Source organism: Oncorhynchus mykiss, chromosome 26 (genome assembly GCF_057628025.1).
Source record: "Oncorhynchus mykiss isolate SJ-2025 chromosome 26, ASM5762802v1, whole genome shotgun sequence".
NCBI lineage: Eukaryota > Metazoa > Chordata > Actinopteri > Salmoniformes > Salmonidae > Oncorhynchus > Oncorhynchus mykiss.
The window spans coordinates 48,299,994-48,372,082 of NC_143047.1; the positions used below are offsets into that span (position 1 = coordinate 48,299,994).

The window sequence follows — 72,089 nt, forward strand, 5'->3', positions numbered from 1 at the left end:
TCTGTCTCTGCCTGTCTGTCTCTGCCTGTCTGTCTGTCTCTGCCTGTTTATGTCTGGCTGCCTGTCTCTGTCTGTCTGTCTCTGCCTGTCTGTCTGTCTGTCTGTCTGTACCACACAGAGTATCTGATGTCTGGGTGGTAGAGTTGTGATATAATGATCCTGTCTGGGTGGTAGAGTTGTAACATAATGATCCTGTCTGGGTGGTAGAGTTGTAATATAATGATCCTGTCTGGGTGGTAGAGTTGTAATATAATGATCCTGTCTGGGTGGTAGAGTTGTAACATAATGATCCTGTCTGGGTGGTAGAGTTGTAATATAATGATCCTGTCTGGGTGGTAGAGTTGTAATATAATGATCCTGTCTGGGTGGTAGAGTTGTAATATAATGATCCTGTCTGGGTGGTAGAGTTGTAACATAATGATCCTGTCTGGGTGGTAGAGTTGTAACATAATGATCCTGTCTGGGTGGTAGAGTTGTAATATAATGATCCTGTCTGGGTGGTAGAGTTGTAACATAATGATCCTGTCTGGGTGGTAGAGTTGTAACATAATGATCCTGTCTGGGTGGTAGAGTTGTAATATAATGATCCTGTCTGGGTGGTAGAGTTGTAATATAATGAGCCTGTCTGGGTGGTAGAGTTGTAACATAATGATCCTGTCTGGGTGGTAAAGTTGTAATATAATGATCCTGTCTGGGTGGTAGAGTTGTAATATAATGATCCTGTCTCAGTGGTAGAGTTGTAATATAATGATCCTGTCTGGGTGGTAGAGTTGTAATATAATGATCCTGTCTGGGTGGTAGAGTTGTAATATAATGATCCTGTCTGGGTGGTAGAGTTGTAATATAATGATCCTGTCTGGGTGGTAGAGTTGTAATATAATGATCCTGTCTGGGTGGTAGAGTTGTAATATAATGATCCTGTCTGGGTGGTAGAGTTGTAATATAATGATCCTGTCTGGGTGGTAGAGTTGTAATATAATGATCCTGTCTGGATGGTAGAGTTGTAATATAATGATCCTGTCTGGGGTGGTAGAGTTGTAATATAATGATCCTGTCTGGGTGGTAGAGTTGTGATATAATGATCCTGTCTGGGTGGTAGAGTTGTAACATAATGATCCTGTCTGGGTGGTAGAGTTGTAATATAATGATCCTGTCTGGGTGGTAGAGTTGTAACATAATGATCCTGTCTGGGTGGTAGAGTTGTAACATAATGATCCTGTCTGGGTGGTAGAGTTGTAATATAATGATCCTGTCTGGGTGGTAGAGTTGTAATATAATGATCCTGTCTGGGTGGTAGAGTTGTGATATAATGATCCTGTCTGGGTGGTAGAGTTGTAATATAATGATCCTGTCTGGGTGGTAGAGTTGTAACATAATGATCCTGTCTGGGTGGTAGAGTTGTAATATAATGATCCTGTCTGGGTGGTAGAGTTGTGATATAATGATCCTGTCTGGGTGGTAGAGTTGTAATATAATGATCCTGTCTGGGTGGTAGAGTTGTAATATAATGATCCTGTCTGGGTGGTAGAGTTGTAATATAATGATCCTGTCTGGGTGGTAGAGTTGTGATATAATGATCCTGTCGGGGTGGTAGAGTTGTAACATAATGATCCTGTCTGCGTGGTAGAGTTGTAATATAATGATCCTGTCTGGGTGGTAGAGTTGTAACATAATGATCCTGTCTGCGTGGTAGAGTTGTAACATAATGATCCTGTCTGGGTGGTAGAGTTGTAATATAATGATCCTGTCTGGGTGGTAGAGTTGTAATATAATGATCCTGTCTGGGTGGTAGAGTTGTAATATAATGATCCTGTCTGGGTGGTAGAGTTGTAATATAATGATCCTGTCTGGGTGGTAGAGTTGTAACATAATGATCCTGTCTGGGTGGTAGAGTTGTAACATAATGATCCTGTCTGCGTGGTAGAGTTGTAACATAATGATCCTGTCTGCGTGGTAGAGTTGTAACATAATGATCCTGTCTGGGTGGTAGAGTTGTAATATAATGATCCTGTCTGCGTGGTAGAGTTGTAATATAATGATCCTGTCTGGGTGGTAGAGTTGTAATATAATGATCCTGTCTGGGTGGTAGAGTTGTAATATAATGATCCTGTCTGGGTGGTAGAGTTGTAATATAATGATCCTGTCTGGGTGGTAGAGTTGTAATATAATGATCCTGTCTGGGTGGTAGAGTTGTAATATAATGATCCTGTCTGGGTGGTAGAGTTGTAACATAATGATCCTGTCTGGGTGGTAGAGTTGTAACATAATGATCCTGTCTGCGTGGTAGAGTTGTAACATAATGATCCTGTCTGCGTGGTAGAGTTGTAACATAATGATCCTGTCTGGGTGGTAGAGTTGTAATATAATGATCCTGTCTGGGTGGTAGAGTTGTAATATAATGATCCTGTCTGGGTGGTAGAGTTGTAATATAATGATCCTGTCTGGGTGGTAGAGTTGTAATATAATGATCCTGTCTGGGTGGTAGAGTTGTAATATAATGATCCTGTCTGGGTGGTAGAGTTGTAATATAATGATCCTGTCTGGGTGGTAGAGTTGTAATATAATGATCCTGTCTGGGTGGTAGAGTTGTAATATAATGATCCTGTCTGCGTGGTAGAGTTGTAACATAATGATCCTGTCTGGGTGGTAGAGTTGTAACATAATGATCCTGTCTGGGTGGTAGAGTTGTGATATAATGATCCTGTCTGCGTGGTAGAGTTGTAACATAATGATCCTGTCTGGGTGGTAGAGTTGTAATATAATGATCCTGTCTGGGTGGTAGAGTTGTAATATAATGATCCTGTCTGGGTGGTAGAGTTGTAACATAATGATCCTGTCTGCGTGGTAGAGTTGTAATATAATGATCCTGTCTGGGTGGTAGAGTTGTAACATAATGATCCTGTCTGGGTGGTAGAGTTGTAACATAATGATCCTGTCTGGGTGGTAGAGTTGTAACATAATGATCCTGTCTGGGTGGTAGAGCTGTGTGTGGTTGGGCGGAGGAATCAGAGGATGTGTGTGGTCGATGGTGTCAGCGTAGGACAGTGTGATGTTGAAATGTGTTGTGTGCTGTTGCTAAGTATCCTGCCCACTGCCACCTTCCAGCATGACTGGGCTGTTTGTAGTCCTTTACTGATCATGTTCATGCATGATCCCAAATGGCACCCTATTCCCTATGTATTGCAGCACCCTACTCCCTAAAGTAGTGCACTATATAGGAAGTAGGGCGAAATTTGGGACATGACCCGTGGTCTGCGGCAGACTGGTACGGTATTCATGCATGATTCAACAATGTGTTTTAATATGTCTCAAACCAACAGTTTTGTCAATACACATTTATCAGGTATTCCATCTATCAGGTATTCCATCTATCAGGGATTCCATCTATCAGGGATTCCATTTATCAGGGATTCCATCTATCAGGGATTCCATCTATCAGGGATTCCATTTATCAGGGATTCCATCTATCAGGGATTCCATTTATCAGGGATTCCATCTATCAGGGATTCCATCTATCAGGGATTCCATCTATCAGGGATTCCATCTATCAGGGATTCCATCTATCAGGGATTCCATTTATTAGGGATTCCATCTATCAGGGATTCCATTTATCAGGGATTCCATTTATCAGGGATTCCATTTCTCGGGGATTCCATTTATCGGGGATTCCATTTATCGGGGATTCCATTTATCGGGGATTCCATTTACCAGGGATTCCATTTATCAGGGATTCCATTTATTGGGGATTCCATTTATCAGGGATTTCATTTATCGGGGATTCCATCTATCAGGGATTCTATTTCAAATGCTGAGTTTGTTCCTCCGTTGCAGGTAGATTAGCAGCACAGGTGTGCTAACAGTCCTCCTTTCAGCTGGTCAAACATGCTTCCTGCCCCCAGAGCATCACATCACACACACACACACACACACACACACACACACACACACACACGTTTGATAGGGCCCCTGGTCAGAAGTAGGTAACAGGGTGCCATTTGGGATGCAAGCCGTACTCACTAGGCGGTACCACGTGCCCGAGCACCCAGCCTTTTAACTTCACAGAAGGAATGTGCTCCAGACAGATTGTTGTGCTTATCGTTGCGCCGCCCCCGGGGGGCCTGGCGTTTTCTCTCTTCTTCTTCTTTCTATTTGCTATTGCTGGTTTCCATAGAAACATAATTTGTCTGTCTTTCTCAGCAGTAGTGGGCTGGTCAGTCGGCCTACCAGTTTGTTTGTTGCAGTCGTCACGGTAACGGCGTGGAGCACCACACGAGACTGAAATACACAGTTACACTGCTGTTTCTGATGGCATTTACTGACCTGTAGACCTCTCCTCCTTTTTCTTCCTCCACCCCCCTCTTCCCTCCGTTCATCCCTCCATCCTCCACCCCCCTCTTCCCTCCGTTCATCCCTCCATCCTCCACCCCCCTCTTCCCTCCGTTCATCCCTCCATCCTCCACCCCCCTCTTCCCTCCGTTCATCCCTCCATCCTCCACTCCCCTCTTCCCTCCGTTCATCCCTCCATCCTCCACTCCCCTCTTCCCTCCATTCATCCCTCCATCCTCCACCCCCCTCTTCCCTCCGTTCATCCCTCCATCCTCCACTCCCCTCTTCCCTCCGTTCATCCCTCCATCCTCCACCCCCCTCTTCCCTCCATTCATCCCTCCATCCTCCACTCCCCTCTTCCCTCCGTTCATCCCTCCATCCTCCACCCCCCTCTTCCCTCCGTTCATCCCTCCATCCTCCACTCCCCTCTTCCCTCCGTTCATCCCTCCATCCTCCACTCCCCTCTTCCCTCCGTTCATCCCTCCATCCTCCACCCCCCTCTTCCCTCCGTTCATCCCTCCATCCTCCACTCCCCTCTTCCCTCCGTTCATCCCTCCATCCTCCACCCCCCTCTTCCCTCCGTTCATCCCTCCATCCTCCACTCCCCTCTTCCCTCCGTTCATCCCTCCATCCTCCACTCCCCTCTTCCCTCCATTCATCCCTCCATCCTCCACCCCCCTCTTCCCTCCGTTCATCCCTCCATCCTCCACCCCCCTCTTCCCTCCGTTCATCCCTCCATCCTCCACTCCCCTCTTCCCTCCGTTCATCCCTCCATCCTCCACCCCCCTCTTCCCTCCGTTCATCCCTCCATCCTCCACCCCCCTCTTCCCTCCGTTCATCCCTCCATCCTCCACCCCCCTCTTCCCTCCGTTCATCCCTCCATCCTCCACTCCCCTCTTCCCTCCGTTCATCCCTCCATCCTCCACCCCCCTCTTCCCTCCGTTCATCCCTCCATCCTCCACCCCCCTCTTCCCTCCGTTCATCCCTCCATCCTCCACTCCCCTCTTCCCTCCATTCATCCCTCCATCCTCCACCCCCCTCTTCCCTCCGTTCATCCCTCCATCCTCCACCCCCCTCTTCCCTCCGTTCATCCCTCCATCCTCCACTCCCCTCTTCCCTCCGTTCATCCCTCCATCCTCCACCCCCCTCTTCCCTCCGTTCATCCCTCCATCCTCCACCCCCCTCTTCCCTCCGTTCATCCCTCCATCCTCCACCCCCCTCTTCCCTCCGTTCATCCCTCCATCCTCCACTCCCCTCTTCCCTCCGTTCATCCCTCCATCCTCCACCCCCCTCTTCCCTCCGTTTACACATTCATTCAAAGGTATTGATGACACTTGGTCATTAGTGACCTTTCAAATAATGTATTGAATGACAAGTCTGTAATGGTTGTAATAGTACAGACAGTTGGTGTTGTTGTAGTAGTAGTAGTAGTAGTATAGTAGTAGTAGTAGTAGTATAGTAGTAGTAGTAGTAGTATAGTAGTAGTAGTACCAACAGTAGTAGTTGTAGTGTCATTGTAATAGTAGTAGTAGTAATAGTAGTAGTAGAAGTAGTAGTAGTACCAGTAGTAGTAGTAGTATTGGCAGTGGTAGTAGTGGTGGTGGTAGTAGTACCAGTAGTGGTAGTAGTAGTGGTGGTGGTAGTAGTAGTATTAGTAGTAGTAGTATTGGTGGTGGTAGTAGTACCAGTAGTAGTAGTAGTAGTACCAGTAGTAGTAGTAGTACCAGTAGTAGTAGTACCAGTAGAAGTAGTAGTAGTGGTGGTAGTAGTACCAATAGTGGTGGTAGTAGTGGTAGTAGTAGTGGTAGTAGTATTGGTGGTAGTAGTAGTAGTAGTGGTAGTAGTATTGGTGGTGGTGGTGGTGGTGGTGGTAGTAGTGGTAGTAGTATTGGTGGTGGTAGTAGTAGTAGTGGTAGTAGTACCAATAGTGGTAGTGGTAGTAGTAGTGGTGGTAGTAGTAGTGGTAGTATTGGTGGTAGTAGTAGTAGTAGTAGTGGTAGTGGTAGTAGTATTGGTGGTGGTGGTGGTAGTAGTAGTAGTGGTAGTAGTATTGGTGGTGGTAGGAGTAGAGGTGGTAGTAGTACCAGTAGTAGTACCAGTAGTAGTAGTAGTACCAGTAGGAGTAGTAGTAGCGGTAGTAGTACCAGTAGCAGTAGTAGTAGCGGTAGTAGTACCAGTAGTAGTAGTAGTAGTAGTAGTGGTAGTAGTAGTACCAATAGTAGTAGTAGTAGTACCAGTAGAAGTAGTAGTAGTAGTGGTAGTAGTAGTACCAGCAGTAGTAGTAGTAGTAGTACCAGTAGTAGTAGTTGTAGTGTCATTGACCCTGTGATGGTTTACTAATAGTTTTTACCAGTATCCACCTAGGTGGCTGTAGTGGGCCAGCAGCAGTAATAGTAGTGTCCAGCTAGGTGGCTGTAGGGGGCCAGCAGCAGTAGTAATAGTAGTGTCCAGCTAGGTGGCTGTAGGGGGCCAGCAGCAGTAGTAATAGTAGTGTCCAGCTAGGTGGCTGTAGTGGGCCAGCAGCAGCAGTAGTAGTAGTGTCCAGCTAGGTGGCTGTAGTGGGCCAGCAGCAGTAGTAATAGTAGTGTCCAGCTAGGTGGCTGTAGGGGGCCAGTAGCAGTAGTAATAGTAGTGTCCAGCTAGGTGGCTGTAGGGGGCCAGCAGCAGTAGTAATAGTAGTGTCCAGCTAGGTGGCTGTAGTGGGCCAGCAGCAGTAGTAGTAGTAGTAGTGTCCAGCTAGGTGGCTGTAGTGGGCCAGCAGCAGTAGTAATAGTAGTGTCCAGCTAGGTGGCTGTAGTGGGCCAGCAGTAGTAGTAGTAGTGTCCAGCTAGGTGGCTGTAGGGGGCCAGCAGCAGTAGTAATAGTAGTGTCCAGCTAGGTGGCTGTAGTGGTCCAGCAGCAGTAGTAGTAGTGTCCAGCTAGGTGGCTGTAGTGGGCCAGCAGCAGTAGTAATAGTAGTGTCCAGCTAGGTGGCTGTAGTGGGCCAGCAGCAGTAGTAGTAGTGCCCAGCTAGGTGGCTGTAGTGGGCCAGCAGCAGTAGTAATAGTAGTGTCCAGCTAGGTGGCTGTAGTGGGCCAGCAGCAGTAGTAGTAGTGTCCAGCTAGGTGGCTGTAGTGGGCCAGCAGCAGTAGTAATAGTAGTGTCCAGCTAGGTGGCTGTAGTGGGCCAGCAGAAGTAGTAATAGTAGTGTCCAGCTAGGTGGCTGTAGTGGGCCAGCAGCAGTAGTAGTAGTGTCCAGCTAGGTGGCTGTAGTAGGCCAGTAGCAGTAGTAGTAGTGTCCAGCTAGGTGGCTGTAGTAGGCCAGCAGCAGTAGTAGTAGTGTCCAGCTAGGTGGCTGTAGTGGGCCAGCAGCAGTAGTAATAGTAGTGTCCAGCTAGGTGGCTGTAGGGGGCCAGCAGCAGTAGTAGTAGTGTCCAGCTAGGTGGCTGTAGTGGGCCAGCAGCAGTAGTAGTAGTATCCAGCTAGGTGGCTGTAGTGGGCCAGCAGTAGTAGTAATAGTAGTGTCCAGCTAGGTGGCTGTAGGGGGCCAGCAGCAGTAATAGTAGTGTCCAGCTAGGTTGCTGTAGTGGGCCAGCAGCAGTAATAGTAGTGTCCAGCTAGGTGGCTGTAGTGGGCCAGCAGCAGTAGTAGTAGTATCCAGCTAGGTGGCTGTAGTGGGCCAGCAGTAGTAATAGTAGTGTCCAGCTAGGTGGCTGTAGTTGGCCAGCAGCAGCAGTAATAGTAGTGTCCAGCTAGTAGGGGGCTAGCAGCAGCAGTAATAGTAGTGTCCAGCTAGGTGGCTGTAGTGGGCCAGCAACAGTAATTGTAGTGTCCAGCTAGGTGGCTGTAGTGGGCCAGCAGCAGTAATAGTAGTGTCCAGCTAGGTGGCTGTAGGGGGCCAGCAGCAGTAGTAATAGTAGTGTCCAGCTAGGTGGTTGTAGTGGGCCAGCAGTAGTAGTAATAGTAGTGTCCAGCTAGGTGGCTGTAGGGGGCCAGCAGCAGTAGTAATAGTAGTGTCCAGCTAGGTGGCTGTAGGGGGCCAGCAGCAGTAGTAATAGTAGTGTCCAGCTAGGTGGCTGTAGGGGGCCAGCAGCAGCAGTAATATAGTCTCCAGCTAGGTGGCTGTAGTGGGCCAGCAGTAGTAGTAATAGTAGTGTCCAGCTAGGTGGCTGTATTGGGCCAGCAGCAGTAGTAATAGTAGTGTCCAGCTAGGTGGCTGTAGGGGGCCAGCAGTAGTAATAGTAGTGTCCAGCTAGGTGGCTGTAGGGGGCCAGCAGTAGTAATAGTAGTGTCCAGCTAGGTGGCTGTAGTGGGCCAGCAGTAGTAATAGTAGTGTCCAGCTAGGTGGCTGTAGTGGGCCAGCAGTAGTAGTAATAGTAGTGTCCAGCTAGGTGGCTGTAGGGGGCCAGCAGTAGTAATAGTAGTGTCCAGCTAGGTGGCTGTAGGGGGCCAGCAGTAGTAATAGTAGTATCCAGCTAGGTGGCTGTAGGGGGCCAGCAGTAGTAATAGTAGTGTCCAGCTAGGTGGCTGTAGTGGGCCAGCAGTAGTAGTAATAGTAGTGTCCAGCTAGGTGGCTGTAGGGGGCCAGCAGTAGTAGTAATAGTAGTGTCCAGCTAGGTGGCTGTAGGGGGCCAGCAGCAGTAGTAATAGTAGTGTCCAGCTAGGTGGCTGTAGGGGGCCAGCAGCAGTAGTAATAGTAGTGTCCAGCTAGGTGTCTGTAGGGGGCCAGCAGCAGTAGTAATAGTAGTGTCCAGCTAGGTGGCTGTAGGGGGCCAGCAGTAGTAATAGTAGTGTCCAGCTAGGTGGCTGTAGTGGGCCAGCAGCAGTAGTAATAGTAGTGTCCAGCTAGGTGGCTGTAGGGGGCCAGCAGTAGTAATAGTAGTGTCCAGCTAGGTGGCTGTAGGGGGCCAGCAGCAGTAGTAATAGTAGTGTCCAGCTAGGTGGCTGTAGTGGGCCAGCAGTAATAGTAATAGTAGTGTCCAGCTAGGTGGCTGTAGGGGGCCAGCAGTAGTAATAGTAGTGTCCAGCTAGGTGGCTGTAGGGGGCCAGCAGCAGTAGTAATAGTAGTGTCCAGCTAGGTGGCTGTAGGGGGCCAGCAGCAGTAGTAATATAGTGTCCAGCTAGGTGGCTGTAGTGGGCCAGCAGTAGTAGTAATAGTAGTGTCCAGCTAGGTGGCTGTAGGGGGCCAGCAGTAGTAATAGTAGTGTCCAGCTAGGTGGCTGTAGGGGGCCAGCAGCAGTAGTAATAGTAGTGTCCAGCTAGGTGGTTGTGGTGGGCCAGCAGTAGTAGTAATAGTAGTGTCCAGCTAGGTGGCTGTAGGGGGCCAGCAGTAGTAGTAATAGTAGTGTCCAGCTAGGTGGCTGTAGGGGGCCAGCAGCAGTAGTAATAGTAGTGTCCAGCTAGGTGGCTGTAGTGGGCCAGCAGCAGTAATAGTAGTGTCCAGCTAGGTGGCTGTAGTGGGCCAGCAGTAGTAGTAATAGTACTGTCCAGCTAGGTGGCTGTAGGGGGCCAGCAGTAGTAATAGTAGTGTCCAGCTAGGTGGCTGTAGGGGGCCAGCAGCAGTAGTAATAGTAGTGTCCAGCTAGGTGGCTGTAGTGGGCCAGCAGTAATAGTAATAGTAGTGTCCAGCTAGGTGGCTGTAGGGGGCCAGCAGTAGTAATAGTAGTGTCCAGCTAGGTGGCTGTAGGGGGCCAGCAGCAGTAGTAATAGTAGTGTCCAGCTAGGTGGCTGTAGGGGGCCAGCAGCAGTAGTAATATAGTGTCCAGCTAGGTGGCTGTAGTGGGCCAGCAGTAGTAGTAATAGTAGTGTCCAGCTAGGTGGCTGTAGGGGGCCAGCAGTAGTAATAGTAGTGTCCAGCTAGGTGGCTGTAGGGGGCCAGCAGCAGTAGTAATAGTAGTGTCCAGCTAGGTGGTTGTGGTGGGCCAGCAGTAGTAGTAATAGTAGTGTCCAGCTAGGTGGCTGTAGGGGGCCAGCAGTAGTAGTAATAGTAGTGTCCAGCTAGGTGGCTGTAGGGGGCCAGCAGCAGTAGTAATAGTAGTGTCCAGCTAGGTGGCTGTAGTGGGCCAGCAGCAGTAATAGTAGTGTCCAGCTAGGTGGCTGTAGTGGGCCAGCAGTAGTAGTAATAGTACTGTCCAGCTAGGTGGCTGTAGTGGGCCAGCAGCAGTAGTAATAGTAGTGTCCAGCTAGGTGGCTGTAGTGGGCCAGCAGCAGTAGTAATAGTAGTGTCCAGCTAGGTGGCTGTAGGGGGCCAGCAGCAGTAGTAATACTAGTGTCCAGCTAGGTGGCTGTAGGGGGCCAGCAGTAGTAATAGTAGTGTCCAGCTAGGTGGCTGTAGGGGGCCAGCAGTAGTAATAGTAGTGTCCAGCTAGGTGGCTGTAGTGGGCCAGCAGTAGTAGTAATAGTAGTGTCCAGCTAGGTGGCTGTAGTGGGCCAGCAGCAGTAGTAATAGTAGTGTCCAGCTAGGTGGCTGTAGGGGGCCAGCAGCAGTAGTAATAGTAGTGTCCAGCTAGGTGGCTGTAGTGGGCCAGCAGTAGTAATAGTAGTGTCCAGCTAGGTGGCTGTAGTGGGCCAGCAGTAGTAATAGTAGTGTCCAGCTAGGTGGCTGTAGTGGGCCAGCAGTAGTAATAGTAGTGTCCAGCTAGGTGGCTGTAGGGGGCCAGCAGCAGTAGTAATAGTAGTGTCCAGCTAGGTGGCTGTAGGGGGCCAGCAGTAGTAGTAATAGTAGTGTCCAGCTAGGTGGCTGTAGGGGGCCAGCAGCAGTAGTAATAGTAGTGTCCAGCTAGGTGGCTGTAGTGGGCCAGCAGTAGTAATAGTAGTGTCCAGCTAGGTGGCTGTAGGGGGCCAGCAGTAGTAGTAGTGTCCAGCTAGGTGGCTGTAGGGGGCCAGCAGTAGTAATAGTAGTGTCCAGCTAGGTGGCTGTAGGGGGCCAGCAGTAGTAATAGTAGTGTCCAGCTAGGTGGCTGTAGTGGGCCAGCAGCAGTAGTAATAGTAGTGTCCAGCTAGGTGGCTGTAGGGGGCCAGCAGCAGTAGTAATAGTAGTGTCCAGCTAGGTGGCTGTAGTGGGCCAGCAGTAGTAGTAATAGTAGTGTCCAGCTAGGTGGCTGTAGTGGGCCAGCAGCAGTAGTAATAGTAGTGTCCAGCTAGGTGGCTGTAGTGGGCCAGCAGTAGTAGTAATAGTAGTGTCCAGCTAGGTGGCTGTAGGGGGCCAGCAGCAGTAGTAATAGTAGTGTCCAGCTAGGTGGCTGTAGTGGGCCAGCAGTAGTAGTAGTGTCCAGCTAGGTGGCTGTAGGGGGCCAGCAGCTGCAGTAATAGTAGTGTCCAGCTAGGTGGCTGTAGGGGGCCAGCAGTAGTAATAGTGTCCAGCTAGGTGGCTGTAGTGGGCCAGCAGTAGTAGTAGTGTCCAGCTAGGTGGCTGTAGGGGGCCAGCAGCAGTAGTAATAGTAGTGTCCAGCTAGGTGGCTGTAGTGGGCCAGCAGTAGTAGTAATAGTAGTGTCCAGCTAGGTGGCTGTAGTGGGCCAGCAGCAGTAGTAATAGTAGTGTCCAGCTAGGTGGCTGTAGTGGGCCAGCAGTAGTAGTAGTGTCCAGCTAGGTGGCTGTAGGGGGCCAGCAGCAGTAGTAATAGTAGTGTCCAGCTAGGTGGCTGTAGGGGGCCAGCAGCAGCAGTAGTAGTAGTGTCCAGCTAGGTGGCTGTAGGGGGCCAGCAGCAGTAGTAATTCGAGGGGTTGTTTAGAGGTTATGGAGATCTCTGCTCCAGAGCTTTTGTTCATCACAGAAGTGTGGAGGTTGGACATCTGTTTCCTCTTCTTCCCTCGATCCTCTTCCTGCTTTCCTCTCATCTCTCCATCGCGGGGCCAGAATGAGCTAATAATGAGCCATGATGAGCGTTCCTCAACCGACCGAAGGGAACGTAACCAGAAGAGAGGAAGGTCATCAGGTTGTAATGTGAAGAGCAGGACAGACTGCTCATTAAAGCAGCTCGCTGCATCGCCACAAACACACAGGGGCTTTTATGAGAACAAGAACAGAGGAAAGGCCCTAAAAATTGTCAAAGACTCCAGCCACCCGAGTCATAGACTGTTCTCTCTGCTACGGCACGGAAAGCGGTACCAGAGCACCAGGTCATGGTCCAAGAGGCCTCTAAACAGCTTCTACCCCCCCCCCCCCCCCCCCCAAGCCATAAGACTCCTGAACATCTAGTCAAATGGCTACCCAGACTATTTGCATCCCCCCCCCCCCTCTCCACACCACTGCTACTCTCTGTTGTTATCATCTATGCATAGTCAGATTAATAACTCTACCTACATGTACATACTACCTCAACTAACCGGTGTTGTCTATGATCAGGCCTACCACAGTTGTGTCGTCAGCAAATTTAATGAGGGTGTTGGAGTCGTATTTGGCCATGCAGTCATGGTTGAACAGGGAGTACAAGAGGGGACTGAGCACACACCCCTGAGGGGCCCTCGTGTTGAGGATCTGCGAGGCAGATGTGTTGTTACCTACCCTCACCACCTGGGGGGGCGGCCAGTCAAGAAGTCCAGAATCCAGCTGCAGAGGGAGGTGTTTAGTCCCAGGGTCCTTAGCTTATTGATGAGCTTTGAGGGCACTATGGTGTTGAACGCCAAGCTGTAGCCAATGAACAGCATTCTCACGTGGGTGTTTTCTTTTGTCCAGGTGGGAAAGGGCAGTGTGGAGTGCAATAGAGATGGCGTGGATCTGTGGATCTGTTGGGGCGGTATGCGAATTGGAGTGGGGTCTAGGGTTTCCTGGGATAACGGTGTTGATGTGAGCCATGAATAGCCTTTCAATCACCCAGGTCAATCAATGAAACACGTTCTATGAGTAATGATGAATCAGCCTAATGTGTTATTACATGTGTATGGACAAGACTACTACATCAAACTATATGGACATCTACACTTTTAACATAACAAGAGCCACTCCCAACGTACCATGTATTTTCCCCTTCGCAAAGACAATGAGTAAAACAGAGCTAATGGTCTTTACTTAAATTCTTCTCTAATTCTCTGAGATTTATACGGATGGTTTTCTAAATTATCTTTACCCTTCTCTAAATTCTCTAAGGTTTATACAGCTGGTTTTCTAAATGATTTTTATCTCTAAATTATCTTTACCCTTCTCTAATTCTCTAAGGTTTATACAACTGGTTTTCTAGCCCTTCGTTTATAGCCCTTCGTACATCAGCTGATATCTCAAAGTGCTGTACAGAAACCCAGCCTAAAACCCCAATCAGCAAGCAATGCAGGTGTAGAAGCACGGTGGCTAGGAAAAACTCCCTAGAAAGGCCAAAACCTAGGAAGAAACCTAGAGAGGAACCAGGCTATGTGGGGTGGCCAGTCCTCTTCTGGCTGTGCCGGGTGGAGATTATAACAGAACATGGCCAAGATGTTCAAATGTTCATAAATGACCAGCATGGTCTAATAATAATAATCACAGGCAGAACAGTTGAAACTGGAGCAGCAGCACGGCCAGGTGGACTGGGGACAGCAAGGAGTCATCATGCCCGGTAGTCCTGAGGCATGGTCCTCAGGACCCAACCACCACTCACTGACTGACTGGCTGACTGACTGGCTGGCTGGCAGGCAGGCAGAAGCAGTGCCCTAGATGGCCTCCTGTTTCCTACCACGTTTGACCAAAAGGCCCACAGAGAGGAAGTCTCCAATAAACAACTAGGATGTGTTTCTAACATGGCAGACCATCACCTGGTAGGTCAGATCCCAGAGCCTAATTACAGCCAGAGAGAATTACTAATATCTGACTGGATGACATCACACTGCACTACATCATCCCTGGAAAGCACTTATGACTGGTACAGATGTGTGCAGAGAGAGGGGGGAGAGGGAGGGGGGAGAGGGTGAGAGAGAGAGGGGGGTGGGGAGAGACAGAGAGGGAGGGGGGAGAGACAGAGAGCAAGGGGGGAGAGGGTGTGAGAGAGAGAGAGGGGGGAGAGACAGAGAGCAAGGGGGGAGGTGAGAGATAGAGAGAGGGGGAGAGACAGAGAGCAAGGGGGGAGAGACAGAGAGCAAGGGGGAGAGGGTGGGAGAGAGGGGGGAGAGACAGAGAGCAAGGGGGTGTGGGAGAGAGGGGAGGAGAGTGAGAGAGGGAGAGAGAGAGGGGGAGAGAGAGAGCAAGGGGGGTGGGAGAGAGGGGAGGAGAGAGAGCAAGGGAGGTGGGGGAGAGAGGGAGGGGGGGCTGGAAGAAATAATGGCATAGTTTCAGGTTGGTGCCAATGAGGAGAGAAAAAGAGGGAGTATGAGAGGAGAGAAAAGGAGAGGAGAGGAGAACAGAGGAGTGTTTGATTCTGACTAGACTGGATAGCTCTGAGTTACAAGCACAGCACCCCCTTACTGCATTGGATGACACAGCAAACTAGGAATGACAATTATTGCAACAAATAATTACTGGACGTATCCAAGTATATATTAATCTGTTCTAGACTGGAGGTAAACTAATGGCCCAAGCTGACAACATTGCACAGCTCTGTTGGAAATAACACATTGCGTCATAGGTGCAAATGGTTTCGGACCCTTTTTAAAAATTCTCGCCTAAAATGACGTACCCAAATCTAACTTCCTGTAGCTCAGGACCTGAAGCAAGGATATCCATATTCTTGGTACCATTTGAAAGGAAACACTTGGAAGTTTGTGGAAATGTGAAATGAATGTAGGAGAATATAACACATTAGATCTGGTAAATGAGAATACAAAAGAAAAAAAACATGCGTTTTCTATTAAAATAAAATGTTGTTCAATCATCTTTGAAATGCAAGAGAAATGCCATTATGACCCAATTTAGATGTTGGCCACTAGATGGCAGCAGTGTATGTGCAGAGTTTTAGACTGATCCAATGAACCGTTGAATTACTGTACAAAACGTTGTATCAAGTCTGCCCAAATGTGAATAATTGGCCAATTGACACATTTTCAACTACATAACTTGTGCACTCTCCTCAAACAATAGCATGGTTTATTTTTCCCTGTAATAGCTACTATAAATTGGACCGTGCAGTTAGATTAACAAGAATTTAAGCTTTCTGCTCATATAAAACATGTCTATGTCTGGGGAGGGTCACGGTTCCCGTAGAGGTTAACTAACTTTTTCTTCCAGATGAGCTTTGGCACTTAGCCCGAACTAAGATATATCAATGCCTTGGATTAAATCAGGCACATCAAAACATCAGACTTTAAATGTGTTCCAGAGTCATTTCTATCAATCATGATTCTATTTGTTTTATGTCCTCATTGCCCTCTCTCCCTAATCGGACAGTTTCAGTCAGTAGTGGCCAACAAGTCTGTCAACTATTATGCAGTGAGTGAAGGCAAACATAGGGAGGAATAGGTGCAGCTGCTGCTAGTACTATGACCTTAACTCGAAGTATCCTATTTCCTTAAATACCACACTCACAAAATACTCTGTGCATGTACAGTATCAATGTCATCTACTCCAAATGGACTCGTGGATTTCCTGAAGTGTAGCGATCTGATACACCTCTCACAAAACTGTCCAGTCAGTTCAGTCCAAACCTCATCCACCCCACCCAGAAATGTTTCAGGTCCCAGTCTCTCCTCAGCCTCTCCTCAGCCTACCCCAGCCTCTCCTCAGCCTACCCCAGCCTCTCCTCAGCCAACCCCAGTCCCTCTAAAGGACCATGGTCACTCCCTCTTTCTCTCTCTCCCTCCCTTAGTTTCTCTTTCTCTCTCTCTCTCTCTTTCTCTCTCTCTCTTTTATTGCCCTCCCTTGATGTTGAACAGGATGTCTCTATGGAGACAGGGATAAACAGATGATAACAAATTCTCAGCAGCCTTTAAAGCTCATTTGAGTGTATGGGTTGGCGTTTGAGGTGAGGCAAGGAGAGGCAGTGCAGGACAGCGAGAGAGGCAGAAGGGACTTGACATTAGCAAGAGGTAAGAGCTGCTGCAGTTTAGTGTTGCTTTCTAGCTCTGGGGGATCTGGGGGATCTGAGGCTCCTGCAGATCTGGGGGCTCTGAGGGCTCTGAGGCTCAGGGGGATCTGGGGTTCTGAGGGATCTAGGTGATCTGGGGCTCCTGCAGATCTGGGGGCTCTGAGGCTCGGGGGGCTCTGAGGCTCAGGGGGATCTGGGGTTCTGAGGGATCTAGGTGATCTGGGGCTCCTGCAGATCTGGGGGCTCTGAGGCTCGGGGGGCTCTGAGGCTCAGGGGGATCTGGGAGCTCTGAGGGATCTAGGTGATCTGGGGCCCTGCAGATCTGGGGGCTCTGTAGGATCTAGGTGATCTGGGGCTCCTGCAGATCTGGGGGGCTCTGAGGCTCAGGGGGATCTGGGAGCTCTGGGAGATCTGGGGCTCTGCTACTGCTACTGTTACTACTACTGCTGGGTAAGTGGGTAACTGTACTGTAGGCTGTAGATTACCTGTGTGTGTGTGTGTGTGTGTGTGTGTGTGTGTGTGTGTGTGTGTGTGTGTGTGTGTGTGTGTGTGTGTGTGTGTCTCTCTCTCTCTGTATGCTAGATCCCTGTAGGCTATATGCACAACAATCCTAACATTAGTAATGTATTATCAACACAGCTGGGTTTTTTTTTTACTGCTCAACAATGCCGTTCCTGTTACAATCCTCCTTCATCTGCGACTCTTAGCGAATGGGTGGAGCGGCTTGTTGTGTTGCTAAGATACCATGTTATGTTCCTGTGGCATTGCTTTGGTGCGACACATTCATTAATATTAACATAACAAACAGAGAAGAAATTGATATTAGTGAAATATCAAACATGGTGTGATTTCTGACCTGCTGATGTTGTAATTGTAATGTATTACTGTACAGTGTTGTATATTATTGGGGGGGGGGGGGGGGTGTAACTGTAATTGAGGTGACTCTAGGGTGACTCTAGGGTGACTCTAGGGTGACTCTAGGGTGACTAGGGTGACTCTAGGGTGACTCTAGGGTGACTAGGGTGACTCTAGGGTGACTCTAGGGTGACTCTAGGGGGACTCTAGGGTGACTAGGGGGACTCTAGGGTGACTCTAGGGGGACTCTAGGGTGACTAGGGGGACTCTAGGGTGACTCTAGGGTGACTAGGGTGACTAGGGTGACTCTAGGGTGACTCTAGGGTGACTAGGGTGACTCTAGGGTGACTAGGGTGACTCTAGGGTGACTAGGGTGACTCTAGGGTGACTAGGGTGACTCTAGGGTGACTCTAGGGTGACTAGGGTGACTCTAGGGTGACTCTAGGGTGACTAGGGTGACTCTAGGGTGACTCTAGGATGACTAGGGTGACTCTAGGGTGACTAGGGTGACTCTAGGGTGACTCTAGGATGACTAGGGTGACTCTAGGGTGACTAGGGTGACTCTAGGGTGACTAGGGTGACTCTAGGATGACTAGGGTGACTCTAAGGTGACTCTAGGGTGACTCTAGGGTAACTAGGGTGACTCTAGGGTGACTAGGGTGACTCTAGGGTGACTAGGGTGACTCTAGGATGACTAGGGTGACTCTAAGGTGACTCTAGGGTGACTCTAGGGTAACTAGGGTGACTCTAGGGTGTCTAGGGTGACTAGGGTGACTCTAGGGTGACTAGGGTGACTCTAGGATGACTAGGGTGACTCTAAGGTGACTCTAGGGTGACTCTAGGGTGACTCTAGGGTGACTAGGGTGACTCTAGGGTGACTAGGGTGACTAGGGTGACTCTAGGGTGACTCTAGGGTGACTCTAGGGTGACTAGGGTGACTAGGGTGACTCTAGGGTGACTAGGGTGACTCTAGGGTGACTAAGGTGACTAGGGTGACTCTAGGGTGACTCTAGGGTGACTCTAGGGTGACTAGGGTGACTCTAGGGTGACTCTAGGGTGACTCTAGGGTTTGTACAGTGGTTCCTGAATGGTTAGTGAATCCCTGTGTCTGGTGAGCTTGGCTGTGTGAATAACAACAACACGTGTGTATATTACTCACAGCTACCCTCTCTCCTAGCATAATATACACCAGGTCACTGTTCTTTCCTCTCTGGGCAAATCTTTCAGTCGAGAGTTGAGGGGAAAATAACTCAACGACATGCTGTAAGTTTAAAACAAAACAAAATGGTTGACGTTGGTAGAAACAGATTCGAAAATTATACTTTTGGACAATTTTGCTCTAGTCAAGCGAACACTATTTAGAACATTCCCAGTTATATGCTTTGGATAAAAATGTTCAGTTAAATAAAAATTATTATCTGCATCGTAATTAGAATATTTTTGCTGTCCAAATCAGAGTCAATGTGGAGGCTATATACAGGGTATTACGGTACAGAGTCAATATGGAGGCTATATACAGGGTATTACGGTACAGAGTCAATGTGGAGGCTATATACAGGGTATTACGGTACAGAGTCAATGTGGAGGCTATATACAGGGTATTACGGTACAGAGTCAATGTGGAGGCTATATACAGGGTATTACGGTACAGAGTCATTGTGGAGGCTATATACAGGGTATTACGGTACAGAGTCAATGTGGGGGCTATATACAGGGTATTACGGTACAGAGTCAATGTGAAGGCTATATACAGGGTGTTACGGTACAGAGTCAATGTGGAGGCTATATACAGGGTATTACGGTACAGAGTCAATGTGGAGGCTATATACAGGGTATTACGGTACAGAGTCAATGTGGAGGCTATATACAGGGTATTACGGTACAGATTCAATGTGGAGGCTATATACAGGGTATTACGGTACAGAGTCAATGTGGAGGCTATATACAGGGTATTACGGTACAGAGTCAATGTGGAGGCTATATACAGGGTGTTACGGTACAGAGTCAATGTGGAGGCTATATACAGGGTGTTACGGTACAGAGTCAATGTGGAGGCTATATACAGGGTATTACGGTACAGAGTCAATGTGGAGGCTATATACAGGGTGTTACGGTACAGAGTCAATGTGGAGGCTATATACAGGGTATTACGGTACAGAGTCAATGTGGAGGCTATATACAGGGGGTACCGGTACAGAGTCAATGTGGAGGCTATATACAGGGGGTACCAGTACAGAGTCAATGTGGAGGCTATATACAGGGGGTACCGGTACAGAGTCAATGTGGAGGCTATATACAGGGGGTACCGGTACAGAGTCAATGTGGAGGCTATATACAGGGTATTACGGTACAGAGTCAATGTGGAGGCTATATACAGGGTATTACGGTACAGAGTCAATGTGGAGGCTATATACAGGGTATTACGGTACAGAGTCAATGTGGAGGCTATATACAGGGTGTTACGGTACAGAGTCAATGTGGAGGCTATATACAGGGTGTTACGGTACAGAGTCAATGTGGAGGCTATATACAGGGTATTACGGTACAGAGTCAATGTGGAGGCTATATACAGGGTGTTACGGTACAGAGTCAATGTGGAGGCTATATACAGGGTATTACGGTACAGAGTCAATGTGGACGCTATATACAGGGTATTACGGTACAGAGTCAATGTGGAGGCTATATACAGGGTATTACGGTACAGAGTCAATGTGGAGGCTATATACAGGGGGTACCGGTACAGAGTCAATGTGGAGGTTATATACAGGGTGTTACGGTACAGAGTCAATGTGGAGGCTATATACAGGGTATTACGGTACAGAGTCAATGTGGAGGCTATATACAGGGTGTTACGGTACAGAGTCAATGTGGAGGCTATATACAGGGTATTACGGTACAGAGTCAATGTGGAGGCTATATACAGGGGGTACCAGTACAGAGTCAATGTGGGGGCTATATACAGGGTGTTACGGTACAGAGTCAATGTGGAGGCTATATACAGGGTGTTACGGTACAGAGTCAATGTGGAGGCTATATACAGGGGTTACCAGTACAGAGTCAATGTGGGGGCTATATACAGGGTATTACGGTACAGAGTCAATGTGGAGGCTATATACAGGGTGTTACGGTACAGAGTCAATGCGGAGGCTATATACAGGGGGTACCGGTACAGAGTCAATGTGGAGGCTATATACAGGGTATTACGGTACAGAGTCAATGTGGAGGCTATATACAGGGTATTACGGTACAGAGTCAATGTGGAGGCTATATACAGGGTATTACGGTACAGAGTCAATGTGGAGGCTATATACAGGGTATTACGTACAGAGTCAATGTGGAGGCTATATACAGGGTATTACGTACAGAGTCAATGTGGAGGCTATATACAGGGTGTTACGGTACAGAGTCCTTACTGTAAATCACTTTGGATGAAAAAACTCACTGTCCTTACTGTAAATCCCTTTAGATGAACAAACTCACTATCCTTACTGTAAATCACTTTAGATGAGCAGACTCACTTTCCTTACTGTAAATCCTGTTGGATCAAAAGACTCACTGTCCTTGCTGTAAATCCTGTTGGCTCAAAGGACTTACTGTCCTTACTGTAAATCACTTTAGATGAACAAACTCACTGACCTTACTGTAAATCCCTTTAGATGAACAAACTCACTGACCTTACTGTAAATCACTTTGGATCAAAGAACTCACTGACCTTACTGTAAATCACTTTGGATGAAATAACTCACTGTCCTTACTGTAAATCACTTTGGGATGAAATAACTCACTATCCTTACTGTAAATCACTTTGGATCAAAGGACTCACTGTCCTTACTGTAAATCACTTTGGGATGAACAGACTCACTGACCTTACTGTAAATCACTTTGGGATGAACAGACTCACTGCACTTACTGTAAATCACTTTGGGATGAACAGACTCACTGTCCTTACTGTAAATCACTTTGGGATGAACAGACTCACTGCCCTTACTGTAAATCACTTTGGGATGAACAGACTCACTGCCCTTACTGTAAATCACTTTGGGATGAAAGCACCTGTATTGGATATAACTGTAAGTGGCCATATAACCCGTTGTTATTATATTACCGCGTGTCATATTAGGATGCTGCTTCTGTAGAATTACAGTGTCCGTTTCCAACAGCCCTGCAGACAGACGTTATACGCTGAGTGACGATGAACGCCCGAACCAACCAGACCCAGTTCAGACCCAACCAGAACCAACCAGACCCAGTTCAGAACCAACCAGACCCAGTTCAGACCCAACCAGAAACAACCAGAACCAACCAGACCCAGTTCAGACCCAACCAGACCCAACCAGAACCAACCAGACCCAACCAGACCCAACCAGACCCAGTTCAGACCCAACCAGAACCAACCAGACCCAACCAGAACCAACCAGACCCAGTTCAGACCCAACCAGAACCAACCAGACCCAACCAGACCCAGTTCAGACCCAACCAGAACCAACCAGACCCAGTTCAGACCCAACCAGAACCAACCAGACCCAACCAGAACCAACCAGACCCAGTTCAGACCCAACCAGAACCAACCAGACCCAACCAGAACCAACCAGACCCAGTTCAGACATCTTTAGCAGAACACGGACAGCCAAGCAGAACAGAATAAATACACATGGTATCACAAATGACACCCTTCCCCCCTATTTAGTGCACTACTGGCAGCAGGGTCTGTTGCTGTCCACACTACTACTAACACGATGCTTGGCTCGTGTCTGGTGCTCAGACTGTGGTCAATACCTAGAATACCTGCAGCGAGAGACAACCAGACTAGACCGGACTGCACCACAGATTGATATTGTGTGTGTGTCTGCGTGTGTGTGTGTGTGTGTGTGTGTGTGTGTGTGCGCGGGTGTGTGTGTGTGTGTGTGTGTGCGTGCGTGTGTGTGCGCAGGTGTGTGTGTGTGTGTGTGTGACCAGACTGCACCACGGACATAGATGTAAACTTGCTATGACATATACTGTACACTGGAAGTATGTGGACACCCCTTCAAATTAGTGGATTCGTGTCTATTTCAGCCCCACCCGTTGCTGACAGGTGGATAAAATCAAGCACACAGCCCATGCAGTCTCCATAGACAACTCAGTTCGTCACGTTTCTGCCCTGCTAGAGCTGCCTCCGGTCAACTGTAAGTGCTGTTATTGTGAAGTGGAAACGTCTAGGAGCGGCTCGGCCGCCAAGTGGTAGGCCACAGAACGGGATCGCCGAGTGCTGAAGTGCGGTTGTCCCCGGTTACAACACTCACCACCGAGTTCCAAACCGCCTCTGGAAGTAAACGTCAGCACAATAACTGTTCGTCGGGAGCCTCATGAAATGGGTTTCACAAGCCTAAGATCACCATCCGCAACGCCAAGCGTAAAAGCTCGCTGCCATTGGACTCTGGAGCAGTGGAAACGCGTTCTCTGGAGTGATGAATCACGCTTCCACCATCTGGCAGTCTGACAGACTAATCTGGGTTTGGCTGATGCCAGGAGAACGCTACCTGCCCCTAAGCATATTGCCAACTGTAAAGTTTGGTGGAGGAGGAATAATGATCTGGGGCTGTTTTTCATGGTTCGGGCCCCTTAGTTCCAGTGAAGGGAAATGTTAACCCAACAACATAAAATGACATTCTAGACGATTCTGTGCTTCTAACTTTGTGGCAACAGTTTGGGGAAGGCCCTTTCCTGTTTCAGCATGACATTTCTCCCGTGCACAAAATGAGGTCCATACAGAAGTTGTTTTTTGGGATCGGGGTGGAACTTGACTGGCATGCACAGAGCCCTGACCTCAACCCCATCGAACACCTTTGGGATGAATTGGAACGCCGACTGCGAGCCAGGCCTAATTGCTCAACATCAGTGCCTCGACCTCACTAATGCTCTCGTGGCTGAATGGAAGCAAGTCCCACAGCAATGTTCCAACATCTAGTGGAAAGCCTTCCCAGACGAGTGGGGGCTGTTATAGCAGCAAAGAGGGGGGGGGGGGGGACCAACTCTATATTAATAGCTATGATTCTGGAATGAGATGTTGGATGAGCAGGTGTCCATATACTTTTGGTCATGTAGTGTATCTACAAAACTACCATGTACTTTACATTAGTAGCAGAGAAATACTGCCATTTCAGTTCATCACTGTGTACTTTACATTAGTAGCAGAGAAATACTGCCATTTCAGTTCCTCAGCGTGTACTTTACATTAGTAGCAGAGAAATACTGCCATTTCAGTTCCTCACCGTGTACTTTACATTAGTAGCAGAGAAATACTGCCATTTCAGTTCCTCACTGTGTACTTTACATTAGTAGCAGAGAAATACTGCCATTTCAGTTCCTCACCGTGTACTTTACATTAGTAGCAGAGAAATACTGCCATTTCAGTTCCTCAGCGTGTACTTTACATTAGTAGCAGAGAAATACTGCCATTTCAGTTAATCAGCGTGTACTTTACATTAGTAGCAGAGAAATACTGCCATTTCAGTTCCTCAGCGTGTACTTTACATTAGTAGCAGAGAAATACTGCCATTTCAGTTCCTCACCGTGTACTTTACATTAGTAGCAGAGAAATACTGCCATTTCAGTTCCTCAGCGTGTACTTTACATTAGTAGCAGAGAAATACTGCAATTTCAGTTCATCACCGTGTACTTTACATTAGTAGCAGAGAAATACTGCCATTTCAGTTCATCACCGTGTACTTTACATTAGTAGCAGAGAAATACTGCCATTTCAGTTCCTCACCGTGTACTTTACATTAGTAGCAGAGAAATACTGCCATTTCAGTTCCTCACCGTGTACTTTACATTAGTAGCAGAGAAATACTGCCATTTCAGTTCCTCACCATGTGGATGGAATGAAGAGTCTAGAGATTTTACAGTACCGTGATGCTAATTCAGTTCATCATTGAATGTTTTATTTATTCAACCTTTATTTAACGAGGCAAGTCAGTTAAGAAACCAATTCTTATTTTCAATGACAGCCTTTCGGGGAACAGTGGGTTAACTGCCTGTTCAGGGGCAGAACTCGGGGTTTCGCTCCAACAACCTTTACGGTTACCGGCCCAACGCTCTAACCACTAGGCTACCTGCTGGTTACTAGTCCAACACTCTAACCACTAGGCTACCTGCTGGTTACTAGTCCAACGCTCTAACCACTAGGCTACCTGCTGGTTACTAATCCAACACTCTAACCACTAGTCTACCTGCTGGTTACTAATCCAACGCTCTAACCACTAGTCTACCTGCTGGTTACTAATCCAACACTCTAACCACTAGTCTACCTGCTGGTTACTAATCCAACACTCTAACCACTAGTCTACCTGCTGGTTACTAGTCCAACACTCTAACCACTAGGCTACCTGCTGGTTACTAGTCCAACGCTCTAACCACTAGGCTACCTGCTGGTTACTAATCCAACGCTCTAACCACTAGACTACCTGCTGGTTACTAGTCCAACACTCTAACCACTAGACTACCTGCTGGTTACTAGTCCAACGCTCTAATCACTAGGCTACCTGCTGGTTACTAGTCCAACGCTCTAACCACTAGACTACCTGCTGGTTACTAGTCCAACGCTCTAATCACTAGGCTACCTGCTGGTTACTAGTCCAACGCTCTAACCACTAGGCTACCTGCTGGTTACTAGTCCAACGCTCTAACCACTAGGCTACCTGCTGGTTACTAGTCCAACACTCTAACCACTAGGCTACCTGCTGGTTACCGGCCCAACGCTCTAACCACTAGGCTACCTGCTGGTTACTGGCCCAACACTCTAACCACTAGACTACCTGCTGGTTACTGGCCCAACACTCTAACCACTAGGCTACCTGCTGGTTACTAGTTCAACACTCTAACCACTAGGCTACCTGCTGGTTACTGACCCAACGCTCTAACCACTAGGTTACCTGCTGGTTACTAGTCCAACGCTCTAACCACTAGACTACCTGCTGGTTACTAGTCCAACGCTCTAACCACTAGTCTACCTGCTGGTTACTAGTCCAACGCTCTAACCACTAGTCTACCTGTTGGTTACTAGTCCAATACTCTAACCACTAGACTACCTGCTGGTTACTAGACCAACGCTCTAACCACTAGTCTACCTGCTGGTTACTGGTCCAACGGATTTGAATGAAATGTCAAATTGACCACCTAAAACCTTGTGATGCATTGTACCCAACAGTACCTGGAGTGATGCAGTACTTAGGACACAGTGGTGTCTCTAGTTCTCCATAGGGACTGAGTCTAACGGACCAGCTGGTTCTTCACAACGGAGGGGTTCTCTAAACGTTAGGATCATTGGGGACTTGTCCTCTGTGCCAGACAGAAGAGCAGGGGTGGAATCTGGGTGCTGCTTCCCAACTGGTTCTCTATTGCCTGTATAGTGCACTACCTTTTTGACCAGGACCCTATGGTAGTGCACTATACAGTACAGGGAATAAGGTACCATTTGAGACATACTGTCTCTCTCTCAATGTGTTCTTTCTACTCTCTGGCTGTAGGATGCAATGCTCTGTCTGTCTGTCTGTTTGCCTGTCTGTCTGTCTGTCTGTAGGATGCAATGCTGTCTGTCTGTCTGTCCCGAGCTGCAGGATGCAATGCTGCCTGTCTGTCTGTCTGCCTGCCTGCATGCCTGCCTGTCTGTCTGTCTGCCTGCCTGTCTGTCTGCCTGTCTGTCTGTCTGTCTGTCTGTAGGATGCAATGCTGTCTGTCTGTCTGTCCCGAGCTGCAGGATGCAATGCTGTCTGTCTGCCTGTCTGCCTGTCTGTCTGTCTGTCTGTCTGTCCCTGGCCTGAGCTTCACCCCCCCCCACCCACACAGCACCTCATACACAAGAACAGTTCATTACACACACTATTATTATTGTTATTGCTAGGCAGCGCAAACTAAGAGAGTCATGTCTGCAATATCACACACACGCACGCACACACACGCACACACGCACACACACACACACACACACACACACACACACACACACACACACACACACACACACACACACACACACAGCCTAGCGGTTAAGACCGGTTGGGCGAGTAACCGAAAGGTCACTGGTTCAAATCCCAGAGCCGACTAGGTGAATAACCTGCCAATGTGCCCATGAGCAAGGCACTTAACTCCAATAGCTCCTGTAAATCCCTCTGGGTGATGGCCGTCTGGTAAAAACACAGGCCCTTTACCATGCTACTCGCTTGCTGTCCTTTGCTAGCTTGATCCTGCGGTTTGTAATATGTGATTTGATCTGTATGTATTGTGATTGCTGCTAAACGAATGGCCTCGTGGAGGAAGTTTTCTAGAGTGGAAGCAGCTGGTAGAGAGAGAGCTGACTTCTCTCCAAGCCCACCCACTGTTTCAGCTACACCTCCTCATCTAGTCTCTGCAGACTGGCTGTTCACTCTAAACCACATCTACTATCAAATATCAACTTCACTAGTCCCATAACAACTGGCAGAGCACTACAGAACTACAGAGCACTACATAACTACAGAGCACTACATAACTACAGAGCACTACATAACTACAGAGCACTACATAACTACAGAGCATTACAGAGCACTACATAACTACAGAGCACTACATAACTACAGAGCACTATAGAGCACTACAGAGCACTACATAACTACAGAGCACTACATAACTACAGAGCACTATAGAGCACTACAGAGCACTACATAACTACAGAGCACTACATAACTACAGAGCACTATAGAGCACTACAGAGCACTACATAACTACAGAGCACTATAGAGCACTACATAACTACAGAGCACTACAGAGAACTACAGAGCACTACATAACTACAGAGCACTACATAACTACAGAGCACTACATAACTACAGAGCACTACAGAGCACTACATAACTGCAGAGTACTACATAACTACAGAGCACTATAGAGCACTACAGAGCACTACATAACTACAGAGCACTACATAACTACAGAGCACTACAGAGCACTACATAACTACAGAGCACTATAGAGCACTACATAACTACAGAGCACTACAGATAACTACAGAGCACTACATAACTACAGAGCACTACATAACTACAGAGCACTACAGAGAACTACAGAGCACTACATAACTACAGAGCACTACATAACTACAGAGCACTACAGATAACTACAGAGCACTACATAACTACAGAGCACTACATAACTACAGAGCACTACATAACTACAGAGCACTACATAACTACAGAGAACTACATAACTACAGAGAACTACATAACTACAGAGAACTACATAACTACAGAGCACTACATAACTACAGAGCACTATATAACTACAGAGAACTACATAACTACATAACTACAGAGAACTACATAACTACAGAGAACTACATAACTACAGAGAACTACATAACTACATAACTACAGAGAACTACATAACTACAGAGCACTACATAACTACAGAGAACTACATAACTACAGAGAACTACATAACTACAGAGCACTACATAACTACAGAGAACCACATAACTACAGAGCACTACATAACTACATAACACTACATAACTATAGAGCACTACAGAGCACTATAGAGAACTACAGAGCACTATAGAGAACTACATAACTACAGAGAACTACATAACTACATAACTATAGAGAACTACATAACTACAGAGCACTACATAACTACAGAGAACCACATAACTACAGAGCACTACATAACTACATAACACTACATAACTATAGAGCACTACATAACTACATAACACTACATAACTACAGAGAACTACATAACTACAGAGAACTACATAACTACAGAGCACTACAGAGCACTATAGAGAACTACAGAGCACTATAGAGAACTACATAACTACAGAGAACTACATAACTACAGAGAACTACATAACTATGGAGAACTACATAACTACAGAGAACTACATAACTACAGAGCACTACATAACTACAGAGAACCACATAACTACAGAGCACTACATAACTACATAACACTACATAACTATAGAGCACTACATAACACTACATAACTACAGAGAACTACATAACTACAGAGAACTACATAACTACAGAGCACTACAGAGCACTATAGAGAACTACAGAGCACTATAGAGAACTACATAACTATAGAGAACTACATAACTACAGAGAACTACATAACTACAGAGAACTACATAACTACAGAGAACTACATAACTACAGAGCACTACATAACTACAGAGAACTACATAACTACAGAGCACTACATAACTATAGAGAACTACATAACTACAGAGAACTACATAACTACAGAGAACTACATAACTACAGAGCACTACAGAGAACTACATAACTACAGAGCACTACAGAGAACTACATAACTACAGAGCACTACATAACTATAGAGAACTACATAACTACAGAGCACTACAGAGAACTACATAACTACAGAGCACTACATAACTATAGAGAACTACATAACTATAGAGAACTACATAACTACAGAGCACTACATAACTACAGAGCACTACATAACTACATAACTACAGAGCACTACATAACTACAGAGCACTACATAACTACAGAGAACTACATAACTACAGAGAACTACATAACTACAGAGAACTACATAACTACAGAGCACTACATAACTACAGAGCACTACATAACTACAGAGAACTACATAACTACATAACTACAGAGAACTACATAACTACAGAGAACTACATAACTACAGAGAACTACATAACTACAGAGAACTACATAACTACATAACTACAGAGAACTACATAACTACAGAGCACTACATAACTACAGAGAACTACATAACTACAGAGAACTACATAACTACAGAGCACTACATAACTACAGAGAACCACATAACTACAGAGCACTACATAACTACATAACACTACATAACTATAGAGCACTACAGAGCACTATAGAGAACTACAGAGCACTATAGAGAACTACATAACTACAGAGAACTACATAACTACATAACTATAGAGAACTACATAACTACAGAGCACTACATAACTACAGAGAACTACATAACTACAGAGCACTACATAACTACAGAGAACCACATAACTACAGAGCACTACATAACTACATAACACTACATAACTATAGAGCACTACATAACTACATAACACTACATAACTACAGAGAACTACATAACTACAGAGAACTACATAACTACAGAGCACTACAGAGCACTATAGAGAACTACAGAGCACTATAGAGAACTACATAACTACAGAGAACTACATAACTACAGAGAACTACATAACTACAGAGAACTACATAACTATAGAGAACTACATAACTACAGAGAACTACATAACTACAGAGCACTACATAACTACAGAGAACCACATAACTACAGAGCACTACATAACTACATAACACTACATAACTATAGAGCACTACATAACACTACATAACTACAGAGAACTACATAACTACAGAGAACTACATAACTACAGAGCACTACAGAGCACTATAGAGAACTACAGAGCACTATAGAGAACTACATAACTATAGAGAACTACATAACTACAGAGAACTACATAACTACAGAGAACTACATAACTACAGAGAACTACATAACTACAGAGCACTACATAACTACAGAGAACTACATAACTACAGAGCACTACATAACTATAGAGAACTACATAACTACAGAGAACTACATAACTACAGAGAACTACATAACTACAGAGCACTACAGAGAACTACATAACTACAGAGCACTACAGAGAACTACATAACTACAGAGCACTACATAACTATAGAGAACTACATAACTACAGAGCACTACAGAGAACTACATAACTACAGAGCACAACATAACTATAGAGAACTACATAACTATAGAGAACTACATAACTACAGAGCACTACATAACTACAGAGAACTACATTCTATCATACACAATCCATTGTAATCTGGGATTCGGGTTGTGGAACTGACCCAATAGTTTCCTGGTCTTTTCTCCTTCCCAGATTACAATGGATTGTGTATGATAGAATGTAGTGAGAGGGAGGGAGGGAGAGAGGGAGAGAGAGAAAAAACTGGGATCTCTCCTGTACTGTGGAGGGAGGGAGGGAGGGAGGGAGAGAGAGAGAGAGAGAGAGAGAGAGAGGGAGGGAGGGAGGGAGGGAGGGAGGGAGGGAGGGAGGGAGAGAGAGAGAGAGAGAGAAAAAAAAACTGGGATCTCTCCTGTACTGTGGAGAGAGAGAGAGAACTGGGATCTCTCCTGTACTGTGGAGGGAGGGAGAGAGAGGGAGGGAGGGAGGGAGAGAGGGGGAGGGAGGGAGGGGGGAGGGAGGGAGGGGGGGGGGAGGGAGGGAGGGAGGGAGGGAGGGAGGGAGAGAAGAAAAAAAAAACTGGGATCTCTCCTGTACTGTGGAGAGAGAGAGAGAACTGGGATCTCTCCTGTACTGTGGAGAGATAGAGAGAGAGAGAGAGAACTGGGATCTCTCCTGTACTGTGGAGAGATAGAGCTGCCATTCTGTCCCCAGAGAGAGAGAGATCGAGAACTGTCCTTCTGTCCCCAGAGAGAGGAGGCCTCCCATCATCCTATTGGGCCCCTGTAAGGCTGTGGGATCTGCCTTAAATATAACGTTACGCCCCCCCCCCCCCCCCCCCCCCCTGCCTGTGGGACAACAACCCGTGGTTACCTTGGTTACCCCATTGTCTTATTGTCTGCATGTTTAAAAGTCCATTACAAAACTACATTTAAGAAAAGTCCAAGTAAAGATTACTTTTCAACATGACCCACTTCTAAGCGTTCTCACAAAGCGTAATATTGTAGAGCTCCCCTCATGACCCTTTTCATGACAACACTAACGTTAGCCACGGCTAGCTAGCTAGCAGAACACGGATTCTTATTCATTAGCTGTGTTAAAGATGTGATCCGTCAAGACTGGAGACTGTGAAGGGCAGCTGGGTGGGTTCTGTAGACACATGATGTTCTCTCCTGGGTGGGTTCTGGGTGGGTTCTGGGTGGGTTCTGTTAGACACATGATGTTCTCTCCTGGGTGGGTTCTGGGTGGGTTCTTCTCTCCTGGGTGGGTTCTGTAGACACATGATGTTCTCTCCTGGGTGGGTTCTGGGTGGGTTCTTCTCTCCTGGGTGGGTTCTGTAGACACATGATGTTCTCTCCTGGGTGGGTTCTGTTAGACACATGATGTTCTCTCCTGGGTGGGTTCTGTAGACACATGCTGTTCTCTCCTGGGTGGGTTCTGTAGACACATGATGTTCTCTCCTGGAGGGGTTATGTAGACACATGATGTTCTCTCCTCCTCTTCCCTCCTCCTCTTCCCTCCTCCTCTTCCCTCCTCTCTCCTCTCCCCCTTCTCCTCCTCTTCTCTCCTCCTCTTCCCTCCTCCTCTCTCCTCTCCCCCTTCTCCTCCTCTTCTCTCCTCCTCTTCTCTCCTCCTCTTCCCTCCTCCTCCTCCTCTCTTCTCCTCCTCCTCTTCTCTCCTCCTCTTCCCTCCTCTCCTCTCTTCTCCACCTCCCCCTCTTCCTTCCTTTCTCCTCTCTCCTCTCTTCTCCTCCTCCTCTTCTCTCCTCCTCTCCTCTCTCCTCTCTTCTCTCCCCCTTCTCCTCCTCCTCTTCTCTCCTCCTCTTCCCTCCTCTCTCCCCCCTCCTCTCCTCCTCTTCTTTCTTCCTCTCTCCTCCCCTCTCCTCCTCCTCTTCTCCTCCTCTTCTCCCCTCCTCTTCCCTCCTCCTCTCCTCTTCTGCTCTCTTTAAAAAAAAAGGAATCCTTTCAACAGATTGTGTGAACCCAGATCCCTGAAGGGGAAGGTCTGAGAGGTCAAATAGAGTTAGAGGACATGTGATATTCATTTTAAAGTCCCGAGGGTTCATCTGGAGCATGAGACAGACACTATTAGTAGTACAAAACTAACACAATAAATCAGTCAACTTTGACACGTTCTTTAGTCGTTGACAAGGTATTTACCACGGGATCAAGTATGCATGTCATATACCTTTCAAATGAATACAATACTATGTAACATCCATTATAGAAAGTCTAAAAGCTGTGTTCCAATACTCATACTAACCCCCACTAACCATACTATCTGTGAGGTGAATTGAGTGTATAGTATGCTCATTGGTCATAGTATGGATATAGTTTATATGCCAAAAAGTTCCCGGATGTCGTACTTAATTCGCCAAAATACGAAGTATACATGCAGTGGACACTATATCCGTGCTTTTAAGGACCCATAATGCAATTCTTCAGAAAATGTGTGTATGCTTCACTACGTTTTCACATTTTAGAAAATGGCGGAAAATATACAGCCGAGGAGAGTGGAGACAACTTCATTGCTTTAACTAATTCTGACAAATGTTTTTTTAAATTGAGCAATGCAATAAAGTAATAACTTTTAAAATAAGTTTTGTACCACATTATGTTGGGTGACAACTTATTATCTACGTTGTCCTTACGAACTGCATAGCATTACAGCAGTATGTACCGGTATGTTAGCTAGTTACCTAACGTTAATTGGCTACTAATAGATCAAACTTGCCAGGCAGTATATTAGCGATCTGCTATCTAATTACCCAACGTTTATTCACTTGATTATTCACATCATTCTTAGCTAAGTGGTATAGTCTCCGTGCGTTTCAATAAGTTTTGGCCGTTGTCATTAAACGTCGGCAAAATAAAAAAAAAAGAAGATAGATAAAATTGTTGCCAGGAACACAATTACAGTCACCAAGTCCCTGGATAACATGAAAACAGGCTGAGCAGCTCTGCTAGGGAGAGTATCATGGTCAGAGTGAGGTGTTTGGAAGTCGCTGAACAGTCAATTATCAACTCCAACCGCCGGTGAAGCTAAGAACAAGAAATGATGACCGATATCAAGAGATGCTGTGGGAGATGTCCAAGATTTCAGACAACATTTTTATCCTGCAAGATTTACTGTTTTCCACTATCAATAAAATGTGTGAAATTAAAATAAAAATCTATTTTTTAAGTAGCTAGCCAACGTTAGCCAGTTAGCTTGGGTGCTTTACTGCCGTTGAACGCTCGGATCAACACTACTCCTCCTAGAGCAGGGCCCTCTGTCCTTTCGTATATTTCAGAGCGTTCAATCTGGAAGGCACAAAATGAAGTATTCTGACACCCCAGAATGAATTTACGAACACACCCCGGAAATCGTAAAACGTCTAGCTGGTCATTTGTTACGCTAATAAGCTAGCAAGACGTTGCATAGCAACAGCATCAACTTCCGGTTAGACAGGCGAAGCTCTATAATTGTTTTTATTTTTTTTAAGTACGCTCAACTGAAACAATACCGTTCGTTTACAGTATACTAAAATGTACTAATAGTATATAGTATATACTCATTAAGTATGTAGTATACAGTATGTAAGTATGGGTATTAGAACACAGCGATGAGTCTTGTTGTCCTGTTTTGTAATCAGGCAGCTTTAAATACACCTGCTTATTTTTTTATTTTTTTTAAACCTGCTTTAGTGTCAGACAAATATGTATAATGGCTAAGACCCATGTTGTCTTATTTTGTAGATATTCTTCAAGATGGCAGAGAGCACAGATCTGGAGCAGCTGATGAACTCTTTTAAGAAGTTTGCGATCCACGGAGACACCAAGGCTACCGGGAAGGAGATGAACGGGAAGAACTGGGCTAAACTGTGTAAGGACTGCAAGATCATCGACGGGAAGAATGTCACCGGCACTGACGTGGATATCGTCTTCACGAAAGTCAAGTGAGTTTTAATAGCGACCAGCTACAACATAATTATCAATGTAATACATTCATCTATTACGATGATGCTGATTATTATTTATGGACAAATTGCAACCAACATTAGCCGCTAGATTATCCTCAATTGATCTCTCTTAAATCATGGGCGAGTTTGTTTTGTATGGCCCAGTGCCCCGGTTTGGCGGAGTTTGCCCATTTTTAGACCATTCCATTGGTCCTTAAGGGTAATCTCCACCCACCCGGGGCACTGGGCCATATAAAGTTAATTTGTCCATGGTTTAAGAGAGATCAGCTGGCGATAAAATAGTGGCCAATGTTGGTTGCAATTGGCCCATTTTTATTATTATTATATACTTATACTAGTACTGATAATACTTGAGTAAATCCACTTCAGAACAGTGTTGTGGAACGACTGTTGTTTTCTGACAGTAGTAGATTATAAATCCACTTCAGAACAGTGTTGTGGAACGACTGTTGTATTCTGCCAGTAGTAGATTATAAATCCACTTCAGAACAGTGTTGTGGAACGACTGTTGTTTTCTGACAGTAGTAGATTATAAATCCACTTCAGAACAGTGTTGTGGAACGACTGTTGTTTTCTGACAGTAGTAGATTATAAATCCACTTCAGAACAGTGTTGTGGAACGACTGTTGTTTTCTGACAGTAGTAGATTATAAATCCACTTCAGAACAGTGTTGTGGAACGACTGTTGTTTTCTGACAGTAGTAGATTATAAATCCACTTCAGAACAGTGTTGTGGAACGGCTGTTGTTTTCTGACAGTAGTAGATTATAAATCCACTTCAGAACAGTGTTGTGGAACGGCTGTTGTTTCCTGACAGTAGTAGATTATAAATCCACTTCAGAACAGTGTTGTGGAACGACTGTTGTTTCCTGACAGTAGTAGATTATAAATCCACTTCAGAACAGTGTTGTGGAACGACTGTTGTTTTCTGACAGTAGTAGATTATAAATCCACTCCAGAACAGTGTTGTGGAACGACTGTTGTTTTCTGACAGTAGTAGATTATAAATCCACTTCAGAACAGTGTTGTGGAACGACTGTTGTTTTCTGACAGTAGTAGATTATAAATCCACTTCAGAACAGTGTTGTGGAACGGCTGTTGTTTTCTGACAGTAGTAGATTATAAATCCACTTCAGAACAGTGTTGTGGAACGACTGTTGTTTTCTGACAGTAGTAGATTATAAATCCACTTCAGAACAGTGTTGTGGAACGACTGTTGTTTTCTGACAGTAGTAGATTATAAATCCACTTCAGAACAGTGTTGTGGAACGACTGTTGTTTTCTGACAGTAGTAGATTATAAATCCACTTCAGAACAGTGTTGTGGAACGACTGTTGTTTTCTGACAGTAGTAGATTATAAATCCACTTCAGAACAGTGTTGTGGAACGGCTGTTGTTTCCTGACAGTAGTAGATTATAAATCCACTTCAGAACAGTGTTGTGGAACGGCTGTTGTTTTCTGACAGTAGTAGATTATAAATCCACTTCAGAACAGTGTTGTGGAACGGCTGTTGTTTCCTGACAGTAGTAGATTATAAATCCACTTCAGAACAGTGTTGTGGAACGACTGTTGTTTTCTGACAGTAGTAGATTATAAATCCACTTCAGAACAGTGTTGTGGAACGACTGTTGTTTTCTGACAGTAGTAGATTATAAATCCACTTCAGAACAGTGTTGTGGAACGGCTGTTGTTTTCTGACAGTAGTAGATTATAAATCCACTTCAGAACAGTGTTGTGGAACGACTGTTGTTTTCTGACAGTAGTAGATTATAAATCCACTTCAGAACAGTGTTGTGGAACGGCTGTTGTTTCCTGACAGTAGTAGATTATAAATCCACTTCAGAACAGTGTTGTGGAACGGCTGTTGTTTTCTGACAGTAGTAGATTATAAATCCACTTCAGAACAGTGTTGTGGAACGGCTGTTGTTTTCTGACAGTAGTAGATTATAAATCCACTTCAGAACAGTGTTGTGGAACGGCTGTTGTTTTCTGACAGTAGTAGATTATAAATCCACTTCAGAACAGTGTTGTGGAACGGCTGTTGTTTTCTGACAGTAGTAGATTATAAATCCACTTCAGAACAGTGTTGTGGAACGACTGTTGTTTCCTGACAGTAGTAGATTATAAATCCACTTCAGAACAGTGTTGTGGAACGACTGTTGTTTCCTGACAGTAGTAGATTATAAATCCACTTCAGAACAGTGTTGTGGAACGACTGTTGTTTTCTGACAGTAGTAGATTATAAATCCACTTCAGAACAGTGTTGTGGAACGACTGTTGTTTCCTGACAGTAGTAGATTATAAATCCACTTCAGAACAGTGTTGTGGAACGACTGTTGTTTCCTGACAGTAGTAGATTATAAATCCACTTCAGAACAGTGTTGTGGAACGACTGTTGTTTCCTGACAGTAGTAGATTATAAATCCACTTCAGAACAGTGTTGTGGAACGACTGTTGTTTCCTGACAGTAGATTATAAATCCACTTCAGAACAGTGTTGTGGAACGGCTGTTGTTTCCTGACAGTAGTAGATTATAAATCCACTTCAGAACAGTGTTGTGGAACGACTGTTGTTTTCTGACAGTAGTAGATTATAAATCCACTTCAGAACAGTGTTGTGGAACGACTGTTGTTTCCTGACAGTAGTAGATTATAAATCCACTTCAGAACAGTGTTGTGGAACGACTGTTGTTTTCTGACAGCAGTAGATTATAAATCCACTTCAGAACAGTGTTGTGGAACGACTGTTGTTTCCTGACAGTAGTAGATTATAAATCCACTTCAGAACAGTGTTGTGGAACGGCTGTTGTTTCCTGACAGTAGTAGATTATAAATCCACTTCAGAACAGTGTTGTGGAACGGCTGTTGTTTTCTGACCGTAGTAGATTATAAATCCACTCCAGAACAGTGTTGTGGAACGACTGTTGTTTTCTGACAGTAGTAGATTATAAATCCACTTCAGAACAGTGTTGTGGAACGACTGTTGTTTCCTGACAGTAGTAGATTATAAATCCACTTCAGAACAGTGTTGTGGAACGACTGTTGTTTTCTGACAGTAGTAGATTATAAATCCACTTCAGAACAGTGTTGTGGAACGACTGTTGTTTTCTGACAGTAGTAGATTATAAATCCACTTCAGAACAGTGTTGTGGAACGGCTGTTGTTTTCTGACAGTAGTAGATTATAAATCCACTTCAGAACAGTGTTGTGGAACGACTGTTGTTTTCTGACAGTAGTAGATTATAAATCCACTTCAGAACAGTGTTGTGGAACGGCTGTTGTTTCCTGACAGTAGTAGATTATAAATCCACTTCAGAACAGTGTTGTGGAACGGCTGTTGTTTCCTGACAGTAGTAGATTATAAATCCACTTCAGAACAGTGTTGTGGAACGGCTGTTGTTTTCTGACAGTAGTAGATTATAAATCCACTTCAGAACAGTGTTGTGGAACGACTGTTGTTTCCTGACAGTAGTAGATTATAAATCCACTTCAGAACAGTGTTGTGGAACGACTGTTGTTTCCTGACAGTAGTAGATTATAAATCCACTTCAGAACAGTGTTGTGGAACGGCTGTTGTTTTCTGACAGTAGTAGATTATAAATCCACTTCAGAACAGTGTTGTGGAACGGCTGTTGTTTTCTGACAGTAGTAGATTATAAATCCACTTCAGAACAGTGTTGTGGAACGGCTGTTGTTTTCTGACAGTAGTAGATTATAAATCCACTTCAGAACAGTGTTGTGGAACGGCTGTTGTTTCCTGACAGTAGTAGATTATAAATCCACTTCAGAACAGTGTTGTGGAACGGCTGTTGTTTTCTGACAGTAGTAGATTATAAATCCACTTCAGAACAGTGTTGTGGAACGGCTGTTGTTTCCTGACAGTAGTAGATTATAAATCCACTTCAGAACAGTGTTGTGGAACGACTGTTGTTTCCTGACAGTAGTAGATTATAAATCCACTTCAGAACAGTGTTGTGGAACGACTGTTGTTTTCTGACAGTAGTAGATTATAAATCCACTTCAGAACAGTGTTGTGGAACGACTGTTGTTTCCTGACAGTAGTAGATTATAAATCCACTTCAGAACAGTGTTGTGGAACGACTGTTGTTTTCTGACAGTAGTAGATTATAAATCCACTTCAGAACAGTGTTGTGGAACGGCTGTTGTTTCCTGACAGTAGTAGATTATAAATCCACTTCAGAACAGTGTTGTGGAACGACTGTTGTTTTCTGACAGTAGTAGATTATAAATCCACTTCAGAACAGTGTTGTGGAACGACTGTTGTTTCCTGACAGTAGTAGATTATAAATCCACTTCAGAACAGTGTTGTGGAACGACTGTTGTTTTCTGCCGTTGCAGAGCGAAGACGTCCCGGGTGATCACCTACGAGGAATTCCAGAGAGCCCTGGAGGAGCTTGCCCCGAAGAGGTTTAAAGGTCAGAGCAAAGAGGAGGCCCTAACGTCTGTCTACAAACTGATAGAGGGCAAGGAGCCCACCAACGTAGGAGTCACGGTATGACAGATACACTACTACTACTAATATACTACTACTAATATACTACTAGGCCCTAACGTCTGTCTACAAGCTGATAGATACTGATATATACTACTACTGCATACTACTACTACTACTAATATACTACTACTACTACTAATATACTACTACTACTACTACTAATATACTACTACTAATATACTACTACTACTACTACTAATATACTACTACTAATATACTACTACTAATATACTACTACTAATATACTACTACTAATATACTACTACTACTACTACTAATATACTACTACTACTACTACTAATATACTACTAGTATACTACTATACTACTACTACTACTAATAAACTAATACTACCACTACTACTAGTATACTACTACTACTACTACTACTACTACTACTACTACTAATATACTACTAATATACTACTACTAATATACTACTAATATACTACTACTACTACTACTACTATACTACTACTATTACTACTACTGCATACTACTACTACTAGTATACTACTATACTACTACTACTAATATACTACTACTACTACTATACTACTACTATTACTACTACTGCAAACTACTAGTATACTACTATACTACTACTACTAATATACTACTACTACTACTATACTACTACTATTACTACTACTACTACTACTAGTATACTACTACACTACTACCACTACTAATATACTACTCTACTACATTGCAACTGCTGCTACTACTACACTACTGTTACTACTACTACTGCTACTACTATTACTACTACACTACTGGTACTACTATTACTATACTACTACCACTACTACCACTACTACACTACTACTACTACTACTATTACTAATACTACTATACTACTACTACTACTACTACTAATATACTACTACTACTAATGGTACTACTATTACTACTACTACTACTACTACTACCACTACTACTACCACTACTACTTCATTATTGAGATGTTATCCAGCTAAATAAACACTGTCTTGTTCTAATACCCAGCTTCAAGTGTGTGGTAAGAGTATGTACATAAATGAATATGGGGATCAGGCCTGGCAAAGTAGTCTGCTGTCACTTGAGGGTAGATAGGACAGTTGTGGAGGAGGACGGCACGGTGTGTTTATCACGGCGTTCTGAAGTCAAGGAGGTTGTTTAGACGTGCCTGAGTGAATATAGTGAATGTACTCAGCTCTCCAAACCGTCTCGGTGCTCCGGCTCGCTCTGAGCCAACTCACATTCATGACATCATATCCATTATAAGAGATTGGCTTCATCGGTGAGGTGTGTCTGTGTGTCGTGTCTGTGTGTGAGTGTGAGTGTGTCGTGTGTGTGTGTGTCTGAGTGTGAGTGTGAGTGTGTCGTGTGTGTGTGTGTGTGTGTCTGAGTGTGAGTGTGTGTGTGTCGTGTGTGTGTGTGTTAGTGTTACCTAAGGTTCTTTTTTTCTCCAAACACATTTGTTAACACTGGCTGGCTGTTGTCACGCTGTGAATTGAACCTGAGTTCAACCTCTTTATCTAAGAGTGGCTGTTGGTTTTTTGACTTAAGAAATTATAATTGAGTTAAAGTAATCCCTTCTTTAGGGAGCGGTTCTACCTATCCACCTCCAGCTGTTTCCTCCTGTGTTTAACATTCAGATTCTAGGGCCCTTCTTTAGGGTTCTACCTATCCACCTCCAGCTGTCCTGTGTATAACGTTCAGATTCTAGGGCCCTTCTTTAGGGAGCGGTTCTACCTATCCACCTCCAGCTGTTTCCTCCTGTGTATAACAATCAGATTCTAGGGACCTTCTTTAGGGTTCTACCTATCCACCTCCAGCTGTCCTGTGTATAACGTTCAGATTCTAGGGCCCTTCTTTAGGGAGCGGTTCTACCTATCCACCTCCAGCTGTTTCCTCCTGTGTATAACAATCAGATTCTAGGGACCTTCTTTAGAGTTCTACCTATCCACCTCCAGCTGTTTCCTCCTGTGTATAACAATCAGATTCTAGGGACCTTCTTTAGGGTTGTACCTATCCACCTCCAGCTGTTTCCTCCTGTGTATAACAATCAGATTCTAGGGACCTTCTTTAGGGTTCTACCTATCCACCTCCAGCTGTTTCCTCCTGTGTATAACAATCAGATTCTAGGGCCCTTCTTTAGGGTTCTACCTATCCACCTCCAGCTGTTTCCTCCTGTGTATAACAATCAGACTCTAGGGACCTTCTTTAGGGTTCTACCTATCCACCTCCAGCTGTTTCCTCCTGTGTATAACAATCAGATTCTAGGGACCTTCAGAACTGTTGCGATCCCAACGCTGGAGGACAGCAGGAACTTCCTCAGTTTGTCAAGAGAACCTACAGTAGCAGTTTATCATTAAAAAACAGAACTGTATTGGTTTAGCTCACCAACATGACAACATGGTTTCTGTTACTGTCCCCCCCGTCCCCCCCCCCCGTCCCCCCCTCCACAGAAAATAGCGAAGACAGCCGCAGTGGACAGACTGACGGACACCACCAAGTACACAGGCTCCCACAAAGAGCGCTTCGACGAGAGCGGGAAGGGGAGGGGTAAGGGCGGGCGGGAGGAGCTGGTGGAGGAAACGGGATACGTCGGCTCCTACAAGAACGCCGGAACCTACGAGGAGAAAACCAAGGCTAAGTAGACCACCGGGCCAGGCGGGGTGGTCAACAGTCCCAGTAGACCACCGGGCCAGGCGGTGTGGTCAACAGGTCCAGTAGACCACCGGGCCAGGCGGTGTGGTCAACAGGCCCAGTAGACCACCGGGCCAGGCGGTGTGGTCAACAGGTCCAGTAGACCACCGGGCCAGGCGGGGTGGTCAACAGGCCCAGTAGACCACCGGGCCAGGCGGTGTGGTCAACAGGCCCAGTAGACCACCGGGCCAGGCGGGGTGGTCAACAGGCCCAGTAGACCACCGGGCCAGGCGGTGTGGTCAACAGGTCCAGTAGACCACCGGGCCAGGCGGGGTGGTCAACAGGCCCAGTAGACCACCGGGCCAGGCGGTGTGGTCAACAGGCCCAGTAGACCACCGGGCCAGGCGGGGTGGTCAACAGGCCCACAACATGAGATGTATCCCAAATTACATCCTACTCTATATAGTGCACTACTTTGACCAGAGCGCCATGGGTCCTGGTCTAAAGTAGTGCACTATAGAGGGAATAGGGTGCCATAGGGCTCTGGTCTAAAGTAGTGCACTATATAGGGAATAGGGTGCCATAGGGCTCTGGTATAAAGTAGTGCACTATATAGGGAATAGAGTGCCATTTGAGACGCTTCCAGGGTCACTATCCCCTAAGCCCCCCCCCCCTTACAGTCGGGACCAAACCCTGAACCCAGAACTCTGACCCCTAACCACAGGCTTAACCCCAGGCCCTGTCGACAGAGGCTGTCCTCTCTTATCTTTGATATGTCCTGAGGGGGTGTGTGTGTGTTGTGATCGGGGATGATGAGAGAGAGAACATGCTTTTTACTCTTATTATAGCTATGGAGGTTGTGAGGCGATCTCCTTCAACAGAGATATGATCGATACACAGGTCGTGAGGCGATCTCCTTCAACAGAGATATGACCGATAGACAGGTCGTGAGGCGATCTCCTTCAACAGAGATATGACCGATAGACAGGTCGTGAGGCGATCTCCTTCAACAGAGATATGACCGATAGACAGGTCGTGAGGCGATCTCCTTCAACAGAGATATGACCGATAGACAGGTCATGAGGCGATCTCCTTCAACAGAGATATGACCGATAGACAGGTCGTGAGGCGATCTCCTTCAACAGAGATATGACCGATAGACAGGTCGTGAGGCGATCTCCTTCAACAGAGATTTGTCTGATGTGTGTTTACAGATGACTAGATCAGAATGTTCACTGTTCACTGTCAAACCTGGCCTACCCTGAGACTGTACATAGACCTGTGATATACCATACCCTCACCTTGCTTTGGTTTTAAATCTGCCCTGAGACTGTACATAGACCTGTGATATACCATACCCTCACCTTGCTTTGGTTTTAAATCTGCCCTGAGACTGTACATAGACCTGTGATATACCATACCCTCACCTTGCTTTGGTTTTAACATGTTGAGTTGCACTGTGAAATACTGATGCAAGAGTTGTTGCCATGGAATTGAATGAAACATCCACTGTAAAAGGCAAACGTCAGCACCAAGACCGTGATTGGTCAAAACACGTACTGGTCAAATAATCTGACATGGTGCCGTGTTTCCATTGGCTTCAAACCATGAATGTCCTCTTTGAATCGAGTTCACTTTCTTACCGTATATTTCATCTTTCTTACCGTATATTTCATCTTTCTTACCGTACATTTCATCTTTCTTACCGTATAATTCATCTTTCTTACCGTACATTTCATCTTTCTTACCGTATATTTCATCTTTCTTACCGTATATTTCATCTTTCTTACCGTATATTTCATCTTTCTTACCGTATAATTCATCTTTCTTACCGTATAATTCATCTTTCTTACTGTATAATTCATCTTTCTTACCGTATAATTCATCTTTCTTACTGTATAATTCATCTTTCTTACAGTATGTTTCATCTCTCAAACTCAATAGTTTCAGGGTTTCGTCTTTAAGACTATCGTTTTAGAACTAGCTAGCTTTTTATTCTGAGACTATTTCTTTCAACGTTCGTTGCTTTTCAAAATGTTTCAATTTATTTTCTCTCTTTTGGTTATTTTTGATTTGTTTGTTTGTTTGTTTTAGTGTTGTAGAAACTGGACAACGGCTGCATTGAAGGGGAAATTGTTGTATTAAAAAATGAGAATAAAGTGTTTGTCTTTAGTTTGTGGTTTCTTTCATTCTGATTCTGAGTGGTATTTATAAACGTCATTACTCAGTGAGCATCATTTACCAAACCAGGAAGTGACCAATGGCATGTCCTTTAGCCACAGGCTTTCTCATGTTTAAAAAATATAGTATTCTCCTAATAAACAGGTAACTAGCCTGTATTAAACTGCATTCTCCTAATAAACAGGTAACTAGCCTGTGTTAAACTGTATTCTCCTAATAAACAGGTAACTAGCCTGTGTTAAACTGTATTCTCCTAATAAACAGGTAACTAGCCTGTATTAAACTGTATTCTCCTAATAAACAGGTAACTAGCCTGTGTTAAACTGTATTCTAATAAACAGGTAACTAGCCTGTGTTAAACTGTATTCCAATAAACAGGTAACTAGCCTGTGTTAAACTGTATTCTAATAAACAGGTAACTAGCCTGTGTTAAACTGTATTCTAATAAACAGGTAACTAGCCTGTATTAAACTCTATTCTAATAAACAGGTAACTAGCCTGTGTTAAACTGTATTCTCCTAATAAACAGGTAACTAGCCTGTATTAAACTCTATTCTAATAAACAGGTAACTAGCCTGTGTTAAACTGTATTCTCCTAATAAACAGGTAACTAGCCTGTATTAAACTGTATTCTCCTAATAAACAGGTAACTAGCCTGTATTAAACTGTATTCTCCTAATAAACAGGTAACTAGCCTGTATTAAACTGTATTCTAATAAACAGGTAACTAGCCTGTATTAAACTGCATTCTCCTAATAAACAGGTAACTAGCCTGTGTTAAACTGTATTCTTCTAATAAACAGGTAACTAGCCTGTATTAAACTGTATTCTCCTAATAAACAGGTAACTAGCCTGTATTAAACTGCATTCTCCTAATAAACAGGTAACTAGCCTGTGTTAAACTGTATTCTCCTAATAAACAGGTAACTAGCCTGTATTAAACTGTATTCTCCTAATAAACAGGTAACTAGCCTGTGTTAAACTGTATTCTAATAAACAGGTAACTAGCCTGTATTAAACTGTATTCTAATAAACAGGTAACTAGCCTGTGTTAAACTGTATTCTAATAAACAGGTAACTAGCCTGTATTAAACTGTATTCTCCTAATAAACAGGTAACTAGCCTGTGTTAAACTGTATTCTCCTAATAAACAGGTAACTAGCCTGTGTTAAACTGTATTCTAATAAACAGGTAACTAGCCTGTATTAAACTGTATTCTCCTAATAAACAGGTAACTAGCCTGTGTTAAACTGTATTCTCCTAATAAACAGGTAACTAGCCTGTATTAAACTGTATTCTAATAAACAGGTAACTAGCCTGTGTTAAACTGTATTCTAATAAACAGGTAACTAGCCTGTATTAAACTGCATTCTCCTAATAAACAGGTAACTAGCCTGTGTTAAACTGTATTCTCCTAATAAACAGGTAACTAGCCTGTATTAAACTGTATTCTCCTAATAAACAGGTAACTAGCCTGTATTAAACTGTATTCTAATAAACAGGTAACTAGCCTGTATTAAACTGTATTCTAATAAACAGGTAACTAGCCTGTATTAAACTGTATTCTCCTAATAAACAGGTAACTAACCTGTGTTAAACTGTATTCTCCTAATAAACAGGTAACTAACCTGTGTTAAACTGTATTCTAATAAACAGGTAACTAGCCTGTATTAAACTGTATTCTAATAAACAGGTAACTAGCCTGTGTTAAACTGTATTCTCCTAATAAACAGGTAACTAGCCTGTATTAAACTGTATTCTAATAAACAGGTAACTAGCCTGTATTAAACTGTATTCTCCTAATAAACAGGTAACTAGCCTGTATTAAACTGTATTCTAATAAACAGGTAACTAGCCTGTATTAAACTGTATTCTAATAAACAGGTAACTAGCCTGTATTAAACTGCATTCTCCTAATAAACAGGTAACTAGCCTGTGTTAAACTGTATTCTCCTAATAAACAGGTAACTAGCCTGTATTAAACTGTATTCTAATAAACAGGTAACTAGCCTGTGTTAAACTGTATTCTAATAAACAGGTAACTAGCCTGTATTAAACTGCATTCTCCTAATAAACAGGTAACTAGCCTGTGTTAAACTGTATTCTCCTAATAAACAGGTAACTAGCCTGTGTTAAACTGTATTCTAATAAACAGGTAACTAGCCTGTGTTAAACTGTATTCTCCTAATAAACAGGTAACTAGCCTGTGTTAAACTGTATTCTCCTAATAAACAGGTAACTAGCCTGTATTAAACTGTATTCTAATAAACAGGTAACTAGCCTGTGTTAAACTGTATTCTCCTAATAAACAGGTAACTAGCCTGTATTAAACTGTATCCTAATAAACAGGTAACTAGCCTGTATTAAACTTCATTCTCCTAATAAACAGGTAACTAGCCTGTATTAAACTGTATTCTCCTAATAAACAGGTAACTAGCCTGTGTTAAACTGTATTCTCCTAATAAACAGGTAACTAGCCTGTGTTAAACTGTATTCTCCTAATAAACAGGTAACTAGCCTGTGTTAAACTGTATTCTCCTAATAAACAGGTAACTAGCCTGTATTAAACTGTATTCTAATAAACAGGTAACTAGCCTGTGTTAAACTGTATTCTCCTAATAAACAGGTAACTAGCCTGTATTAAACTGTATCCTAATAAACAGGTAACTAGCCTGTATTAAACTTCATTCTCCTAATAAACAGGTAACTAGCCTGTATTAAACTGTATTCTCCTAATAAACAGGTAACTAGCCTGTATTAAACTGTATCCTAATAAACAGGTAACTAGCCTGTATTAAACTTCATTCTCCTAATAAACAGGTAACTAGCCTGTGTTAAACTGTATTCTCCTAATAAACAGGTAACTAGCCTGTGTTAAACTGTATTCTCCTAATAAACAGGTAACTAGCCTGTATTAAACTGTATTCTAATAAACAGGTAACTAGCCTGTATTAAACTGTATTCTCCTAATAAACAGGTAACTAGCCTGTGTTAAACTGTATCCTAATAAACAGGTAACTAGCCTGTGTTAAACTGTATTCTCCTAATAAACAGGTAACTAGCCTGTATTAAACTGTATCCTAATAAACAGGTAACTAGCCTGTGTTAAACTGTATCCTAATAAACAGGTAACTAGCCTGTGTTAAACTGTATTCTAATAAACAGGTAACTAGCCTGTGTTAAACTGTCTTCTCCTAATAAACAGGTAACTAGCCTGTATTAAACTGTATTCTAATAAACAGGTAACTAGCCTGTGTTAAACTGTATTCTCCTAATAAACAGGTAACTAGCCTGTGTTAAACTGTATTCTAATAAACAGGTAACTAGCCTGTGTTAAACTGTATTCTCCTAATAAACAGGTAACTAGCCTGTATTAAACTGTATTCTAATAAACAGGTAACTAGCCTGTGTTAAACTGTATTCTCCTAATAAACAGGTAACTAGCCTGTATTAAACTGTATTCTAATAAACAGGTAACTAGCCTGTGTTAAACTGTATTCTAATAAACAGGTAACTAGCCTGTGTTAAACTGTATTCTAATAAACAGGTAACTAGCCTGTATTAAACTGTATTCTAATAAACAGGTAACTAGCCTGTGTTAAACTGTATTCTCCTAATAAACAGGTAACTAGCCTGTATTAAACTGTATTCTAATAAACAGGTAACTAGCCTGTGTTAAACTGTATTCTAATAAACAGGTAACTAGCCTGTGTTAAACTGTATTCTAATAAACAGGTAACTAGCCTGTATTAAACTGTATTCTAATAAACAGGTAACTAGCCTGTATTAAACTGTATTCTAATAAACAGGTAACTAGCCTGTGTTAAACTGTATTCTAATAAACAGGTAACTAGCCTGTGTTAAACTGTATTCTAATAAACAGGTAACTAGCCTGTATTAAACTGTATTCTAATAAACAGGTAACTAGCCTGTGTTAAACTGTATTCTCCTAATAAACAGGTAACTAGCCTGTATTAAACTGTATCCTAATAAACAGGTAACTAGCCTGTGTTAAACTGTATCCTAATAAACAGGTAACTAGCCTGTATTAAACTGTATTCTAATAAACAGGTAACTAGCCTGTATTAAACTGTATTCTAATAAACAGGTAACTAGCCTGTATTAAACTGTATTCTAATAAACAGGTAACTAGCCTGTGTTAAACTGTATTCTAATAAACAGGTAACTAGCCTGTGTTAAACTGTATTCTCCTAATAAACAGGTAACTAGCCTGTGTTAAACTGTATCCTAATAAACAGGTAACTAGCCTGTGTTAAACTGTATTCTCCTAATAAACAGGTAACTAGCCTGTATTAAACTGTATCCTAATAAACAGGTAACTAGCCTGTGTTAAACTGTATCCTAATAAACAGGTAACTAGCCTGTGTTAAACTGTATTCTAATAAACAGGTAACTAGCCTGTGTTAAACTGTATTCTCCTAATAAACAGGTAACTAGCCTGTATTAAACTGTATCCTAATAAACAGGTAACTAGCCTGTGTTAAACTGTATTCTAATAAACAGGTAACTAGCCTGTGTTAAACTGTATTCTAATAAACAGGTAACTAGCCTGTATTAAACTGTATTCTAATAAACAGGTAACTAGCCTGTATTAAACTGTATTCTAATAAACAGGTAACTAGCCTGTATTAAACTGTATTCTAATAAACAGGTAACTAGCCTGTATTAAACTGTATTCTAATAAACAGGTAACTAGCCTGTGTTAAACTGTATTCTAATAAACAGGTAACTAGCCTGTGTTAAACTGTATTCTAATAAACAGGTAACTAGCCTGTGTTAAACTGTATTCTAATAAACAGGTAACTAGCCTGTGTTAAACTGTATTCTAATAAACAGGTAACTAGCCTGTATTAAACTGTATTCTAATAAACAGGTAACTAGCCTGTATTAAACTGTATTCTAATAAACAGGTAACTAGCCTGTGTTAAACTGTATTCTAATAAACAGGTAACTAGCCTGTGTTAAACTGTATCCTAATAAACAGGTAACTAGCCTGTATTAAACTGTATTCTCCTAATAAACAGGTAACTAGCCTGTGTTAAACTGTATTCTCCTAATAAACAGGTAACTAGCCTGTATTAAACTGTATTCTAATAAACAGGTAACTAGCCTGTATTAAACTGTATTCTAATAAACAGGTAACTAGCCTGTGTTAAACTGTATTCTAATAAACAGGTAACTAGCCTGTATTAAACTGTATTCTAATAAACAGGTAACTAGCCTGTATTAAACTGTATTCTCCTAATAAACAGGTAACTAGCCTGTATTAAACTGTATTCTCCTAATAAACAGGTAACTAGCCTGTGTTAAACTGTATTCTCCTAATAAACAGGTAACTAGCCTGTATTAAACTGTATTATCCTAATAAACAGGTAACTAGCCTGTATTAAACTGTATTCTAATAAACAGGTAACTAGCCTGTATTAAACTGTATTCTAATAAACAGGTAACTAGCCTGTATTAAACTGTATTCTAATAAACAGGTAACTAGCCTGTGTTAAACTGTATTCTCCTAATAAACAGGTAACTAGCCTGTGTTAAACTGTATTCTAATAAACAGGTAACTAGCCTGTATTAAACTGTATTCTAATAAACAGGTAACTAGCCTGTATTAAACTGTATTCTAATAAACAGGTAACTAGCCTGTGTTAAACTGTATTCTCCTAATAAACAGGTAACTAGCCTGTATTAAACTGTATTCTCCTAATAAACAGGTAACTAGCCTGTGTTAAACTGTATTCTCCTAATAAACAGGTAACTAGCCTGTATTAAACTGTATTCTAATAAACAGGTAACTAGCCTGTATTAAACTGTATTCTAATAAACAGGTAACTAGCCTGTGTTAAACTGTATTCTAATAAACAGGTAACTAGCCTGTATTAAACTGTATTCTCCTAATAAACAGGTAACTAGCCTGTATTAAACTGTATTCTCCTAATAAACAGGTAACTAGCCTGTATTAAACTGTATTCTAATAAACAGGTAACTAGCCTGTGTTAAACTGTATTCTCCTAATAAACAGGTAACTAGCCTGTGTTAAACTGTATTCTAATAAACAGGTAACTAGCCTGTGTTAAACTGTATTCTCCTAATAAACAGGTAACTAGCCTGTATTAAACTGTATTCTAATAAACAGGTAACTAGCCTGTGTTAAACTGTATTCTCCTAATAAACAGGTAACTAGCCTGTATTAAACTGTATTCTAATAAACAGGTAACTAGCCTGTGTTAAACTGTATTCTAATAAACAGGTAACTAGCCTGTGTTAAACTGTATTCTAATAAACAGGTAACTAGCCTGTATTAAACTGTATTCTAATAAACAGGTAACTAGCCTGTGTTAAACTGTATTCTCCTAATAAACAGGTAACTAGCCTGTATTAAACTGTATTCTAATAAACAGGTAACTAGCCTGTGTTAAACTGTATTCTAATAAACAGGTAACTAGCCTGTGTTAAACTGTATTCTAATAAACAGGTAACTAGCCTGTATTAAACTGTATTCTAATAAACAGGTAACTAGCCTGTATTAAACTGTATTCTAATAAACAGGTAACTAGCCTGTGTTAAACTGTATTCTAATAAACAGGTAACTAGCCTGTGTTAAACTGTATTCTAATAAACAGGTAACTAGCCTGTATTAAACTGTATTCTAATAAACAGGTAACTAGCCTGTGTTAAACTGTATTCTCCTAATAAACAGGTAACTAGCCTGTATTAAACTGTATCCTAATAAACAGGTAACTAGCCTGTGTTAAACTGTATCCTAATAAACAGGTAACTAGCCTGTGTTAAACTGTATTCTAATAAACAGGTAACTAGCCTGTGTTAAACTGTATTCTCCTAATAAACAGGTAACTAGCCTGTGTTAAACTGTATCCTAATAAACAGGTAACTAGCCTGTGTTAAACTGTATTCTCCTAATAAACAGGTAACTAGCCTGTATTAAACTGTATCCTAATAAACAGGTAACTAGCCTGTGTTAAACTGTATCCTAATAAACAGGTAACTAGCCTGTGTTAAACTGTATTCTAATAAACAGGTAACTAGCCTGTGTTAAACTGTATTCTCCTAATAAACAGGTAACTAGCCTGTATTAAACTGTATCCTAATAAACAGGTAACTAGCCTGTGTTAAACTGTATTCTAATAAACAGGTAACTAGCCTGTGTTAAACTGTATTCTAATAAACAGGTAACTAGCCTGTATTAAACTGTATTCTAATAAACAGGTAACTAGCCTGTATTAAACTGTATTCTAATAAACAGGTAACTAGCCTGTATTAAACTGTATTCTAATAAACAGGTAACTAGCCTGTATTAAACTGTATTCTAATAAACAGGTAACTAGCCTGTGTTAAACTGTATTCTAATAAACAGGTAACTAGCCTGTGTTAAACTGTATTCTAATAAACAGGTAACTAGCCTGTGTTAAACTGTATTCTAATAAACAGGTAACTAGCCTGTGTTAAACTGTATTCTAATAAACAGGTAACTAGCCTGTATTAAACTGTATTCTAATAAACAGGTAACTAGCCTGTATTAAACTGTATTCTAATAAACAGGTAACTAGCCTGTGTTAAACTGTATTCTAATAAACAGGTAACTAGCCTGTGTTAAACTGTATCCTAATAAACAGGTAACTAGCCTGTATTAAACTGTATTCTCCTAATAAACAGGTAACTAGCCTGTGTTAAACTGTATTCTCCTAATAAACAGGTAACTAGCCTGTATTAAACTGTATTCTAATAAACAGGTAACTAGCCTGTATTAAACTGTATTCTAATAAACAGGTAACTAGCCTGTGTTAAACTGTATTCTAATAAACAGGTAACTAGCCTGTATTAAACTGTATTCTAATAAACAGGTAACTAGCCTGTATTAAACTGTATTCTCCTAATAAACAGGTAACTAGCCTGTATTAAACTGTATTCTCCTAATAAACAGGTAACTAGCCTGTGTTAAACTGTATTCTCCTAATAAACAGGTAACTAGCCTGTATTAAACTGTATTATCCTAATAAACAGGTAACTAGCCTGTATTAAACTGTATTCTAATAAACAGGTAACTAGCCTGTATTAAACTGTATTCTAATAAACAGGTAACTAGCCTGTATTAAACTGTATTCTAATAAACAGGTAACTAGCCTGTGTTAAACTGTATTCTCCTAATAAACAGGTAACTAGCCTGTGTTAAACTGTATTCTAATAAACAGGTAACTAGCCTGTATTAAACTGTATTCTAATAAACAGGTAACTAGCCTGTATTAAACTGTATTCTAATAAACAGGTAACTAGCCTGTGTTAAACTGTATTCTCCTAATAAACAGGTAACTAGCCTGTATTAAACTGTATTCTCCTAATAAACAGGTAACTAGCCTGTGTTAAACTGTATTCTCCTAATAAACAGGTAACTAGCCTGTATTAAACTGTATTCTAATAAACAGGTAACTAGCCTGTATTAAACTGTATTCTAATAAACAGGTAACTAGCCTGTGTTAAACTGTATTCTAATAAACAGGTAACTAGCCTGTATTAAACTGTATTCTAATAAACAGGTAACTAGCCTGTATTAAACTGTATTCTCCTAATAAACAGGTAACTAGCCTGTATTAAACTGTATTCTCCTAATAAACAGGTAACTAGCCTGTGTTAAACTGTATTCTCCTAATAAACAGGTAACTAGCCTGTATTAAACTGTATTATCCTAATAAACAGGTAACTAGCCTGTATTAAACTGTATTCTAATAAACAGGTAACTAGCCTGTATTAAACTGTATTCTAATAAACAGGTAACTAGCCTGTATTAAACTGTATTCAAATAAACAGGTAACTAGCCTGTGTTAAACTGTATTCTCCTAATAAACAGGTAACTAGCCTGTGTTAAACTGTATTCTAATAAACAGGTAACTAGCCTGTATTAAACTGTATTCTAATAAACAGGTAACTAGCCTGTATTAAACTGTATTCTAATAAACAGGTAACTAGCCTGTATTAAACTGTATTCTAATAAACAGGTAACTAGCCTGTATTAAACTGTATTCTCCTAATAAACAGGTAACTAGCCTGTGTTAAACTGTATTCTAATAAACAGGTAACTAGCCTGTGTTAAACTGTATTCTCCTAATAAACAGGTAACTAACCTGTGTTAAACTGTATTCTAATAAACAGGTAACTAGCCTGTATTAAACTGTATTCTAATAAACAGGTAACTAGCCTGTATTAAACTGTATTCTAATAAACAGGTAACTAGCCTGTGTTAAACTGTATTCTAATAAACAGGTAACTAGCCTGTATTAAACTGTATTCTAATAAACAGGTAACTAGCCTGTGTTAAACTGTATTCTCCTAATAAACAGGTAACTAGCCTGTATTAAACTGTATTCTCCTAATAAACAGGTAACTAGCCTGTGTTAAACTGTATTCTCCTAATAAACAGGTAACTAGCCTGTGTTAAACTGTATTCTAATAAACAGGTAACTAGCCTGTATTAAACTGTATTCTAATAAACAGGTAACTAGCCTGTGTTAAACTGTATTCTAATAAACAGGTAACTAGCCTGTGTTAAACTGTATTCTAATAAACAGGTAACTAGCCTGTGTTAAACTGTATTCTAATAAACAGGTAACTAGCCTGTGTTAAACTGTATTCTAATAAACAGGTAACTAGCCTGTATTAAACTGTATTCTCCTAATAAACAGGTAACTAGCCTGTATTAAACTGTATTCTCCTAATAAACAGGTAACTAGCCTGTATTAAACTGTATTCTCCTAATAAACAGGTAACTAGCCTGTGTTAAACTGTATTCTCCTAATAAACAGGTAACTAGCCTGTATTAAACTGTATTATCCTAATAAACAGGTAACTAGCCTGTATTAAACTGTATTCTAATAAACAGGTAACTAGCCTGTATTAAACTGTATTCTAATAAACAGGTAACTAGCCTGTATTAAACTGTATTCAAATAAACAGGTAACTAGCCTGTGTTAAACTGTATTCTCCTAATAAACAGGTAACTAGCCTGTGTTAAACTGTATTCTAATAAACAGGTAACTAGCCTGTATTAAACTGTATTCTAATAAACAGGTAACTAGCCTGTATTAAACTGTATTCTAATAAACAGGTAACTAGCCTGTATTAAACTGTATTCTAATAAACAGGTAACTAGCCTGTATTAAACTGTATTCTCCTAATAAACAGGTAACTAGCCTGTGTTAAACTGTATTCTAATAAACAGGTAACTAGCCTGTGTTAAACTGTATTCTCCTAATAAACAGGTAACTAACCTGTGTTAAACTGTATTCTAATAAACAGGTAACTAGCCTGTATTAAACTGTATTCTAATAAACAGGTAACTAGCCTGTATTAAACTGTATTCTAATAAACAGGTAACTAGCCTGTGTTAAACTGTATTCTAATAAACAGGTAACTAGCCTGTATTAAACTGTATTCTAATAAACAGGTAACTAGCCTGTGTTAAACTGTATTCTCCTAATAAACAGGTAACTAGCCTGTATTAAACTGTATTCTCCTAATAAACAGGTAACTAGCCTGTGTTAAACTGTATTCTCCTAATAAACAGGTAACTAGCCTGTGTTAAACTGTATTCTAATAAACAGGTAACTAGCCTGTATTAAACTGTATTCTAATAAACAGGTAACTAGCCTGTGTTAAACTGTATTCTAATAAACAGGTAACTAGCCTGTGTTAAACTGTATTCTAATAAACAGGTAACTAGCCTGTGTTAAACTGTATTCTAATAAACAGGTAACTAGCCTGTGTTAAACTGTATTCTAATAAACAGGTAACTAGCCTGTATTAAACTGTATTCTCCTAATAAACAGGTAACTAGCCTGTATTAAACTGTATTCTCCTAATAAACAGGTAACTAGCCTGTATTAAACTGTATTCTAATAAACAGGTAACTAGCCTGTATTAAACTGTATTCTCCTAATAAACAGGTAACTAGCCTGTATTAAACTGTATTATAATAAACAGGTAACTAGCCTGTGTTAAACTGTATTCTCCTAATAAACAGGTAACTAGCCTGTATTAAACTGTATTCTCCTAATAAACAGGTAACTAGCCTGTATTAAACTGTATTCTCCTAATAAACAGGTAACTAGCCTGTATTAAACTGTATTCTAATAAACAGGTAACTAGCCTGTATTAAACTGTATTCTAATAAACAGGTAACTAGCCTGTGTTAAACTGTATTCTAATAAACAGGTAACTAGCCTGTGTTAAACTGTATTCTAATAAACAGGTAACTAGCCTGTATTAAACTGTATTCTAATAAACAGGTAACTAGCCTGTATTAAACTGTATTCTAATAAACAGGTAACTAGCCTGTATTAAACTGTATTCTAATAAACAGGTAACTAGCCTGTATTAAACTGTATTCTCCTAATAAACAGGTAACTAGCCTGTGTTAAACTGTATTCTCCTAATAAACAGGTAACTAGCCTGTGTCAAACTGTATTCTCCTAATAAACAGGTAACTAGCCTGTTTTAAACTGTATTCTAATAAACAGGTAACTAGCCTGTATTAAACTGCATTCTCCTAATAAACAGGTAACTAGCCTGTTTTAAACTGTATTCTAATAAACAGGTAACTAGCCTGTATTAAACTGTATTCTCCTAATAAACAGGTAACTAGCCTGTGTTAAACTGTATTCTAATAAACAGGTAACTAGCCTGTATTAAACTGTATTCTCCTAATAAACAGGTAACTAGCCTGTTTTAAACTGTATTCTAATAAACAGGTAACTAGCCTGTATTAAACTGTATTCTCCTAATAAACAGGTAACTAGCCTGTGTTAAACTGTATTCTAATAAACAGGTAACTAGCCTGTATTAAACTGTATTCTCCTAATAAACAGGTAACTAGCCTGTATTAAACTGTATTCTAATAAACAGGTAACTAGCCTGTATTAAACTGTATTCTAATAAACAGGTAACTAGCCTGTATTAAACTGTATTCTAATAAACAGGTAACTAGCCTGTATTAAACTGTATTCTAATAAACAGGTAACTAGCCTGTATTAAACTGTATTCTAATAAACAGGTAACTAGCCTGTATTAAACTGTATTCTCCTAATAAACAGGTAACTAGCCTGTTTTAAACTGTATTCTAATAAACAGGTAACTAGCCTGTATTAAACTGTATTCTCCCAATAAACAGGTAACTAGCCTGTATTAAACTGTATTCTAATAAACAGGTAACTAGCCTGTATTAAACTGTATTCTCCTAATAAACAGGTAACTAGCCTGTATTAAACTGTATTCTCCTAATAAACAGGTAACTAGCCTGTATTAAACTGTATTCTAATAAACAGGTAACTAACCTGTGTTAAACTGTATTCTAATAAACAGGTAACTAGCTTGTGTTAAACTGTATTCTAATAAACAGGTAACTAGCCTGTATTAAACTGTATTCTAATAAACAGGTAACTAGCCTGTATTAAACTGTATTCCCCTAATAAACAGGTAACTAGCCTGTGTTAAACTGTATTCTCCTAATAAACAGGTAACTAGCCTGTATTAAACTGTATTCTAATAAACAGGTAACTAGCCTGTATTAAACTGTATTCTCCTAATAAACAGGTAACTAGCCTGTGTTAAACTGTATTCTAATAAACAGGTAACTAGCCTGTGTTAAACTGTATTCTCCTAATAAACAGGTAACTAGCCTGTATTAAACTGTATTCTAATAAACAGGTAACTAGCCTGTGTTAAACTGTATTCTCCTAATAAACAGGTAACTAGCCTGTATTAAACTGTATTCTCCTAATAAACAGGTAACTAGCCTGTGTTAAACTGTATTCTAATAAACAGGTAACTAGCCTGTATTAAACTGTATTCTCCTAATAAACAGGTAACTAGCCTGTATTAAACTGTATTCTCCTAATAAACAGGTAACTAGCCTGTGTTAAACTGTATTCTAATAAACAGGTAACTAGCCTGTGTTAAACTGTATTCTAATAAACAGGTAACTAGCCTGTGTTAAACTGTATTCTAATAAACAGGTAACTAGCCTGTATTAAACTGTATTCTAATAAACAGGTAACTAGCCTGTATTAAACTGTATTCTAATAAACAGGTAACTAACCTGTGTTAAACTGTATTCTAATAAACAGGTAACTAGCCTGTGTTAAACTGTATTCTCCTAATAAACAGGTAACTAGCCTGTGTTAAACTGTATTCTCCTAATAAACAGGTAACTAGCCTGTGTTAAACTGTATTCTCCTAATAAACAGGTAACTAGCCTGTATTAAACTGTATTCTCCTAATAAACAGGTAACTAGCCTGTATTAAACTGTATTCTCCTAATAAACAGGTAACTAGCCTGTATTAAACTGTATTCTAATAAACAGGTAACTAGCCTGTATTAAACTGTATTCTAATAAACAGGTAACTAGCCTGTATTAAACTGTATTCTCCTAATAAACAGGTAACTAGCCTGTGTTAAACTGTATTCTAATAAACAGGTAACTAGCCTGTGTTAAACTGTATTCTCCTAATAAACAGGTAACTAGCCTGTGTTAAACTGTATTCTAATAAACAGGTAACTAGCCTGTGTTAAACTGTATTCTCCTAATAAACAGGTAACTAGCCTGTATTAAACTGTATTCTCCTAATAAACAGGTAACTAGCCTGTATTAAACTGTATTCTCCTAATAAACAGGTAACTAGCCTGTGTTAAACTGTATTCTCCTAATAAACAGGTAACTAGCCTGTGTTAAACTGTATTCTCCTAATAAACAGGTAACTAGCCTGTGTTAAACTGTATTCTAATAAACAGGTAACTAGCCTGTATTAAACTGTATTCTAATAAACAGGTAACTAGCCTGTGTTAAACTGTATTCTAATAAACAGGTAACTAGCCTGTATTAAACTGTATTCTAATAAACAGGTAACTAGCCTGTATTAAACTGTATTCCCCTAATAAACAGGTAACTAGCCTGTGTTAAACTGTATTCTAATAAACAGGTAACTAGCCTGTATTAAACTGTATTCTCCTAATAAACAGGTAACTAGCCTGTATTAAACTGTATTCTCCTAATAAACAGGTAACTAGCCTGTGTTAAACTGTATTCTCCTAATAAACAGGTAACTAGCCTGTGTTAAACTGTATTCTCCTAATAAACAGGTAAATAGCCTGTGTTAAACTGTATTCTCCTAATAAACAGGTAACTAGCCTGTGTTAAACGGTATTCTAATAAACAGGTAACTAACCTGTGTTAAACTGTATTCTAATAAACAGGTAACTAGCCTGTATTAAACTGTATTCTCCTAATAAACAGGTAACTAGCCTGTGTTAAACTGTATTCTCCTAATAAACAGGTAAATAGCCTGTGTTAAACTGTATTCTCCTAATAAACAGGTAACTAGCCTGTGTTAAACTGTATTCTAATAAACAGGTAACTAGCCTGTATTAAACTGTATTCTAATAAACAGGTAACTAGCCTGTATTAAACTGTATTCTAATAAACAGGTAACTAGCCTGTATTAAACTGTATTCTAATAAACAGGTAACTAGCCTGTATTAAACTGTATTCTCCTAATAAACAGGTAACTAGCCTGTGTTAAACTGTATTCTAATAAACAGGTAACTAGCCTGTATTAAACTGTATTCTAATAAACAGGTAACTAGCCTGTATTAAACTGTATTCTAATAAACAGGTAACTAGCCTGTATTAAACTGTATTCTAATAAACAGGTAACTAGCCTGTATTAAACTGTATTCTAATAAACAGGTAACTAGCCTGTATTAAACTGTATTCTAATAAACAGGTAACTAGCCTGTATTAAACTGTATTCTCCTAATAAACAGGTAACTAGCCTGTATTAAACTGTATTCTAATAAACAGGTAACTAGCCTGTATTAAACTGTATTCTAATAAACAGGTAACTAGCCTGTATTAAACTGTATTCTAATAAACAGGTAACTAGCCTGTATTAAACTGTATTCTCCTAATAAACAGGTAACTAGCCTGTATTAAACTGTATTCTCCTAATAAACAGGTAACTAGCCTGTATTAAACTGTATTCTAATAAACAGGTAACTAGCCTGTATTAAACTGTATTCTCCTAATAAACAGGTAACTAGCCTGTGTTAAACTGTATTCTAATAAACAGGTAACTAGCCTGTATTAAACTGTATTCTAATAAACAGGTAACTAGCCTGTATTAAACTGTATTCTAATAAACAGGTAACTAGCCTGTATTAAACTGTATTCTCCTAATAAACAGGTAACTAGCCTGTATTAAACTGTATTCTAATAAACAGGTAACTAGCCTGTGTTAAACTGTATTCTAATAAACAGGTAACTAGCCTGTGTTAAACTGTATTCTAATAAACAGGTAACTAGCCTGTATTAAACTGTATTCTAATAAACAGGTAACTAGCCTGTATTAAACTGTATTCTAATAAACAGGTAACTAGCCTGTATTAAACTGTATTCTAATAAACAGGTAACTAGCCTGTATTAAACTGTATTCCCCTAATAAACAGGTAACTAGCCTGTATTAAACTGTATTCTAATAAACAGGTAACTAGCCTGTGTTAAACTGTATTCTAATAAACAGGTAACTAGCCTGTATTAAACTGTATTCTCCTAATAAACAGGTAATTAGCCTGTGTTAAACTGTATTCTCCTAATAAACAGGTAACTAGCCTGTATTAAACTGTATTCTAATAAACAGGTAACTAGCCTGTGTTAAACTGTATTCTAATAAACAGGTAACTAGCCTGTATTAAACTGTATTCTAATAAACAGGTAACTAGCCTGTGTTAAACTGTATTCTAATAAACAGGTAACTAGCCTGTATTAAACTGTATTCTCCTAATAAACAGGTAACTAGCCTGTATTAAACTGTATTCTCCTAATAAACAGGTAACTAGCCTGTATTAAACTGTATTCTCCTAATAAACAGGTAACTAGCCTGTATTAAACTGTATTCTAATAAACAGGTAACTAGCCTGTATTAAACTGTATTCTAATAAACAGGTAACTAGCCTGTATTAAACTGTATTCTAATAAACAGGTAACTAGCCTGTATTAAACTGTATTCTAATAAACAGGTAACTAGCCTGTATTAAACTGTATTCTAATAAACAGGTAACTAGCCTGTATTAAACTGTATTCTAATAAACAGGTAACTAGCCTGTATTAAACTGTATTCTCCTAATAAACAGGTAACTAGCCTGTATTAAACTGTATTCTCCTAATAAACAGGTAACTAGCCTGTATTAAACTGTATTCTAATAAACAGGTAACTAGCCTGTATTAAACTGTATTCTAATAAACAGGTAACTAGCCTGTGTTAAACTGTATTCTAATAAACAGGTAACTAGCCTGTATTAAACTGTATTCTCCTAATAAACAGGTAACTAGCCTGTATTAAACTGTATTCTCCTAATAAACAGGTAACTAGCCTGTATTAAACTGTATTCTCCTAATAAACAGGTAACTAGCCTGTATTAAACTGTATTCTAATAAACAGGTAACTAGCCTGTGTTAAACTGTATTCTAATAAACAGGTAACTAGCCTGTATTAAACTGTATTCCCCTAATAAACAGGTAACTAGCCTGTATTAAACTGTATTCTAATAAACAGGTAACTAGCCTGTGTTAAACTGTATTCTAATAAACAGGTAACTAGCCTGTATTAAACTGTATTCTCCTAATAAACAGGTAACTAGCCTGTGTTAAACTGTATTCTCCTAATAAACAGGTAACTAGCCTGTATTAAACTGTATTCTAATAAACAGGTAACTAGCCTGTGTTAAACTGTATTCTAATAAACAGGTAACTAGCCTGTATTAAACTGTATTCTAATAAACAGGTAACTAGCCTGTGTTAAACTGTATTCTAATAAACAGGTAACTAGCCTGTGTTAAACTGTATTCTCCTAATAAACAGGTAACTAGCCTGTATTAAACTGTATTCTAATAAACAGGTAACTAGCCTGTGTTAAACTGTATTCTCCTAATAAACAGGTAACTAGCCTGTGATAAACTGTATTCTCCTAATAAACAGGTAACTAGCCTGTATTAAACTGTATTCTAATAAACAGGTAACTAGCCTGTATTAAACTGTATTCTAATAAACAGGTAACTAGCCTGTATTAAACTGTATTCTAATAAACAGGTAACTAGCCTGTATTAAACTGCATTCTCCTAATAAACAGGTAACTAGCCTGTATTAAACTGTATTCTAATAAACAGGTAACTAGCCTGTATTAAACTGTATTCTAATAAACAGGTAACTAGCCTGTATTAAACTGTATTCTAATAAACAGGTAACTAGCCTGTATTAAACTGCATTCTCCTAATAAACAGGTAACTAGCCTGTATTAAACTGTATTCTAATAAACAGGTAACTAGTCTGTATTAAACTGTATTCTCCTAATAAACAGGTAACTAGCCTGTATTAAACTGTATTCTAATAAACAGGTAACTAGCCTGTATTAAACTGTATTCTAATAAACAGGTAACTAGCCTGTATTAAACTGTATTCTCCTAATAAACAGGTAACTAGCCTGTGTTAAACTGTATTCTAATAAACAGGTAACTAGCCTGTGTTAAACTGTATTCTCCTAATAAACAGGTAACTAGCCTGTGTTAAACTGTATTCTCCTAATAAACAGGTAACTAGCCTGTATTAAACTGTATTCTAATAAACAGGTAACTAGCCTGTATTAAACTGTATTCTAATAAACAGGTAACTAGCCTGTATTAAACTGTATTCTAATAAACAGGTAACTAGCCTGTATTAAACTGTATTCTCCTAATAAACAGGTAACTAGCCTGTATTAAACTGTATTCTAATAAACAGGTAACTAGCCTGTATTAAACTGTATTCTCCTAATAAACAGGTAACTAGCCTGTGTTAAACTGTATTCTAATAAACAGGTAACTAGCCTGTATTAAACTGTATTCTAATAAACAGGTAACTAGCCTGTGTTAAACTGTATTCTCCTAATAAACAGGTAACTAGCCTGTGTTAAACTGTATTCTAATAAACAGGTAACTAGCCTGTATTAAACTGTATTCTCCTAATAAACAGGTAACTAGCCTGTGTTAAACTGTATTCTAATAAACAGGTAACTAGCCTGTGTTAAACTGTATTCTCCTAATAAACAGGTAACTAGCCTGTGTTAAACTGTATTCTCCTAATAAACAGGTAACTAGCCTGTATTAAACTGTATTCTAATAAACAGGTAACTAGCCTGTATTAAACTGTATTCTAATAAACAGGTAACTAGCCTGTATTAAACTGTATTCTAATAAACAGGTAACTAGCCTGTATTAAACTGTATTCTCCTAATAAACAGGTAACTAGCCTGTATTAAACTGTATTCTAATAAACAGGTAACTAGCCTGTATTAAACTGTATTCTCCTAATAAACAGGTAACTAGCCTGTGTTAAACTGTATTCTAATAAACAGGTAACTAGCCTGTATTAAACTGTATTCTAATAAACAGGTAACTAGCCTGTGTTAAACTGTATTCTCCTAATAAACAGGTAACTAGCCTGTGTTAAACTGTATTCTAATAAACAGGTAACTAGCCTGTGTTAAACTGTATTCTCCTAATAAACAGGTAACTAGCCTGTATTAAACTGTATTCTCCTAATAAACAGGTAACTAGCCTGTGTTAAACTGTATTCTAATAAACAGGTAACTAGCCTGTGTTCTAATACACTGAAGTGTCTGACTGTGTGGTGTGAAGGCACAAACATGAAACATGTCTAACACACTGACTAAACACCGAGACATCAGACTGAAAGTCAGACTTTTCCACAGATTCCTTCACTTGAAGAACACAAATCACAGATGAATCCTCTCTCCTCTGCTTTTGGTCATGTGACATTTAAAGGGCCAATCAAGCAAGTCCTTGGATCTTGGCTGCTCTCCAGTCTATGTGTATATCCCAAATGGCACCTTATTCTCTACATAATGCACTACTTTTGACCAGAGCCTTATTCTCTACTGATGTTGGATTTTAATTTGATCGCTATTTTGTTGCTGAGATGAGCTTTGTGATTTCCATAAATTCACTGAAAACCCGCACTAACACGGTTATATTAACAGTATTGCACTTTTCATGTAGCCTACTTTTGTCCAGCTAATAGCCTAACAACCAATCGAGCAACATTATGGACTAAACATTAAAAATCCTGTTGCTGCAGGATTATTTTGCTGTGACAATACTGGTCAAATTAAGATCCTACAGATCTGTACATAGTGCACTATTAGTACACTATACAGGGGGAAAGGGTGCCATTTGGCTGACTTGGCTGTAGTGTGGTCGCCTTGCACTCACCAGGAGCTCCCCCCCCCCCCCCCCCCTCGGCTGACAGGAGTTACCGTGGTAACAGCGGGAGGGGAAGGGGAGAATCTGGTCGTAATGTTTTTGCGTTCCGTTTCACGCAGTGCCGCCTCGTTGCCTCCTCGTCAATGTGACATTTTCAACACAGCACTGACACATCTGGAGCGCACTGAGCTGGCCTGCGTGGCAAACAGCACCCTATTCCACTTATAGTGCACTCCTTTTGACCAGGGCCAATAGGGGAATAGGGTGTCAGCGCAGAAGTATCAAGTACACTCTCAGAGTTAGTCGTGACTGGAGGAAACCTGGAGATCCTCAAGGAATGATTTCTAGTCAGCGGTTCATAGTTGCGCCTTCGGTTACCGTGGTAACAGCCATGTATAGCAACGGAGTGGAGGCGTGGCTTAGTAGGGGCGTGGCATTAAGATATCTATATTATTTTGGGGCCAACCGTTAAGAGTAAACATCATTCCTGCTCATCTGTTCTGTTGTAATTGTCATCACATGGTAAGGCTGAACACTGACAGTTTTGGTCGACGAGTTCCTCACGAACTTAAAGCAAATCCCAAAGATGGAAGGGTTACCATTTTTATTTCCCTATGTATAATCAGCAATGTTAATATTATTCTTATTATTCTTTTAGAAATATATAATAGGGGTAAATATTCAAGGAAGGTTTTAATTCGCAGCGAACATACTTAACATGAGGAACGAGAAGGACGTTTATGTTAATGGGTAGTGATGTTAAGTTTCATACCGGAGCTCCGAGACATTCAGTGGGGCAAAAAAGTATTTAGTCAGCCATCAAGTGTGCAAGTTCTCCCACTTAAAAAGATGAGAGAGGCCTGTAATTTTCATCATAGGTACACTTCAACTATGACAGACAAAATGAGAAAAAAAAATCCAGAAAATCACATTGTAGGATTTGTAATTAATTTATTTGCAAATTATGGTGGAAAATAAGTATTTGGTCAGCTACAAACAAGCAAGATTTCTGGCTCTCACAGACCTTTAAGAGGCTCCTCTGTCCTCCACTCGTTACCTGTATTAATGGCACCTGTTTGAACTTGTTATCAGTTGAAAAGACACCTGTCCACAACCTCAAACAGTCACACTCCAAACTCCACTATGGCCAAGAGCCAAAGAGCTGTCAAAGGACACCAGAAACAAAATTGTAGACCTGCACCAGGCTGGGAAGACTGAATCTGCAATAGGTAAGCAGCTTGGTTTAGATGGGTAGAAGTAGTGAACTATATAGAGGGAATAGGGTCAACCTAGTGAACTATATTGAGGGAATAGGGTGCCAGGGTAGAAGTAGTGGACTATATAGAGGGAATAGGGTGAGCCTAGTGAACTATATAGAGGGAATAGGGTGCCAGGGTAGAAGTAGTGAACTATATAGAGGGAATAGGGTGCCAGGGTAGAAGTAGTGAACTATATAGAGGGAATAGGGTGAACCTAGTGAACTATATAGAGGGAATAGGGTGCCATTTCAGACCATCTACTGCCTTCACCCCAGCCATTTGGGACACACACCCTATTAAGTGTTGTCTTGAACACAGAGTTAGACAGCAGAACAGCCAGTCACCCCTCCCCCCTACACACACTCCCTCCCCAGCAGTACACTCTGTCCGTGTCCAGAAACAGGGAACAGGAAGCCCACGCGGGTCCCTTGTTGTCATGGCAGCACAAGTGTACACAAAATAACACTTCAACACCTGGCTCCAATGGTCTCTCTCTCTCTCTCTCTCTCTCTCGCTACTTCCCTCCCCTCTTTCTCTATTTCTCTCTCTCTCTCTAATTCTCTCTCTCTCTCACCCTCCTCCCTCTCTATCACACTCTCTCTCTCTCTCTCTCCCTCCTTCCTCCCTCTCTATTGCACTTTCCCCCTCTCTCTCTCTCACCCTCCCCTTCTCACCCTCCTCTCTCTCACCCTCGTACCCCTCTCTCTCACCCTCCTCCCCCCACTCTCTCTCTCTCTCTCTTTCTCTCTCTCTCTCTCTCTCTCTCTCTCTCTCTCTCTCTCTCTCTCCCCCTCCTCCCTCCCTCTCTATTGCTCTTTCCCCCTCTCTCTCTCTCTCTCTCTCTCGCTCACCCTCCCCCTCTCACCCTCCTCTCTCTCACCCCCCCCCCTCTCTCTCTCTCACCCTCCTCCCTCTCTCTCTCTCTCTCTCTCACCCCCCCCTCTCTCTCCCCCTCCCCCCCTCTCTCTCTCCTTTGTTTGTAACCAAACACACAAGTTCATGGCAACGCTGGTTGTTTGGGACGTCTCCTTGGAAGCTCGAATCAAAAACATATCTCGCCCCGACGAAGGCGGTCCTAGTCCACCCCAGCCCAACTTTTGTTGCTGTGGCTATCTCTGTCATGGGTTGACGAATGGCATGGCAGCTAGCGCAGTCACATGTGCTCTTGTGACTTCAGAACCCCTTCTCAGGCGGTGGCTGGCTCTGGGGAGTAGGACTGCAGCTAAGTGGTTAGGGCTGGGGCCGTGGTTAGGGCTAGGGCCGTGGTTAGGGCTGGGGCCGTGGTTAGGGCTAGGGCCGTGGTTAGGGCTAGGGCCGTGGTTAGGGCTAGGGCCATGGTTAGGGCCGTGGTTAGGGCTAGGGCCGTGGTTAGGGCTGGGGCCGTGGTTAGGGCTGGGGCCGTGGTTAGGGCCGTGGTTAGGGCCGTGGTTAGGACTGCAGCTAAGTGGTTAGGGCTGGGGCCGTGGTTAGGGCCAGGGCCGTGGTTAGGGCTAGGGTCGTGGTTAGGGCAGTGGTTAGGGCTAGGGCCGTGGTTAGGGCTAGGGCCGTGGTTAGGGCTGGGGCCGTGGTTAGGGCTGAGGCTGTGGTTAGGGCTAGGGCCGTGGTTAGGGCTAGGGCCGTGGTTAGGGCTAGGGCCGTGGTTAGGGCTGAGGCCATGGTTAGGGCTGAGGCCATGGTTAGGGCTGTGGTTAGGGCTAGGGCCATGGTTAGGGCCGTGGTTAGGGCTAGGGCCATGGTTAGGGCAGTGGTTAGGGCTAGGGCTGTGGTTAGGGCTAGGGCCATGGTTAGGGCTGTGGTTAGGGCTAGGGCTGTGGTTAGGGCTAGGGCCGTGGTTAGGGCTAGGGCCATGGTTAGGGTCGTGGTTAGGGCTAGGGCTGTGGTTAGGGCTAGGGCCGTGGTTAGGGCTAGGGCCGTGGTTAGGGCTGTGGTTAGGGCTAGGGCCGTGGTTAGGGCTGGGGCCGTGGTTAGGGCTGGGGTTGAGGTTAGGGCTGGGGTTGAGGTTGAGGTAATAGCCCCAGGGTTAAAGGTGAGGTGGACTGAGGGTTAGGACTGGGGTTGAGGTAATAGCCCCAGGGTTAAAGGTGAGGTGGGCTGGAGTTGGTAATAAATTGTCTGATTGATGACATACTAACTGGCAGCAGGGAGTCTGACAGGCTTGGCTCAGTCTGATGACATAAGAGGATCCTGATGAGTTACAACCTCAGAGTCAAAGCACAACCAGGACTGCAGAAAGCTACAGTCTAATTTCAATTCAATTCAATAGAGCTTTATTGGCATGGGAAACATGTGTTAACATTGCCAAAGCAGGTGAGGTAGATAATATATAAAGTTAATATATAAAGTGAAATAAACAATAAAAATTAACAGTAAACATTACACATACAGAAGTTTCAAAACAATTTCTCCCTCTAATCTTTCTCTCTCTCTCTCTCCCCTCAATCTCTCTCTCTCTCTCTCTCTCTCTCTCTCTGTCTGTCTCTCTGTCTCTCTCTCTGTCTCTCTCTCTCCCCTCAATCTCTCTCTCTCTCTCTCTCTCTCTCTCTCTCTCTAGTCTCTCACTGTCTCACTCTCTCTCTAGTCTCTCTCTCTCCCCTTCAGTGTCTCTCTCTCTCTCTCGTCTCTCATACTCTAGTATCTCTCTCTAGTCTCTCACTCTCTAGTCTCTCTCTCCTCTCCTCTCTCTCCCCTCCAGTGTCTCTCTCTCTAGTCTCTCACTCTCTAGTCTCTCACTCTCCTCTCTCTCTCTCTAGTCTCTCTCTCTCCTCTCCTGTTTCTCTAATATGGTCATACATAGGAAGTGCAGCTCAGTTTCCACCTCATTTTGTGGGCAGTGTGAACATAGCCTGTCTTCTCTTGAGAGCCATGTCTGCCTACGGCAGGCTATGCTCACTGAGTCTGTACATAGTCAAAGCTTTCCTTAATTTTGGGTCAGTCACAGTGGTCAGGTATTCTGCCACGGTGTATTCTCTGTTTAGGGCCAAATAGCATTCTAGTTTGCTTTGTTCTTTTGTTCATTCTTTCCAATGTGTCAAGTAATTATCTTTTTGTTTTCTCATGATTTGGTTGGGTCTAATTGTGCTGTTGTCCTGGGGCTCTGTAGGGTGTGTTTGTGTTTGTGAAGAGAGCCCCAGGACCAGCTTGCTTAGGGGACTCTTCTCCAGGTTCATCTCTATCAATAGGAGATGTCTGATAAGAGGGAGGATGAGGAGGATGATGGTTGGGGCCACCAAGACAGAAGCTCTTTCTTGCAGATGCTCAGAAAAGTACAACAGTGACATCCCCCCCCCCCCCCCCCCCCAGAACAGCACTATGTCCTGAGAGAGATTAAACAGTGACAACAACCCCCCCCCCCAGAACAGCTCTATCTCCTGAGAGAGATTAAACAGTGACAACCCCCCCAGAACAGCTCTATCTCCTGAGAGAGGTTAAACAGTGACAACCCCCCCAGAACAGCTCTATCTCCTGAGAGAGGTTAAACAGTGACCCCCCCCCCCCCCCACCCCAGAACAGCTCTATCTCCTGGGAGAGGTTAAACAGTGACAACCCCCCCCCCCCCCCCCCCCATAACAGCTCTATCTCCTGGAAGAGGTTAAACAGTGACAACCCCCCCAGAACAGCTCTATCTCCTGAGAGAGGTTAAACAGTGACAACCCCCCCAGAACAGCTCTATCACCTGAGAGAGGTTAAACAGTGACACCCCCCCACCCCAGAACAGCTCTATCTCCTGGGAGAGGTTAAACAGTGACAACCCCCCCAGAACAGCTCTATCTCCTGGAAGAGGTTAAACAGTGACACCCCCCCCCCCCAGAACAGCTCTATCTCCTGAGAGAGGTTAAACAGTGACACCCCCCCACCCCAGAACAGCTCTATCTCCTGGGAGAGGTTAAACAGTGACAACCCCCCCCATAACAGCTCTATCTCCTGGAAGAGGTTAAACAGTGACACCCCCCCCCCCCCAGAACAGCTCTATCTCCTGAGAGAGGTTAAACAGTGACACCCCCCCAGAACAGCTCTATCTCCTGAGAGAGGTTAAACAGTGACACCCCCCCAGAACAGCTCTATCTCCTGGAAGAGGTTAAACAGTGACAACCCCCCCCATAACAGCTCTATCTCCTGGAAGAGGTTAAACAGTGACAACCCCCCCCATAACAGCTCTATCTCTTGGAAGAGGTTAAACAGTGACAACCCCCCCCATAACAGCTCTATCTCCTGGAAGAGGTTAAACAGTGACAACCCCCCCCATAACAGCTCTATCTCCTGGAAGAGGTTAAACAGTGACAACCCCCCCCATAACAGCTCTATCTCCTGGAAGAGGTTAAACAGTGACAACCCCCCCATAACAGCTCTATCTCCTGGAAGAGGTTAAACAGTGACACCCCCCCCCCCCCAGAACAGCTCTATCTCCTGAGAGAGGTTAAACAGTGACACCCCCCCAGAACAGCTCTATCTCCTGAGAGAGGTTAAACAGTGACAACCCCCCCATAACAGCTCTATCTCCTGGAAGAGGTTAAACAGTGACAACCCCCCATAACAGCTCTATCTCCTGGAAGAGGTTAAACAGTGACACCCCCCCCCCAGAACAGCTCTATCTCCTGGAAGAGGTTAAACAGTGACACCCCCCCCCCCCCAGAACAGCTCTATCTCCTGGAAGAGGTTAAACAGTGACACCCCCCCCCCCCCAGAACAGCTCTATCTCCTGGAAGAGGTTAAACAGTGACACCCCCCCCCCCCCCCCCATAACAGCTCTATCTCCTGAGAGAGGTTAAACAGTGACAACCCCCCATAACAGCTCTATCTCCTGGAAGAGGTTAAACAGTGACAACCCCAAGTGCCTTTCAAACATCTGTCTCTGTCACATTCTGCAAACAGGGTTGACCTGGTGTTGGCCCTCAACCATGTTCTGACATGACATCTACCAGGGGTGCTCCCTTTGTGTGTGTGTGTGTGTGTGTGTGTGTGTGTGTGTGTGTGTGTGTGTGTGTGTGTGTGTGTGTGTGTGTGTGTGTGTGTGTGTGTGTGTGTGTGTGTGTGTGTGTGTGTGTGTGTGTGTGTGTGTGTGTGTGTGCGTGCGTGCGTGCGTGTGTGTGTGTGTGTGTGTGTGTCTGCTCGTGTGTGTGTGTGTGTGTGTGTTTCTGCTCAAGTGTGTGTGTGTGTGTGTGTGAGTGTGTGTGTGTGTGTGTGTGTCTGCTCGTGTGTGTGTGTGTGTGTGTGTGTGTGTGTGTGTGTGTGTGTGTGTGTGTGTGTGTGTGTGTGTGTGTGTGTGTGTGTATGTGTTTCTGCTCAAGTGTGTGTGTGTGTGTGTGTGTGTGTGTGTGTGTTTCTGCTCAAGTGTGTGTGTGTGTGTGTGTGTGTGTGTGTGTGTGTGTGTGTGTGTGTGTGTGTGTGTGTGTGTGTGTGTGTGTGTGTGTGTGTGTGTTGCTCAAGCGATTGTGTGACATTAGAGCGCTAAATGCAGGTCATTGGGGTGGATGACTGAGTGCCTGACTGTTCTGAGGTGAAATCATATTGACCTTTGTGAATGTGTATGTAAGTGTATGTGTCCCATCGTGGGCAGGTCCAGACGTTGCCAGGTAACCATGGACTCAACAGTTCCAGGAGAGATAACAGGCGTAACCAGTTAACCGTGGACTCAACAGCTCCAGGAGAGATAACAGGCGTAACCAGGTAACCGTGGGACTCAACAGCTCCAGGAGAGACAACAGGCGTAACCAGGTAACCGTGGGACTCAACAGTTCCAGGAGAGACAACAGGCGTAACCAGGTAACCGTGGGACTCAACAGTTCCATGAGAGACAACAGGCGTAACCAGGTAACCGTGGACTCAACAGCTCCAGGAGAGATAATCAACTATACCACAGGAGCCAGTCTTAAGTTAGTCTCTCTCTCCAAGGCCAAACACTGGACACACACAGTGTTGTCCTGTTAATGAACACTGAGGCCTGTTCGTTTCTCCCTCCTCCTTTACCAAGACTTATTTTATCTCTATGTGTTGTGACAGGTCATACTGTCATTGTTAAAGGAGCTCATTTACAGGGTTTTAATGAAGCATCATGTGTTGCTGGTGAACCAGTAGTCCTGTCTTGTCAAGCTAAAGCAGACTAAACCAGTAGTCCTGTCTTGTCAAGCTAAAGCAGACTAAACCAGTAGTCCTGTCTGGTCAGGCTAAAGCAGACTAAACCAGTAGTCCTGTCTGGTCAGGCTAAAGCAGACTAAACCAGTAGTCCTGTCTGGTCAGGATAAAGCAGACTAAACCAGTAGTCCTGTCTGGTCAGGCTAAAGCAGACTAAACCAGTAGTCCTGTCTGGTCAGGCTAAAGCAGACTAAACCAGTAGTCCTGTCTGCTCAGTATAAAGCAGACTAAACCAGTAGTCCTGTCTGCTCAGTATAAAGCAGACTAAACCAGTAGTCTTGTCTGCTCAGGATAAAGCAGACTAAACCAGTAGTCCTGTCTGCTCAGTATAAAGCAGACTAAACCAGTAGTCCTGTCTGCTCAGTATAAAGCAGACTAAACCAGTAGTCCTGTCTGCTCAGTATAAAGCAGACTAAACCAGTAGTCCTGCCAGGTCAGGGTAAAGCAGACTAACCCAGTAGTCCTGTCAAGATAAAGCAGAATAAACCAGTAGTCCTGCCTAGTCAGGATAAAGCAGACTAAACCAGTAGTCCTGTCTGCTCAGGATAAAGCAGACTAAACCAGTAGTCCTGTCTGGTCAGGATAAAGCAGACTAAACCAGTAGTCCTGCCTGGTCCAGTAGTCCTGTCTGGTCAGGATAAAGCAGACTAAATCAGTAGTCCTGCCTAGTCAGGATAAAGCAGACTAAATCAGTAGTTCTGCCTGCTCAGGATAAAGCAGACTAAACCAGTAGTCCTGTCTGCTCAGTATAAAGCAGACTAAACCAGTAGTCCTGCCTGGTCCAGTAGTCCTGTCTGGTCAGGATAAAGCAGACTAAATCAGTAGTCCTGTCTAGTCAGGATAAAGCAGACTAAACCGGTAGTCCTGTCTAGTCAGGATAAAGCAGACTAAACCAGTAGTCCTGTCTAGTCAGGATAAAGCAGACTAAACCAGTAGTCCTGTCTGCTCAGGATAAAGCAGACTAAACCAGTAGTCCTGTCTAGTCAGGATAAAGAAGACTAAACCAGTAGTCCTGTCTGCTCAGTATAAAGCAGACTAAACCAGTAGTCCTGCCAGGTCAGGGTAAAGCAGACTAACCCAGTAGTCCTGTCAAGATAAAGCAGAATAAACCAGTAGTCCTGCCTAGTCAGGATAAAGCAGACTAAACCAGTAGTCCTGTCTGCTCAGGATAAAGCAGACTAAACCAGTAGTCCTGTCTGGTCAGGATAAAGCAGACTAAACCAGTAGTCCTGCCTGGTCCAGTAGTCCTGTCTGGTCAGGATAAAGCAGACTAAATCAGTAGTCCTGCCTAGTCAGGATAAAGCAGACTAAATCAGTAGTTCTGCCTGCTCAGGATAAAGCAGACTAAACCAGTAGTCCTGTCTGCTCAGTATAAAGCAGACTAAACCAGTAGTCCTGTCTGGTCAGGATAAAGCAGACTAAATCAGTAGTCCTGTCTAGTCAGGATAAAGCAGACTAAACCGGTAGTCCTGTCTAGTCAGGATAAAGCAGACTAAACCAGTAGTCCTGTCTAGTCAGGATAAAGCAGACTAAACCAGTAGTCCTGTCTGCTCAGGATAAAGCAGACTAAACCAGTAGTCCTGTCTAGTCAGGATAAAGAAGACTAAACCAGCAGTCCTGTCTGCTCAGGATAAAGCAGACTAAACCAGTAGTCCTGTCTGCTCAGTATAAAGCAGACTAAACCAGTAGTCTTGTCTGGTCAGGATAAAGCAGACTAAACCAGTAGTCCTGTCTGCTCAGTATAAAGCAGACTAAACCAGTAGTCTTGTCTGCTCAGTATAAAGCAGACTAAACCAGTAGTCCTGTCTGCTCAGGATAAAGCAGACTAAACCAGTAGTCCTGTCTGCTCAGGATAAAGCAGACTAAACCAGTAGTCCTGTCTGGTCAGGATAAAGAAGACTAAACCAGTAGTCCTGTCTGGTCAGGATAAAGCAGACTAAACCAGTAGTCCTGCCTGCTCAGGATAAAGCAGACTAAACCAGTAGTCCTGTCTGCTCAGTATAAAGCAGACTAAACCAGTAGTCCTGTCTGGTCAGGATAAAGCAGACTAAACCAGTAGTCCTGTCTGCTCAGGATAAAGCAGACTAAACCAGTAGTCCTGTCTGGTCAGGATAAAGCAGACTAAACCAGTAGTCCTGCCTGCTCAGTATAAAGCAGACTAAACCAGTAGTCCTGTCTGCTCAGGATAAAGCAGACTAAACCAGTAGTCCTGTCTGCT

The 72,089-nt window shown here is 42.6% G+C and overlaps 1 protein-coding gene and 1 long non-coding RNA gene across 4 annotated transcripts; one reads left to right on the forward strand and one right to left on the reverse strand.

Annotated features, from left to right (window-relative positions):
• The first annotated feature begins 16,057 nt into the window (after window positions 1–16,057).
• Window positions 16,058–43,135, forward strand: tppp3 (tubulin polymerization-promoting protein family member 3). 2 transcript variants are annotated; one of them, XM_090221993.1, is made up of 4 exons: window positions 16,058–16,230; window positions 33,591–33,790; window positions 38,174–38,327; window positions 40,783–43,135. In XM_090221993.1, the coding sequence occupies exons 2-4, from the start codon at window positions 33,603–33,605 to the stop codon at window positions 40,972–40,974; spliced, it is 534 nt and encodes a 177-aa protein (XP_090078119.1). In that variant the 5' UTR covers window positions 16,058–16,230; window positions 33,591–33,602; the 3' UTR covers window positions 40,975–43,135. The 2 variants fall into 2 exon arrangements, with proteins under 2 accessions (XP_090078119.1, XP_090078120.1); XM_090221994.1 differs by having other exon boundaries at window positions 16,111–16,679.
• On the reverse strand, window positions 39,526–40,769 carry LOC149971498 (uncharacterized). 2 transcript variants are annotated; one of them, XR_016492191.1, is made up of 3 exons: window positions 40,602–40,769; window positions 40,067–40,182; window positions 39,526–39,997 (listed from the first exon to the last, which is right to left on the reverse strand). It is a non-coding gene; the product is annotated as an uncharacterized LOC149971498 (long non-coding RNA). The 2 variants fall into 2 exon arrangements; XR_016492192.1 differs by lacking the exon at window positions 40,602–40,769 and adding an exon at window positions 40,205–40,337 and having other exon boundaries at window positions 40,067–40,135.
• Window positions 43,136–72,089: the final 28,954 nt, after the last annotated feature.

What these genes read in the sequence shown, in the direction of transcription:
- tppp3 (XM_090221993.1), top strand. Translation starts at nt 33,603, where the DNA reads ATGGCAGAGAGCACAGATCTGGAGCAGCTGATGAACTCTTTTAAGAAG. An exon ending in ATCGTCTTCACGAAAGTCAA is followed by an intron (nt 33,791 to 38,173) that starts GTGAGTTTTAAT and finishes CTGCCGTTGCAG; the next exon opens with AGCGAAGACGTCCCGGGTGA. An exon ending in CCACCAACGTAGGAGTCACG is followed by an intron (nt 38,328 to 40,782) that starts GTATGACAGATA and finishes CCCCCTCCACAG; the next exon opens with AAAATAGCGAAGACAGCCGC.